Here is a 72,089-nt window from a genome sequence, read left to right as displayed (position 1 = left end):
AGTGGGCCTGGGCGCAACGGTAAGGTTGCGCCATTGCAACCTGGGTTTCACAGGTTCAAACCACAGAAAAAGACGCTCTGCACCTAGGAAAGGCTGCATGCATTTGATGCTCCCCAAACCCCATAGTAGTGGGAGCCTTGAGCATTGTGACTGCCCATTACTTGGTCATAGGAATGTACATCAAATGTGGATACATGTCTAAGTGTCAGGTTGATTTCATTGCCAAGTCCAAAAGATACAAGGACATGACAAAATGTTCATATTTTTCTTTGTTTTTGTTTGTGCTGTAAATAAAATGGTACTGTTACGTAGCATTAAGCATCAAACATGGGCAATTCACTCTATTTGTGACAACTATCTAACAAAAGTAACATAGTAAAAGAGTTTTGTTTGCATGTACAACTATATAGTAATCTTGAATTTCTAGACATGTTTGCTAGGTGTGTGTCCAATGAAATATGCTGGACACACATTCCATGTAGTACTAACACAAAGGCTAGCATTAAAACAACACAATGTGAAAACCCAGCATGGTAAATTTTTTAAGTAGAGCATGGATACAGCAGTATGTAAATATATTTTTCATATATTTTAAACTAGAAGATACCTATGATATATTACTAATTATTTTCCAACTCTTTTCTTCATATATATATATATATATATTATATACATATGTTCATTAAGATTAAAATCTTTGCATATATCTGAATGTGCCTGCTAGATGCTTGAATTATAGTTGCTATATGTACAATGTCAACTTTCTCTTATTTCTTTGTAAAAAGGTTGTACACTTGGGCATAAGTTCATCCCATTTTTAAGAGTGTCAGGCAAATGCTCCTATTAACTGTCGGCTAAGCATCTGAGAAGTTTCGGTAAAGTGTTTGAACATGTCCAAGCTATAGCAGGTGTGGCTAGCAGTGCCCGAGAAGTGTCATGTTCTGAAGGGACACAACTCCTTTAAGTAAATGTCTGTGCTTCTTAGTATTCCTTACCCTTTTCCTGAGTGTTGTATGTCAGAAATCCAAAGAAGTTTGTGTAATAAACTAGTCCTCCCCCAACCTACCCACCCACCCACCTGCACCCGAAAAAGGAAAAAAGAAAAAGAAGCAGCAGCGAGTCTTGCACAGGAATAGTTGATGTAGAAACTATAGGCCTTGCCTTACTTTTATTACCTTTTCTCCTTGAACCTTAATTGTGTACCTCGCGAACTGTTCTCCCAATAATGAAAACAAATTGGTTCGAGTTTCAAACTATTTTTTTCATACTGTTGCTGATGTAATAAAACAAATATCTTATATGTCAAATTAAGTCCTATGCTTAAGTGTCATAAACTTTCTATTAGGTATTCCATTAGCTTAGGCTATTAGTGGCCTTAGTCTATAAATAGGTGATGTAAGCTTAATTGTACTTAGTTTTAAATTGAGGAATATAAACATTAATTGAGCTAAGTGCTCTGGTTCTCTCTCTAACCATAGGGGGGTTCCCCCTAGGTTGGGGGTTTTGTTCACTCTTGATTTTAAACCTAATTGCAATTTTGTTCACTCATAGTTTTAAATTAAAGAATATAGACATTAATCGAGTTAAGTGCTCTGGTTCTCTCTCTAATTCTAGGGCCTACCCTTAGATTGGGGGTTTTGTTCTATGTCTCTTGATTTTGAACCTGATTGCAATTTTGTTGCCTGATGTAGTAAAACAAATATCTTAAATGTCAAATCGAGTCCTATGCTCAAGTGTCATAAGTTTTCTTCTAACTATTCCATTAGCTTGGGCTGTTAGTGACTGCAATCTATAAATAGGTGATGTAAGCTTAATTGTACTTAGTTTTAAATTGAAGAATACAGACATTAGTTGAGCTAAGTGCTCTGTGTAACCCTAGGGGTTACCCCCTAGGATGGGGTTTTGTTCTCTCTCTCTCTCTATATATATATATATATATTGAACCTGATTGCAATTTGTTTTGCATTAATTGCTTTCTTCCACTTTGTTTAATTCTGTCTTTTGTATTATTTTATGCTATACTAATGAATTCTTTTGGTTATCTTTTCCACGGTTTGTTTTGGGACTTTGTGTAGCTGTTATGATGAAGAGAAGGATACCTTAGCTTTCTCAAAGGTGGATTCATTTCTTCCAGATAGAGTATACTACCATGGATGCCTTAAGTCCTTCCTCCAAATTACAAAGTGGAATGGTCCAGAGGTAATTCATTTTTGACATACTTGTTGGACAAGATAATAATTGAAAGATTTCAATCACTTTTGCAAGCGTACCTCTAAATTAAACTTAGTTATGTGTTTCCTTATAATTACTAATATATATTTTCCTCCTAAACCATAATATAGGTAATATACTTTGGGGATCATCTATACAGTGACTTGCGAGGGCCTTCAAAAGCTGGGTGGCGCACTGCTGCCATCATCCATGAGTTAGAAGTATGTCTTCAATTCCATTAATTACAAGTGGTTTTTTCATTTCTTGCTAGTACTTTCCAAAAAAACCGATTAATCACTTTGGTTCCTGTACTTGGAAACTTTTGATGGTAATGTTGAATATTGATTTTGAGCAAAGGTGATCTCGAAACTTGATTCTTTGTTTATGTCTTCTTCTAGTAAACAAGATATCCCTATTTATCTAATTACTAAGGCCAAGTTTGGGAAGACTAAAAAAGTGCACTTTTTGTCTTTTTGGACTAAAAAATTGAGGTTGAAAATATGGATGTTTGGGTTAACTTTTTGACTTTTTATTGAAAAATGTGTAATAAAAAATTGTAAAAATTGATTTGTAGGGAAAAATTTGAATTGGGAGTTGTGCAGCCGTAATTGTTGACTTTTGGTGAATAGTGTTAACTTTTTAACTTTTTGAGTAACTTTTTGACTTTTTGACTTTTTTTGAAGTCCCCAAACTTGGCCTAAATCTAATCCTGAACATCTTTTTTTTTACTTCATCTTTTTAAAATTATTTATTATTATCCCTATTTATCTTTTTTTATTTTTTCATTTTATCTTTTGATGGTTTTTTCATCTTTGCATCATCTTGATACTCTTCTAATAAAGTTTGTTTATTTATCCAAAAATAAATAAATTATTATATATATATGTACTTTGCCCACTAAAAAAATGATATTTATGATTAGAACATAACGTTATTTCAATAGACGTTGAAAGAGAAAAATACCTTTTTTTTTTTTTTTTTTTCAGAAGAGTTACTAATGGGAAATAATGTATGGCACAACACTCTCTCGAAAACATGAGGCGGGAATGCATCGAAGCATGAATTGACCTAGCGATGTGAACCTTGGGTGAGGTGCACTAGTGAGCGACTTCCTTCCCCACTATGATGCGCAAAGAAGCCAAGCTTGATAGGAGCCCGAGCTAAGAGAATTGAACAAACCTTTGAACGAATCTCAGGATTGAAAATGGATAATTTGCAATCATGATTCATGATGTTCAGATATATCATAAGAAAATCATCCAGCTCCAACTTATCTTAAAAATTTCTTCTTTTATCTTAGATGAAAATGGTGCTCCACAACTCATAGCATAGCTTCTTCTTCTTCTTCTTCTTCTTCTTCTTCTTATTTTTTATTTTTTTTATTTTTTTTCAATCTACAACAAAAATAAACTTTATTAAAAAAGAGAAACAAGTAAAAAAGGAAAAACAGATGACAAGAAGTTCGCCAAAAGATGTAAAAAAAAGAAAAAAAATAAAACAAAAACAAAAACCAATATTACAAATCACACACTGCTCTCCAATTTCTATAAATTAAAACAGAGGAATTCCCTTAAAAGGGGATGATAGTATACAGAAACTCAAAAAGAAGACACAATAGATTTTATTCCATAAAGCTTCAATTTCTTCCTCTTTTCTTTTTTTGTGGACTTCTTGTTCCCATCTTATGGCATTTGATATTTTTTATTAATAATTTATTCACTCTTTGTTTCCGATAAAAACAAACAAACCAAAATAAATCCTCAATATTATCGTAGAAAAATCCTTGCATTTCTTTCCAATCAAATCACCCAAAATACTACACAAATTATAGAAACCCGAAACCAAGAAATCTCCCCAACTGAAACAATCTATGCCATATAGCCATAGCCACTTGACAATACAAAAATAGATGACTCAATACCCTCTTCGTGCCTCCTACACATGATACATCATTGTGGAAGCAAAGGACAATTGGTCATTAGTTTTGTGTTTCGTATGAGCCTTAGACCACAATAGCTTTGACATCAAGAGGCACATTATCGCATTCCAAATGACCTTATGAGAGTGAACACAAGTTGTTTATATAATTGGGTGCAGTTGACCCTGAAAGAAATTTTGTCGACTTAGTGAAAATTTGGCTGTGCGGTTATGCAATGCTTCTGTTTTTATTCATTTATTTATCTGGTTCCTAAATTCTTGATCTGATAAAATTCAATCGTTTCTCTTCAAATATTTGGAGACTGAGTTTTTGCATGTGTTCACTTGGTGATTATGCAGAATGAGATACAGATACAGAATGAGGATAGTTACCGTTTTGAACAGGTATGATCATACACATTTTATGAACCCTACTTGAGATAGGCTTTTGCCAGCCAGTGTAATTATATGTTCAGGGAATGGTGCTTGCATGCCTTGATGATTTCTTCTTTTCTTTTTCTGAAGATTGCATAACAAATTTTTTTAATTTTATTTTTTAAATCAGTTTTGTGCAAAGAACATACTTGATTTTGAAAGAAATCTTTAAACTGCTACATGAAAAACTCTCTCTCGCTCTCTCTGACTTTTCTTGGGCATGCCTGTGCCAACATGTGCATGATGGAATATAATATATTTTAGCATGCTTATCGTTTAACTCGATTTACAGACTTCTTCATAATATTGACCAGAATAAGTTTATTTTATTTAATTTTTATTATTACTATATTTTTTTAAAACCTTGATTTATGATGCTGTTAAAAGAATTTCTTATTTGTTGTCGGTAATTTGGCTTGCTTGTTGCACACGAATAGTTTCAAATTCAAAGGTGCAGTACTTCTATCATTGTCTCAGTTGAGAATTTGACTTAAATTCCATTTTAAATTTTGAATTTATTAGTTCTTTCTTGTTTCTATATTTCTATGTGGACACAGGCAAAATTTCATATAATACAAGAGCTTCTTGGTAAATTGCATGCAACTGTTACTAATAGTCAGAGAAGTGAAGCTTTCCGGTCTCTTTTGTGGGAGCTAAATGAGGAGAGGCAGAAGGCACGATGTGCAATGAAAAACATGTTTAATAGATCTTTTGGAGCCACTTTCCTCACTGACACAGGTCAAGAATCTGCTTTTGCTTATAACATCCATCAATATGCTGATGTGTATACCAGTAAGGCAGAGAATTTTCTCTTTTATCCACCCGAGGCATGGCTTCATGTACCTTTTGATATAAAGATAATGCCACACCACTTGAAGGTAGGTTTTTCTTCTTTCCTTTTTCATAACTTTCGCTCTCCTCAGCCAATAGTTCAGCTCTTCATAAACATATCTATATGCTAGGTTTTCCATGAATCCAGCAGTGGAAAAGGAATTTTTATATGTGAAATGTACAACTTAAAAGTGTAAGCAAATGAATACTGTAGCTTGTGTATCAATCATGGTTATCAGAATCCCGATCCGGATCATTCTAGTTGGCCTAAACGATCCGGATTGCACTAGGTTCTTAAATTTAGTAGGATCTTAAAGTGATTACGATCCTAGTCATAAAATCATGTAAAATTGCACTACGATCCCGATTCTACTACGATTTTGATCCTACCAAAAAAAAATCTTATTATTTATTTCTTATATATGTATGTATATATATATATATATCTATAGAAGAAATTTGATTATAAATTCTTTTTACAAACATCTCTTTTAATTTATGATAATATAAAAGATGCATTATATCAAATTAATCATTTTTCTTTAGTGATTTTACAATTATTTAACATAAATTATCATTATAGATAATATCATTTAATTTTTTTTTGATAAATAAGCAAATTTATTAGAAAAGTATCAAGATGATGCAAAGAATACGAAATTTAAACCCCTAAAGAAAAATGCTATCAAATCCTCTATGAAATCGACATAAGTTAAAACATCTGGATTAACGAACCACGTAACCCAATTATATAACACCATAAATACTTGCCTCTCCAGCCTAGAAATCGACTGAGACACCCCTTGGAAGACACGCTTGTTACGTTCCAACCAAATGAGCTACATTAAACAGTGAGAGGCAATCATCCACACCTTCCGACATCTCCTCCCAACCCTACCCCCAGCCTAACTTTGCAAGACAGCCAACACTGAACCTGGCTGCACCCAAACCAAACCAAACAAAACCAAAAATAGCCACAATAAGCATCCAGAACTGATATGTAACTGGGCGATGATAGAGCAAATGGTCTGCCGACTCAGCATCACCACCATACAAATAATACCAATTCACTAGTATATGCCCATGGTGCATCAGATTGTCAATTGTCAGAATACATCCTAAGGCTGCCGTTCACACGAAGAAAGCTATCTTGGATATTGTGCCCGACACCCAGACACATTTCTAAGGAAACAAAACCGCATCAACATAAACAAGCGCACCATAGTAGGAAGACACAGAAAAAAGCCCTTTAGAACCGGGACAGACCCAAACCATAAAATCTTCCCCTGCAACCCCAGCTTGCAACCCGTATAAGAAACCCAACAGCTCCACTAACTGATCCACCTCCCAATCTTGAACCTCACGACGCAGCCGCACATTCCATTCCACTGCTTGACCTTGCCCTGTTCGAACTGTCCCCACCATAACCTCGCAATCTTCTACAATCCCAAAAATCAAAGGGAGCAGGTGCTCTAAAGAAGTATCCTCACACCACCTATCATGCCAAAAACGAACCCTATCTCCCAATCCTACCTTCAACTAAATCCTTCGCCAAAACTCCTCCCAGCCCAACCAAATTTCTTTCCAGACACCACAACCATGAGGTTTGTCCCACCCTACCCGAACACCATCCCCTTCTTCCCAGACCAAACTTTGCCACAACCACCTTCCCCCATAAATGCTCCCTTTCTCCCACAAAATGCCACAACTACTTACCCAGCAATGCCAAATTAAACATAACCAACTCCTAACCTCCAAACCCCCTTTCTCCTTAGGACGACAAACCCGACCTCATGCCACCAAATGAGAATGAGATCCCTCCCCCTCATTTCCCCATAAAAAATCTCGCTGCAACTTCTCAATCCGCTTTGCAACTGCCACCAGGATCACATGAACGGACATAAAATAAGTTGGGATACTCCACAAGACACTCTTGACCAACGTAATGTTCTCGCCTTTATATAGATATTGTCACTTCCACCTTGCCAAACACCGTTGCACATGCTCCACCACTTTGTCCCACACCCCGAGGGCCTTGAAAGAAGCTCCCAAAGGAAGACCAAGATACGAAACTGGCAGAGAAGCCATCTTGCATTCCAAAATCGTTGCCAAAATTGGAAGTCAAGCCACCTCACCTACTGGAATTAATTCAGACTTTGGGAGATTGACCTGAAGACCGGACACAGCCTCAAAACACAGCAACACACACCGAAGATGTCCAATCTGACCAGTGTCCGCATCACAAAATACAAGAGCATCATCCACATAAAAAAGATGGGATACAACCAAAGAAGTTGGTCTAGAACCCACCTCGAAACCTTACAACAGACCTCTATGAACTACCCTCCACAACAAATGCCCCAAAGCCTCCATAACCAGAATAAACAACAATGGGGATAGGGGATCACCCTGCCGAAGGCCTCTATATGTGGGGAAAAAAACTTGCTGGAGAGCCATTGACCAACACAGACATCCGCACAGTAGAAATAGAAAAATGTATCCACTAACTTCCTCTAGCCCCAAAACCCAATCTCTCCAGTATAAACAACAGAAACTCCTAACTCACATTGTCATATGCCTTCTCAATATCTAATTTACACATAATCCCCGCCTTTCTCTACCTCAACCTTGAATCCACACATTCATTGGATACCAAAACCGCATCCAGAATTTGCCTTCCACCCAAAAAGGCATTTTGAGACTCCGACACCCCCCCCCCTCCCCGCGCACCCCTCAAAGCTGATTCGCCAAAACCATGGCCAATAGCTTATACACACTACCCAAAAGACTGATAGGTTGAAAGTTCTGAATATCCTGTGCCCCACCTTTCTTGGGAATCAACGCAATAAAAGTGGCATTCAAGCTCCTCTCAAACTATCCTGTCCGGTGGAGCTGCTCAAACGTAGCTATCACATCGTCCTTCACCTCTCCCCAACAGTGCTGGAGAAAAGCTATGGAAAAACCGTCAAGCCCAGGCCCCTTATCCCCAGGCATACTTCACAGCGCCTCAAACACCTCTTCGTCCGTAAACGCCCTCTCCAACAAAGGACAATCCGCCTCTAGAATAACATCAAATGGAATCCCATCCAACGTCGGCCTCCAAACTCCTCTGTGGATGATAACCCCACCTCATTCACCCGCAATCTCCCTATTTGATTCACTTGCCGATGCACATTTGCCATACGGTCAAAAAAGCTTGTGTTCCGATCGCCATCCTTCAACAAGTATCTAGATTTCTGGCAAAAACTAATCTCCTCTATACGAGCCACATGACCAAATTGCTTTCGAGTCGCATCCTGACGAGCCATATCCTCCTCCGACAAGATACCCTTGTCCTCTTTCTCATCCAACCCCTGCAATACTGTTAAAATATTCGCCTTCTGAGTCTGCAGTTTCCCAAACACCTCCTTATTCCACTCTCGCATATCCAACTTGAAAAGTTCAATTTCTAGGCTGAATGACAACTAGGATTCCCAAGCATAGTATAACTGCCCCACCACCCCCTCACTCTCTCCTCTCCCCAAAGCCTTCAGACAAAAGCTACATATTCTCAAATCAAAATGGCAACGGTCCCCTATTGATCCCCCCACTGTCCAACAAAACTGGCCGATGATCCGATGCAAGATGATGCAACCTTAGTTGAGTCACCTGTGAGAAATGTCCCTCCCAATCTCCAGTCACCAAAAACCTATCAATACGAGACTTCGCCCTGCCCCTCGACTAAGTATAACCACCCCCCTGAAGCGGCAAGTCCACCAATTCCATCTCATCAATAAATGAAGAAAAAGCTCGCATAGATCCAGACACTGAGGTCGTCCCATGCTTCTCCTCCATGCACCGCACCACATTGAAATCCCCACCCACACACCAAGGAACCCCTCGTCGAAAAGCAATAGACTGTAGCTCCTCCCAAAACGTAGCCCGATCCGACCGTCTAACGGGGCCATAAACCTCAGTGAAGGCCCAACAATAATCATCCGCAACACAACGAGACAAACAAGATAGCGAGAAAGCCCCCACCTCCACCTCCTCCTCCTCCTCCTCCACCACCCACCGGTCCCAACACAGAAGGACACCCCTTGCCACCCCCAAAGCTCATAAAAAAGTCCAATGCACAAAGTGCAACCCCCCCCCCCCCCCCCCCCCACACAAAGCTCCTTGATAGTCTCTCCTCCAATGCACTCCATCTTTGTTTCTTGAAAACACACTACATCTGCCCTGGCACTTCTCAATAGAGATCGAACCAAGACCCTTTTCCCTCTTATCATTCAAACCACGCACATTCCATGACAAAATTTTTAACTGCATGACAACAATAATTGAGTTCCACGGCCCTTTCTACCAGCCCCTCCCTCCCCTCCTTTGTCCCGATCATAATTTATAGAGCATTCCGATTTACGCAACTCCCTAGAATTCTTTTGTTTCTGTCCTTCAGATCGCACCTTCTGTCCCAAAGCAACACCCCCTCTCCAGGATTCCTCTATTGCATAAAACAAATTTAAAGCCTCAACTTCATGACCTTCAAAGGAAATGCCCAAATACTGAAGGCTGCAACTGAATTATGGTACTGAAGGCTTTAGTCATGGGCAAAATGAGTAATTGGGTTGGTAATGATATAGAGTTTCTGGTTTTTTTTGTCTGACCCATTCAGCCTGGACTGAAAAGAGTTCAGGGTTTCCAAGGTTATACCAAGTCTAAAAACCACCATGGCATGGTCTTAGTCTCGATATGACAGACAGGTTAGATGATCTGGAAACACTGATCTAAACCTAACTCTTTCCTCCCTCTCCGCTGCTTCTAGACCTACTCTTTACTGCATTTTCTCTAATAAACTGTCTGAGATGAAATGTAACATGTTCCCAAAATTCATACCCTGCTTGGATTCTAAATTGTGAAAAAGAGATATATCGTCCTTGTACAGTTTCTCAAAACAGTAATTTATGTTCTTAATTAGTGCAAGGTGGCTAGCTATATTAATTGACTAATAACCAATAACCAATGAGTTAGTATTTGTTTCTGTTAGGTGAATAACATTGACTTCTCTCTCTCTCTCCCTGCATGTGCTTTCTTTTTTTCTAATCTTTCCCCTTGAGCAACAGACTTTGTAGATGGTATTGTTTTTCACTCTTTGGATGTTTGCAGAATAGAACACAAGCATGGAAAATCAACCCTTTTCTAAAGTTGAAGGCATAGTCTATAACAATAGCTACTCTCATGAAATGCTTAGTGGTGGTCTTAGATTGATGCTTGTAGTTGTGCACAATGTTGTATTTAATTCTATCAAAGCTTTTTTGTTATTGTTAGTGGTGGTGTAAATTGAACATGTTATAATTCTAACCTCTGATGCTATGTTGCCCTAAAAGATCGTCGTTGAAATGTTCATTCAAGTTTGTTTGCACCTATTAAATTTATCTATGCTGTTGTTAGTTATCTATGTCTGCAGAGATAATGACCTCTCATAAAATTGTTCTTTGGTTTCCAGGTTCCGTCAAGATTGTTCAAGACTCAGTAGCTATTACTCGACCATATAGTTGATGACATGGGCGGAGCTATGCATAAAGTAGTGGGTTCAATTGAACCCACTGAACTTTGATTTTTTTTTTAAATTTTTTTATAGAATTATGTAGTATTATATACATTTTTTTTAGAGGTTTTCATAAATTGACACCATTAAAATTGTTCAAAAAAATAGATTTATCAAAACAAAAAAAACAAAAAAATTGTTTAAAAAATAATTAATTCAATACTTATCATATTTTTATAATATTTTTTTGTTTAGCACGCATAACTATTAATGCTCGTACCTGAAGGCACGGTGTAAATAATGTTAGGATTAGAATATAATTATAATCATAAATTTATTATAAAATTTTGGAATTCTCACAAATATTCTCACGAAAATTCGTTTTTGCTTATATAATATATAGCTATATAGATAGATATGCATGACATACATAAAATTTTCACGGGCATACATACAATACTGCTTTTGCTTATATAATTATACGGGCATACATATATTGTATGGAAATATATAAAATATATTGAACAAAATGGAGGGGGGGGGGAAAATAGAGAAAAATAAAAACGGGAGAAAATAAAAATAAAATAGAAAGGAAGGTGGGATCATGGAAGGATGAGTGAAAAAAAGAAAAAATAAGAGAGAGAGAGAGAGAGTAGAAAATGTTTATGTAGGATATTTTTTAGAAAATATATCTCAGCTATTGTTTTATATTTTGAACAGATTTGAGCATTTCAAATGTCTTAATAAGACAAAAATAAGTTGAAAATTCAAAAATCGTTCTGCTTTATTAAAATATGTTGAAGATTCATATGAGATCTAAATTTATGAAATCTATCAGGTATTCAATATATTTAAAAATAATAATTAATTGTTCAAATTTATTTAATTTATAAACTATAAAATTTGTTAATTTAATCTCCACTACACACATTAATATTTGGCTCTTAATTTTGGGATCGCAGATTTTTTCATATAATATGAATAAAAATAAGTGACCAAAAAGGAAAAAATAAAAAACGAATTTTCTGACGGAAGAACCTATGACCATGACCATGACGGAATAATATACCTTTGTTATTACTTGTTAAGGAATGATTATGTCTATATGACTACTTTTATATTGAACATTTCTGACGGAAGAATTATCACGTACAACCGAAATTTCTGATTTGAATATTATCAGCATGAGCTAAGTTTGGAGGACCAAACTTTTTAAGTTGGGGAGAGTGTAACGACCCAGAACCGTATACTATGATTACCAGTAATTAATTATGTGTTAGCATGATTTAATTGAAGATTATCTGTTGAACTTAGAAGAATATCTGTTGAGATGAGAACTTTGGGACTGAAATTGATGACCGTAATGGGTTCGGAAAACGAAATTGAACACGCCTATGTGATACCGGGAATTTGTAGAACCATTTGGGAAAATAAATTGAGAACTGAATTTCGTCTGATTCGTTAAGCCTTGTTTGGCTCAAGATAATGGCACAATTCTATTTTTATGGTATATATATATATGTATATAGATAAAGATGTTGACCATGTTTTGACTCAAAACCAAAGAGAAGAAAAATCTGGAAAGGAGAGAGAGAGAGAGAGAATTCGTGAGAAAGGGGAAGAAGAGGAGGAAAAAGAGAATCAAGCTTAAATCTTCCTCAATTAAAGAATCAAGGTAAGGATCTTCTCTAAATTCTTGAAGTAAGGTTGATGCATCAATGATCTCATGTTAAATAAGAGGATTGAAAGGGGAATATGTGTTTAATTTGAGCATGCATGGCATGAATAGATGATTTATGGTTATATTTGTCATATTTTGAGGAAGAACCTCCATGGATATGAAGAAATGAAGCTTTTACATGAATAGTTATGATTCTTCACTTTAAATCATGGTTTGATCTTGTGCATGATGCATTTGGGTTTGTTTAGAAGCTAAAATGTTGAAATCAAGTGGGTTCCAAGTGTTTTGGGACTTGGGTTTTCATCAATGTTGAAGTGTTTTTGCAAAAAGGAAAGGTTAAAGCTTGAGAAGAGTCCAGAATTTCAGATTTTCGCGCGGTCCGCTCGAGCGGAGGTATTCTCGCTCGAGCGTGAAAATAGGCCTCCCAGCAGTTTCGGAAAATTGTGCAGTCCGCTCGAGCGGACAAAGTGGCGCTCGAGCGGGGACCTCTTTTTCAGGAAATTTTGAGAGGTTGAATTACTTGATTTTACCATGTTATTGACATCATTTAGCATCTCATAATCATAAAATAGAGTAAAGAAAGGATAATATGGCATGTATTAAGTGATTTAATGATAATGTGTATGGAGAAATGTGTTCTAATGTTGATAATTGCAGGTCAAGAGGCGAAGACCGTGCAATCGGTTTTGGAAACCCACTGTGAGTAACATTTCTGTAAAAGATATGTTAGTATGATCTATGTTTAAAAGTGCTACGTTATGCTACGGTTTTGAAATGATAAATGTTTTCTGTGAACGAATGTCCAGTTTGCAAATCTAGTATGGCATCCATAGATAGTCCTAAGTGGACCAGTTTACGAGATCTCGGCATGTGTTTAATCGGTGTCCGGAACCGGTTACTCTAGTCGTTGGACGACAAATGTTATGTTCTATGGAGTATGCCATTATGTATGTTCTGATATGAGATGATTATGTTTATGGATGATTTATTTTATGGTATATGAATGTGGAATCCGTTCACTACCCCTTTACGTTAATGTTACTTGCTGAGCTTTAGCTCATTGTTTGTATATATGTATTTATAGGTGAGCACTCTGGGAGTCAAGCCTAGGCGGGGTCCGAGCCGAGCCGCCGTTTTGAAGCCTACCGGGTGTTTTGGTGCCTCCGAGTTGGGGCTAGGCCTAGAAGGCCGTTAGGAAGCTTGGTTTTGGCTGTGCATGTGGCGTGAGCCTATGTTTTGTACATGAATCTTGTTTATATGTGATGTACAGTTAGTGGGTAAATTAACCACATTTTTGGCATGTAATGTATGTTCATATAAATGCACAGCTCTTTGGACTATTAGTGGTTATTGTTTTCGCTTCCGCAAGCCCCTTTTATTTATGTTTTGTATAGCAAGGCCTGTGGTAATCTAGGATTACTGGCCGGTCTCGTTACCAAACTTCTAGGGGCGAGTTTGGGGCGTGACATTAGGCCTCGTTTGGCAAGAGGCTATTTTAGTCAATTAGCCAAAAAGTTACTAAATTAGCCAAAAAGCCAACAACCCATACTAAAAAGTCAAAGATTCTCTTTTCTCTCTACTTTTTGCACATCTTTTCGTAATTAGCCAAAAAAGTCATCCCAAATATACAAGTTTTTTTTACTTACCTTTTTAGCCAAATAGCCAAAAAGTTACTAAATTAGCCTGTTCCCAAACGAGGCCTTAGCCCCAAAAATTAACAAAATGACTCAAAAGATAAAATGAAGGGATATTTATCAATAAATTCTATCTCGTAAATAAGTACTTCAATTTGTCTAAGTTTTTTTTAGTGATCTGTTAAGTCTTATCAGTGGAGAGTTTCTTTCCATGTGATCTTATCTTTTATTTTGGTAGTGTTTTGGTGGATAACTATACTCTTTTATTAGTATGACATGTATGATGTGATACTCCAATATGGTAGGTATTAATGTGATATTTCAACGATGTGACACTCCAAAAAATTAAAAACTCCTCAGTGTACTTTTCCTAAATGTGACAACATGACAGGTATAATATGACACTCCAAAACTTTTACTCTAAAAAAAATAAAAACTTTTTAGTTTACTTTTCTCAAACGTGACAACGTAGTATGATGTGACACTCCAAAAAAATAAAAAACTCCTTAATGTACTTTTCCTAAATGTGACTACGTGGTGGGCATAGTGTACCACTCCAAAACTTTTACTTAAAAAAAAATAAAACTCCTTAGTGTACTTTTTTCAAATGTGACAACGTGGTAGGTATGATGTGGCACTTTAAAAAAAATAAAAATTTCTTAGTGTACTTTTCTGAAATGTGACAACGTGACGGGTATGATATGATACTTTAAAAAAATTAAAAACCTCTTAGGCCTCGTTTGGGAACCCAGTTTTTTACCCAAAAAGTCAAAAAATTACTAAATTAGCCAAAAAGCCAATAACCCATACCAAAAAGTCAAAGATTCTCTTTTCTCTTTACTTTTTGCACATCTTTTCATAAAAAGTTAAAAAGTCATCCCAAACATACTAGTTTTTTTTTAGCTCATATTTTAGCCAAATAGCCAAAAAGTTACTAAATTAGCTTGTTCCCAAACGAGGCCTTAGTGTATTTTTTCCAAACGTAACATGTGATACTCCAATGCAGCAGGTATGATGTGACACTTTAAAAAAAAATAAAAACTCTTTAGTGTACTTTTCTCAAACATGACAACGTAATAGGTATGACGTGATACTCTAAAAAAAATTAAAAACTCTTTAATGTACTTTTGTCAAACGTGATATGTGATACTCCAATGTAGCAGGTATGATGTGACACAATAACAAAAATTAAAAACTCTTTAATATACTTTTTCCAAATGTGATACTCTAATGTGACGGGTATGATGTGACATTAAAAATCGCTTTAATTTCCTTTTTTCAAATGTGACACTATAATGTGGTGGATAAATGAGTCATTATACATCCAAAAGAACTAAATGAATCAAAAAAATAAAACAAAATAGAACTATATGAATTACAAGTTTAAAATATGAGACTTATTAGTAAATCTATCTAAAATAAAATATGCATCAATCCAACCAATAAGGTTAGTTTGGTAACCAACTAAAAAGGTTAAAAAATAATAAATAAATTAAAAAATAAAAAATTATATAAAAAAATTGAAGGTTTTTTAAATTTTTAAAATTTTTTTTTTACACGTTTTTGTAAAAAGTTAAAAATCATTCCAAATATTGATATGTATTACTAGATTTTATTTTATTTTTTGCAAAATTATATTAATAGTCCTTATAATTTGTGATTTATGTCACTTTGATCTCTGATCCTAATTGTGATATATTTGATTATAAATTTTGAATTTCATTTCAAATAAGGACAATTGAATATGCTGTTTCTTTTGAAAACGAAAAATGCTCAATTTTAAAAGTAAAATCATCAATTTGATAAAATATAAATTAGTTTGAAAGTCAAAAATATATTTTAAAATTTTTAAAATTTATTTCTACCCATTAAAAATAAAATTATATAAAAATAATAAATCTTTTATATATTTTTTATTTTTTTGCCAACTTAATTTTTAGCATGTATTTGGATGATAATCATGTAATGTGTGGTTGTTTTTGTTGATGTTTTTGAATGATTATTATGTAATAAATGGTTCTTTTTATTATTAACAGATATTTTTTGGTAGTTATTATGTAATTGATGATTATAAAGTTTTAATATGTAATCGATATATTTAATCTATAAAATATTTTTAGTTTTGAATTTTTTGATTTAATGGATTGGTTTAATAATGATATCAAAATTGTTGCCATGTTTGACTTGAGTTTCTGAGACTATTTTTAGAATTTTTTTTCCCAAAAAATAGAAACTAATTTAACAAAATCAATATAAAAAATTATTTAAAAAATTATTCCTACCCTTTCAAAAGATAAAATTATATAAAAATATGTTTTTAAATTTTTTTCACCAATTTAATTTTTAGTTTCTTAGGAAAAAAAAATTTAAAAGTAGATTATAAAAATCAGAAGGTCATTACATTTCAAATAACAAATAAGTTAATTAACACAAAATAAATTATATGACGACTTTATCCTTGAAATGAAGAATTTTCTGTTTGTAAAGAAAATATCTTTAATTGTCCTTATTTAAAACGAGATTTAAAATTTAAAATTAAATATATCACAGTTGAAGTTATTGTAATTTATTTATTTATTTTTTACCAAAGCCAAAAAAATAACCTATTACCAATCCAAAGATTATTTTAAGAAGTGACTTATAAACTATTTTTTTGATTTATTACCGAAAAGAATTAGAGGTGTTAGAGACCCCAGCACCCCAACACCCCCACACTTTTGTTGTGTGTGTGTGTGTGGGGGGGGGGGAGTGATTATAAATTAATCAGGGGTTATAGGGTCATAAATTGTGAAGTCTCAAGTATTATTTGAAAAAAATATATAAAAATTAAAGAGATAATACGATGAAAGTAAGCCAATGCCAACCAGTAGCAGGTGAGAAACGTGGTGTAGTTGTATATAGTTCATCGACTATTCATTCCTCTTCCATTACCCATTAATCTACCTTTCACATTCTCTCATACTACATTTACATTTTCTATACCAACTAGTAGAAGAAGAAGGAGAACGATTCAAGTAGAACCTCATCACCATCCTCAGCAACCAAAACAAAGCTTTCACGGAGACAAGAAAAATGAAGGAATTTGAAGCTCAAAGTGCCAACACTGACCACTACGAAAAACCCACAGTTTGTGTTCTTGATGCATCAACCTATGTGGGTTTCTGGATTTTGAAACGATTGTTGTCTAAGGCCCGTTTGTTTTGGGGTTAAATAGATGGGAGGGAATTAGGATGGAGGTGGAGTTATTTACTATTGTGTTTATTTGTAGGGTTGGGGAGGAGATTATGATGCGAGTTGAATTCCTCATCAATCACTAACATGAATGGGATGGCCCATGTTGTGTATCATCATGTGTATATATATATGTATGTATATATTGTCTCTAAGGACATTTATATATTATTATAACTTGATTATTAATTGGGTGGCGGTATTTATGGATGCGATGGATAAAATGATAGATTTGGAGGTGAGAGGAGCAATCAATGTGGTAGAGGCATGTGCACAAGCAGAGAGTATTGAGAAGATTGTGTTCACTTCTTCTCTAACTGCAGCAATATGGGGAGAGAATATTTGCTCAGAGAAGGATGTTGATGAAAGGTCATGGAGTGATCATGAATTCTGCAGAAAAACCAAGGTCTGTGGTTCTATATATATATATGTATCTCCTTTCATTTCATTTCAATTTATTTTCTTCTTCTTTTTATTTTTAATTTTTAATTTTTTATTCATTTAAGTTCTTAACTAGAGACCTTTGTTGTGTGGTTTGCCCAAAGATTTGAATCAGTTGTTAGTATAATGTTGAGACTATTAGTGGCTTCAGAATGTTGGAATTACCCATCGATCATCTGATCTGATACCAATTGGTTTATAACATCTCAAAACCAAACAAATTTAGACCCAAAAAAAAAAAAAAAGTTTCTTTCTTTTTCAGTTTAATATATTGTTCTTCTAGTGGCTTTAGTTCATATGCTTTCCCAAAACACTAGTAAGTAACTAACACTATGCTTAGATTAGGAGATTCAAGGGAGAAGTGAAGTATAAGGAGGGATTGTGAGGGGAGTGAGTGCCCACAATTTTAGCACTTGTGAGGAAATTGAGGGATTATGACGTGATGGTTTTATATATAATTCCAATACCTATTATACCCTTATTTTATGACAAGATAGTATAAAATTTTGGATAAAATACACACATGGTCCCTGAAAGTGTTCCTTGTCACTTTAGTTCAATTTTGTCAATTTCGTTCTTGTAATTTCTATTTTGAGTCAAATTGGTTCAATTACTATCCAAATCATTTACATAATAATAAATACGCTCGGGGTCCCTCTCCCTCCACTCCAAACGGAATGTAATAGATTTTCTCCCAACAGTTAGAATTCTTTATTGTTCCACCAAGCATGCTTAACAGTTTGGTAGGTTTTCCTCCACACTAGCAAGACATTGTTAGTAAGGAGGAAGGAAATTTTAAGCAGTGTTCCAATTTCCACTATGGTTCATGGAAAGATGAAAGAATTGGGAGGATTAGGATGGATGATTTGGAAAAACAAATCCTTCTCAATTTAACATGATTTCCCTTTCCAAAGAGACAGTGATGTTGAGAGTACAACAATGTAGCACAAAGTATATAATTTAATTGAAGGAGACCCAGGTGAGCCTCTGCTTTGGCCTTATCCATCCTTGTCTTCATTTTTTCTTCATAAACCTAGAGACGATTGTTATTAAACCCTCATCTTTTGCCTTCTTGTTTGTTTTGATATTTTCTTCTTCATTCCTCTTGTTAATGTGCCAAATGGTATATATGCGGCTTGAATTATGGAGGCTTATTAGTTTTTACTTCAGGCTGAAATTTAGATGTAGGGAATTGAATTGGTAATTTTTGTTTTTGAAAGCTCCAACTGATTATGGCGGTGCTTGGGAAGAAATTTTTTGGATTTTTTTTTTTTGTTTTTTTCCACTAAAAGACAAATTGGTTACAAATCCAAACAAAATATCACATCAAATCCCATAATCATTTCACTTTTTCTCTCACAAACATCACATCCAACCACAAAAAAACTCAACTATCTTCCCAAACACAAAATTTTTTTTTTCCAATAATATCCTACAATTAAAAAAACCTACAAAAAAACGCACTTCCCAAACATGCACTATGTTTTTTTGCTTTTTTAAGGTACTTCTAATCCACAAGATAACATTTTTTTACAAAAAAAAAAAAAAAAACAAGCATGCCAAAAAACATGTCCATAAAATTACTTCTAGTCGTTACTTTAAATTAGTCCTTTTCCTATGAAGAAATTCAATCAATACATAAAGAGAAGAAACAATATGTTTTTGGATTCTGGTCCAATTGTTGTATAACCATAGTCATGATAACTTATAAAATCATTGGTATCATCTTTACTATAGCCTTGCACATGAGATTTTCACCTTATAATGCTCCTGGAGGGTCACGAACAAATCTAAGGGCCTGTTTAATTTTGATTAACGCTGTGTTTGGTTGGGGGATTTAGAGAGGGATTTGGAAAGGGAAAGGGAAAAGGTGTGTGAAACTATGTGAAATGTAAGTATATTTTTTTCACATTTCACCTACCTTTTCCATTTCTCTTTCCAAATCCCTCATCAAATCCCTCAACCAAACACAGCATAAGAGTCACTAGCATAAAAAGTAAATAGTTCTGTTGATACATTTAATTAATAAGCTGGATTTATTGTCATGGTACAAAACAATGGGTAATGGAAACCATTAATTTTATGTTTTCTGCATGAATTTCGCCAACTTTTTTGTCAAACCAATTCAGATTATTCCAACTTTTGATAACTAGACACAACAATTTACAAAAGCAGGGGGTTCCACCTATTGGTCTTTAAATATTTTAAGTTAGCAACTCATATGAAATCTTTTAAAATATGCTGGAGCTCGAACATGACTAAAATATTGAAGGTGGTTGAGATAAGGTGTATCATAAATCCTTCAATAAAGTAAGACGGAAACCTACTTATGATACCATTTTTAAACCACTCCGTCGGTTTGTATAAACATCTCGAGTAAATGTCTACTCTGTAATATTTTTCAGTTGTGGTATGCATTAGCAAAGACCCTCTCGGAGCAGGCTGCATGGGCTCTAGCCATGGACCGAATGCTTAACATGGTGTCTATTAATGCAGGACTGGTTCTTGGACCTGGCATTGCTCAAAAGAATCCTCAGGTGACTATGTCATATCTTAAAGGTAAAGAATGTAAAGCATAACAAATGTCCGTTTTTCTTAATTTACTTCAATTAACTTTAAGAGTCGCACTGGACTGGAGTTAACTATTTGATCTTCTGATGCTAATAATAACTTTGAACAGGAGCGGCCCAGATGTATGAAAATGGAGTCTTAGCCATAGTTGATGTGAACTTTCTAGCTGATGTGCATATTCGAGCTTTTGAGGATCCGTCAACATGTGGGCGATACTTCTGCTTCAATCAGATTGTGAATACTGAGGAAGAAGCTGTGAAACTTGCAGAAAGCTTGAGTCCTCTGATCTCCTTACCGCCTAGGTAAGAAGAAGCCTTTGGTAAAACAAGGCCAATCACACTGCCACCATTCTTGGGGCCATATTGGCTCCCTTCTGCGATGATGTGTCGGTTTGCAAAATGCTCTGAAACAAAGTTTGATTGATCAGATGGTTGTGGATCTGATTTCTGACTTGATTTAGTAGTGCTTTCTTGAGTTCGTCCTAATTATGCCTTTGAAAATTAATTTGGGCTGAATTTTGGTTTTGCTTTGTGTATGTGTATAGGTATGAATGCCAAGGGAGTGAGGTGTATGATGAGAGATTGAAGAACAAGAAACTAAACAAGCTGGTTGACAGCACTGCCAATTAGCATCAGCCATGCCCTTTTTTACATGCATTGATGTAAATATCATTAATCATTATGACTTGGGAACCTAATTCTAGGTTAATTTTTTTGTCTACTAGTTTCATATATTGTTATTTATTTTTGTTTTGGTTTTTTTTTTTTTTTTTTTTTTTTTTGCTCCTAATTTTTGTTTTGGTTGGCAGAGTGGCAGTTGTCAATATTAGAATGAATTGTGTTTTTTGTGTCCTTGCTGAATTTTTCTTGATTGTCTTAATTGGGTTTCCAATGCTATGCAGTTCAAAGCTAACAATTCTTGCAGTTAAGAAAACCAACTATTTCTTTCTAGTTTTTGTAGCTTGTCTTGTTTTTCTCTCACTTTACTCTGCGTTTGTTCTAAAAGTTGGTCGTATTTTTACGTGTTATTCTATGATTTTTTTTTTTTTGTGGGAAAAAATTATAACTCATTGTAAAAAAATAAAAATAATTACAAATATATACATAAAAAGTTGTACTCCACTTTTTAGTAAATATTTTCTTCATTTTTTCACTATCTTGTAATTCCCTCAATTTTTTGTGAGTAAATTATATTTTTAGATCATCTAACTTTCATTCAAATTTTAGTTAGTCCTAATTTTTTATATTCAATTAAGTCTTTTGCTTTCATTTGTGTTTGAGTGTAATTCTCGCACCAATTATTGCTAAAATTTGATATAGAAATTTTTCATAAAAAAGTCACGTGAATACATTTTACGAGCAAAGAAAATTATAATCTCTACATTTCAATTTTTACTCAAATTTTATTTTAATTTTATAGGTTTCAATTTTCACCTAAATTTAAATGATGTTATGATGGAAGGGGTACATTAAAATACAAGAAGGAAGTGTGCAGACTTTACTGTAATTATTTAAAAAGTGAGGGATCAAAAGTAAAAATTAGTTAAATTAAAAGACGATTAAAGGGTAACCGAAAATTTCCAACAGTCCATTCATCATCTCCTCTGTTTCCCTCCAAAAGTCTTCTCTCTCTCTCTATCTCTCTCTCTCTCTCTCATCATTTCTGGTACTATTCAAGAGCAAGAGCAAGAAAGAGACCCAAACAATCGCTGAACAGTAATGGCCGACGAAGACATTCACAACGGCCTTCAAGACGAGCCATGGGAAGAACGAACTCTCCACCTCCTTTACAACTCCAAGATCGATCAAGGTCTCTCTCTCTCTCAATTCTCATTGATTCATTACCTTGACGTGTTCTTTGATTATCACAGATTTTTCAATTGCTAAAGTTCAAAAAAGTGGACGAAAGAAGCACAAAGTGCGCTGGATGTCGAAGAGAGCTATGGCAATTCCTCAAGTCATCATCGAACTTCACGACCAAGCCCTAAGAGAATCTACTCTCCGATGTCTCAGTACTTTCCTTCTCGAGGTCCATTCTAATCTCAAAACCTTCATGTGTAATTTTCTATTCTATGATTAATTTATTTCTTTCTTGGGTTTCTTGTTAATCAACCTATCAGTTTGGATTCTTTTCTTATTATTGGTTTCTTTCTGAAATTGGGCATGTTCTGCATTGATTAATTTTCCTCAAATATGTATTTCTTTGCTATATTTCAGTGGATTTCAATTGGGTGCTTGCTGTTAGCATTAATTTGTTTATTTAAAATTAATTCTAATTTTTATTTCCATGTTTGTTGACTATCACCTCAATGGGCTTCAGAAATTTTCCTTTTTTTCTGGTTGTTGACAGAAAAGAGAAGAAGATCCAGAAAATTACTACAGGACAGGGTTCTTGTTATATAATTCATGCAGCACTATAGCTGTCTTGCTACAGGTTTGAAATATTCAGTGTTTGGTTTCAGTTTTCTAAATTCAGTTTTTTTTAAATTGATTTTTTTGTTTTTCGTTTTTTGTTTTGTTTTTAGTGAATATATTTTAAATTTTAAGTAATTTTTTTACTTTTTTAGATGTACCTTACCTAGATGTATCTAAATAGTAAAATATTTGTGAAAAATATTTTTAAAAATTAATAAATATACAAAATACAAGAGGTGTACTAAATTTCTTTTTCTTTTCTTTTCTTTTTTTGTATTTTCTTTTTTTGTATTTACTATATTTTTAAAGATTTTTTCACAAATATTATATTTTTTAAGTATATTTATGTTAGATGTGTCTAAAAATTTTAAAAAAAAAATACTTTAAATATTAAAAAAATTCATTGAAAACATTAAAATATGAAAAATAAAAAAGTAGAATTTTTTGAAAACTATTTTCTAAAAAAAAAAAAAAAACATTGAAGTCTTTTATTTTCATTATTCATGATGAAAGAAAATTAGTTAACTGAACCTCCTATGCAACCGTGTGTCTCATCATGTTCATTTTCTAAAATCAAAAGAGCAAAAAGTATGGCGTTCAAACTTTTGGTTCTATTCCTCCTTATTCTCAGCATATAACTGGAGGGTCCATGAAAGGCTCTGACCACAATTGTGTTTTTTGAAACAGGAAGTTCTGGCATTTTCACAATTGATGGTAGATGGAAGTCTGACCGTAAGAGCAACTAAGCGTCTTGTTAATGTTCTTACCCTATTTCAGGTAATCAACACTTATTGCTTATGTCTTCCCTTGTGTTTTTATTTTCTATGTTATTAGGAATTTTCTTTCATTTCTTTTTGGTTTGATAGCCTATTTTTGTTGCAGTGCATTGCAGCAAACAAAGAAACAAGATATAAGTTTGTTAAATGTAAGATCCCATGACGATCCCATGACACTACAAATATGCATGAATCTTACATGTTTAACTATTGGTCTTCATTAAGAAGTTTTCATGACCTTTCTTTTATTCTCTGCTTAATATAGCTTATGTGCCCAATTTCTTGGTACCCCTGATACTGTTTGATAGCCCATCAGAGATTTATGAAAATGTTCGAGCTGTTGCCCTCTCTGTGTTTGGCATTCTATGCCAGGTACCTTATTTTTAAACACTTTAATAAGAAAGGATATCTTGGCAAAGAAGTTGATCTTCTGTTTCTTTCTTTTAAAAAAAATTGTTTTCAAGGCTAGAGAACCTGAGATCATTCAATGGGCTCTGGAAAGCAATATGGTTGAAGTCTGTCAGATCAGCATAGAGATTGGAAGTGAGCTCTCCAAAGTGGTATGACATGCATTCATCTATATTCTCAATTCTCTTAGTCTTGTAAATTTCTGCTCACGTATCATTGCAATAGAGTGAAAATTGAAATAGACAAAATGATGGAGCAGGCTTCTTCATATGTCGCACTGAACTATATGCTATTTAAAAATCAGAGTTCACGGATGCATATACAGTGGGTTTGACATTTGGAATTTTAGTTTGTGTGACGCCTTATGTTGGTACTTGGACCACACCTGACACGTGGCGAGCCCTACGGGTTCCACGTCATCACCATCACACCCTCATGTGGCAGACCTTCGAGGCACCACAACCACAATTAGGGTAGTATGCCTAGCCAAAGCTGGGGAGTACACACCACCAAGTATGAGCTCACTAGTGCGGCTGCCACACTAGTAGTAAGAGCTCCAAGGCAAATGAGTCTAAGTATGAAGAGTCCGACATGGTTTGCGCAGCAGAGCCAAGCTCGCTCGCTCTCGGCAGCACCATGGCTCACCTAGATCCTTCACTTACCATGGTCCTTCACACCTCATTCCAATAAGGGGCACATGGGATGACTCTCTCCCTACTCAGTCCCGCTCAATGGTAGCATAGTTGGGCCCTTGGCTCACCTATGTCTCCCTTATATGCTCATGGATTCTATTTAATCACTTGGCTGTCTACGTTGGGAGCATGACTTAGGCACCCATGCTTGGGATCATTGGAGGATTGTAGATTGGAGGCTAAGACCATGGGTTCATCAAGGATTGTGGATTGGAGAGAAGTCTTGTATTGCCATGAGGAGTGACTTTTTCTCTTTTCCACTTTCTATGTGTTAGAGAACCACAGACTATATCTATATTTAGCGGTAATTGTCAAAATTCAATATTTGTCAGTATTTTTTTTTTCTTGGCTCCGTTGATGATGGTAAAGCAACAGACCATAAATGCATTTTGCTTCCTACTACATGTTTAATGATGATTTGTTACTTGTTTATGTCAAACATGTTGGTACAGATTGGAATGCACATTTTTGAAGCCATTATGCAGGATGAATCAGGGATGTCTTATATTTGTAGTCCAACCTGTGATCAGCTGCTGAAGAGATTGATTAATACGTGGGAGCATCTGGTATATATAACCAGTGTACAGACTCATTATTCAAATTGTGATTGCATTATTTTTTAGGCAAAGTTTCCGTGTCTCAAATGTTCTCTTTGTCAAATTTGTTCACAAAGGTTACTTGTTTGGCTTTGGATCAAGATTTCTCTCCCCGCCTGCTATTTCACATTATACGCTCGTATGTTCTTCTCTGCACTCACGTTAGGTGAGCTATTGTAGTGATCATCATAATTCTCTGAGATAGTTCTCTGTTTGCAATACCTTAATCTATTATGTTGAGTTATTATTTTTTATTTTTTATTTTGTTGCTGCTGATATAATATTATGCCATCACTGATATTGATATATTGCAGAAAAGCATGTATTGTCTGTCATCTTCACGGAAGTTTCAAACTCTCTTACTGTTGTGTTGAATTCAAATTTTGTTTTTATGCCAAATATTTAGAGTTTGATCCTATCTTTTGTTGAGTTAGAACACAACGACTGTACAAAAGTGAATCTTTATTTAGATACAAACATACACTCAAGTATATAAGAAGACTCTCAAGGACACCTCACTTTTGGAATTACTCACACTCAAGCACTTGACTCCACTCTTTGTTGTTATATCTTCCAAATGAGGCCACTTCCCTTTATATAGTCATCTACCTCTTCAATGGATGGCTAAGATCATTTTGATCCAAGGGATATTATTAACCCTCTAGAATATTCTAGCATATACACATACTTTCCCATATTCTAGAACTCTCTAACCTATTCTACTATATAATAGTACTTTCTATACTTCTAAAATATTCTAGAATCTTCCAAAACCCTTCTAGATTTCTACAAGCTTCTCTGATGTTCCGGAATCTTCTACAATGTTCTAGAATCTTCCGGATTTCTTTAGATCTTTCTAGAGTCTTCTAGATTATTCAACATATGCAATTAATAGCCTAGATAATTCTAGAAAAGTCAATGATGACTCTTAACACTCCCCCTCAGCATTGACTCCTTTATTTAGTTCTTCTTTTGTAGTTAAGCCGAGTTGCTTCCGAAGCTCTACAAACTTTGAAGCTCCAAGTCCTCTAGTAAACAAGTTTGCTACTTAGACATCTGTTCTGATTGATTTCATCTCTATCTCTCCTTGGAGCACTTTCTCTCGAATGAAATGGTAATGTACCTCCACATGCTTTGTTTTTGTATGAAACACTAGATTCTCAGCCAAACGTATTGCTGACTGATTGTCACAGTGCAACAATACTCCATAGTCAACTTGCTGGTGTAGATCCTTCATTAATTGAATAAGCCATGTGCTTTCTTGAGCTGCCATTGTTGATGCTCTGTATTCAGCCTCTGTGGTAGATAATGATACCGTAGGTTGTCTCTTACTGTACCAAGAGATTGCTCCTAAACCAAGGCTGAACACGTACCCAGTAGTCGACCTCCGTGTGTCATGATGTCTGCATAATCGGCATCACAATAGCCAAATTACCTTGCATGTTTCGCCTTTATTGTACAAAAGACCGAAGTCAATTGTACCCTTCACATATTGGAGTATTCGGCGAACTGCTTCTAGATGAGGAGGTTTCTTTGGCTTTTGCATATACCGGCTTACTACACCAACTGCATATATAATGTCTGGCCGAGTGAGGATGAGGTAGATCAAACTACCTACTAGTTGCTGATACATAGCTGCATCTTCCAAGTCTTTACCTTCTTCTGAGCATAACTTGGCATTCATCTCCATTGGTGTAGAAACTGGCTTACACTCAAGCATCCCATACTTCTACAGCAAATTTTTAGCATATTTCTGCTGGCAGAGGAATAAGCCTTTGTTGCTTTGTTCTGCTTCAAGCCCAAGAAAATGCTTGAGTTATCCAAGCTCCTTCATTTGAAATCGTACTGACAAGTTCTCTCTTGTCCTTTGGATCTCTTCTTTATCATCTCCGGTGATGATTAAGTCATCCACATATACTAGAATCATCCACATATACTAGCACTGTAGCTAGTTTCCCACCTTGAGACTTAACAAATAGGCTCAAGTCCGTTGGTGCCACCAAGTACCCGCTTTGTACTAAAAATTCTGCTATTTTGCCATACCATGCCCTCGACGCTTGCTTTAAGCCATACAATGTTTTCTTTAATTTGCAGACATAAGTTAGATGGACTTTCCTTTCAAACCCCTCGGGCTGCTCTATATATATATCTCGATCTATCTCACCGTGCAAAAAAGCATTCTTTACGTCCATCTGCCACAACTTCCAAGACTTGCTGGCTGCAAGTGTTATTAGTACTCGCACCGTTGTGATCTTTGCTACTAGACTAAATGTTTCATCGTAGTCTAATCTGTATTGCTGTGAGAAGCCTCGAGCCACTAGACGTGCTTTGTACCTTTCAATCGATCCATTAGGACGAGTTTTTACTTCGTACACCCACTTACATGATATCGGCTTCACGTCCTTGGGCTTAGGAACTAGATCCCCTGTTTGATTCTGTTTGAGGGCTTGAATCTCTTCCTCCATTGCCTCCTGCCATACTTTGCTTTGGGATGCCTTTTCAAACGTCGTTGGCTTTGTAATGCTATCTTCTTCAGTTAGAGCAGCATTTGCATACTTCGGATTAGGCTTAAATTGTCTTTCTGACCTTCTGAGTTTTGGTCCAATCTCTTTAACCTCTTCTTGTTGGCTCAGGCTAACTTCTTCTGGACTCTTGTGATGGACACCTATTTTCCACAAACTTGAAAATCTTTTTGGTGTCTTTGACAGGTCAGGCTCTAGATCATCATCACTTTGCGTTGATACTGGCTCCATGATGATTTCTAAACTAGGAGGTGCCTCTTTCTCTTGTCTTTGCTCCCCCGGCATTTCTTGTAATTGATCTTCTAAATTTCTAGAGTCTGGCAATGGTACATCTTGTGAAGACCACCAAGATAAGGCTTCGTCAAATGCAACATTCCTCGAAGTATAACAACGGCTAGTGGTGGGGTTGCAACATTGTCACCCTTTCCTTTGACTGTCGTAGCTCACGAAGATGCAACAAATTGCCTTCTTATCGAACTTGCTACATAGATGATTTGGCACAAATATGTAGCAGACACATCCGAATACTCGAAAGTGACTTACTATGGGCTTTGTGTGCCATAACTTCTGGAAAGGTGAGACCAGCCCCAAACCTACCTACGCTAGCCTGTTGATCACATGAGCTATTATCTTCATACATTCAGCCCAAAATTTGCTAGGCACATTTTTAGCATGTATCATGCTCCGACAAGTTTCTGCAAGAAGCCTATTATTTCTTTCAGCCATTCCATTCTGTTGTGAAGTACCTGAGCAAGTAAACTAATGTCGAATTTGGCATCCTCTAAGATAGTTAGAGAACTCATCTGATGAATATTCTCCTCCATTATCTGTTCGCAAGTATCGAATTTTCTTTCCAAGCTCGCTTTCAACCTTCTTACGAAATTATTTGAACTTGGCCAGAACTTTAGACTTCTTTTCATAAAATACATCCACACGTACCTTCAGAAGTCGTCGATGAAGGTCACCATGTAGCGCATTCCACTGATTGATGCTTGTTTTACTGGTCTGAAGACATCTGAGTGGATAAGCTCTAAGGGTTCCTTAGCTCTATACTTTGAATCTTCATATGGTAACTGATGTGCCTTACCATAATGACATCCGGCACAAATTATATCTTCTTGAATATCCAGTTGAGGAAGGCCCTTGAGCATAGACTTCTTCATCATTATTTTTAGCTTGTGATAGTTCACGTGACCCAAGCGTACATGCCAAAGGTCTGCAGTCTCATTCTTTCGAGTCTTATCTACGTAGGTTGATTCTGCTAACATTACGTAGATAGACTCCAACCGTTTTCCCTTCATGATGGGAATACCAGATAACTTAACCTTGTAGTAAACCTTCACATTCTCTGGGCCGAATAACACATAGTTGCCCAAGGATGTGAGTTGTAAGGCTGATAACAGATTCTTTTTCATCCCTGGCACGTGATAGACATCCTGCAGATGTATTTTGTTAGAGTTGAAGCGAGGAGTGATGATTGTCTTACCAGCATGGGTGATCGGCAGCCTTGTATTATCAGCGGTCACTACTACCCAGCCTCTTATGTACTCGGACATGCTGGACAGCTTCTCCTCGTCACCAGTCATGTGGTTAGAGCATCCTGAATCAATGATCCAATCATTGTTGTTGTTGATTGCTCCAGTTTTAGACTCCGCCACAAGAGTCGACTCATTAGCCTCAGACACAACTGTACATACAACTACTTTACTAATGGTTGGACTGTGCTGTTCTTGCATTTCTCGTGCATCAAAGTCTATTACTTCAGAGCAATCTGTCTCATTATAATCGAACACTGCAAAGGACGCTTGGAAGTGAAGCTTGAGTAACTAGCTTGCCCAGCTTGCCTAATATGTCATGAAATGGTTTATTCCCAACCCCCTTGGTGAGAATGTCAGCAAGTTGTTCACCAGACTGGACAAAAGGAGCACAAATGGTACCATTAGTGAGTTTCTCCTTTATGAAGTGGCGATCAATCTCAACATGTTTTGTCTTGTCATGTTGAACCGGATTGTGAGCGATGTTGATGGCGGCCTTATTATCACAGTATAACCGTATGGAGTCCGTCTGATCAATACCTAGATCACTCAACAATAACTTGATCCATAAAAGTTCACACATACCTTGTGCCATAGCTCTAAACTCAGCTTCTGCACTTGACCTGGCAACCATATTCTGTTTCTTACTCCTCCAAGTAACTAGGTTGCCTCCAACAAAGGTGCAATACCTTGAAGTCGATCTCCTATCAGTGACTGACCCAGCCCAGTCAGCATCTGTATAGGCTTCCACACGAAGATGATCATACTTTGAAAAATAAAGACCTTTACCAGGAGCAGACTTCAAGTACCGCAAGATTCTCATGACAGCCTCAAGGTGAATCTGATAAGGAGCATGCATAAACTAACTAACCACACTGACAGCAACAGCAATAGCAATATCAGGACGGGAGTGAGATAGGTAAATGAGCTTACCCACTAATCGCTGATAGCTCCCCCTATCAACAGCTTCTCCTCCTTCATCATCCTCCAATTTCTGATTGGGTTCCAGTGGAGTGGTACAGGCCTTGCAGCCAAGCATCTCAGTTTCCTTCAACTGGTCAAACACATATTTTCTCTGTGAGATAAATATCCCATTTTTAGAGCGAGCAACATCAATTCCCAAAAAATACTTCAAGCTTCCCAAGTCTTTGATTTCAAACTCACTAGCTAAATATTTCTTCAACAGAGGTATTTCCCCACTATCATTGCCCGTAAGAACTATGTCATCTACATAAACAATAAGTGCTGTAGTCTTACCACGTGAGGAATGTTTTACAAACAAGGTGTGATCTGCCTGACTCTATTTGAAGCCATATTTAAACATAGCCTGAGTGAATCTCTCAAACCAAGCCCTTAGAGACTGTTTGAGACCATATAATGACTTCCGAAGCTTGCATACTTTGCCTTCTGTCTGATGATCCTCAAAACCAGGAGGAATGTCAATATATACCTCTTCTTCGAGGTCACCATGGAGAAAGGCATTCTTGACATCAAACTGATAAAGCGGCCAATCTAGATTAGCTGCTAGAGAGAGAAGTACTCTGACTGAATTCATCTTAGCCACGGGTGCGAAGGTCTCCTGATAATCAATGCCATATGTCTGAGTAAGCCCTTTTGCCACAAGTTTTGCCTTGCAACGCTCAATAGACCCATCTGCTTTGTGTTTCACAGTATATACCCATTTACATCCCACAGGTCGTTTGCCCGTAGGTAACTCAGTCAATTCCCAAGTGCCATTCTTCCTAAGTGCTTTCATTTCCTCAATCATGGCTAGTTTCCACTCAGAGGTAGCAAGAGCATCCTGAAAATGGTTAGGAAGGCTAACAGAGGAAATATTGGACACAAACGCTTTGTATGAGGATGACAAATGAGAGTAGGACACAAAATGTGAGATAGGATGTTGAGTACAAGATCTCATACCCTTCCTCTTGGCAATAGGAACATCAAGATCAATGGACTCAAGAGATTCAAAGTTACCTAGACTCTCATCAGAAGCAGGAGATGGCAGTAGAGGAGCAGAGGTGGTCCCTTGTATCCAGTTAACTTGTTGTCTGTCTATGTCCCAGACATAAACATGCCTGTCCTTATCCTTGGTAACATTAGGTTCTATAGTCCCAGTAGAAGAGGGTGGTGCAAGAACAACTGGTTCTACCATAGGAAGCACAGTAGAAGAGGGTGGTGCAAGAACAACTGGATCCACCATAACTGGGTCCACCATAGGAAGCACAGGACTCAGCACAGGACTCATTTCACACCAAGGCTCCCCCGGAAATAAGGACGGTGACACCAGAGAGGACAAGAAATAGGACTGGGACTCAAAGAAAGTAACATCCATGGGCACAAACCACTTACGAGAAGAAGGGTGGTAGCATTTATACCTCTTTTGAGTAGGAGAGTAACCAAGGAAAACACACTTGAGGAAGCGAGGGTCCAACTTACCACGAGAAGGAGAGTGATTATGAACAAAACAGATACAACCAAATATTTTGGGAGGAATAGAAAACAAGGACTGGGAACCTAGAAAGACGTAAAGAGGAGCCTGTTTTTGCAAGACCTGGGTAGGGAGACGATTAATAAGATGGGCAGCGGTGAGAACAGCGTCGCCCCAATAGGGCCGAGGCACACTCATAGAAAAACACATGCACCGAGCCATGTCAAGAAGATGCCGATTCTTGCGTTCCGCCACCCCATTTTGTTGAGGGGTATTGGTGCAAGAGGTCTAATGGATAATGCCATGAGTAGAGAAATATTGTCTTAACCCAGAATCCATGTATTCCCCGCCATTATCAGAACGAAAGAGTTTGACAGTGGCCCCAAACTGAGTACAAATCATCTTATGAAAATCGTGAAACACAGAGAAAACCTCACTCTTAGTTTTCATGAGATACACCCAAGTAGTACGAGAAAAATCATCAATAAATGTAACAAACCAGCGATGACCTTTCACAGACATAATACGAGAAGGACCCCAAACATCAGAATGTATTAATGAAAAAGGAACTAAACTTTTATTCAAACTGGGAGCAAAAGAAGCTCTGTGTTGTTTTCCAAGTTGACAAGACTCACAAAGAAAGTCAGACACATGATGATTTGCAAAACTAAATGGAAATAAATGCTTAAGTAAATAAAATGAAAGATGCCCAAGACGCTGATGCCACAGCCATAAATCAGCGTGGGTAGTAGAAGACGTGGTGGAAGAATAAGCAAGTTTGTCCGGTTGATCCAGGAAGTAGAGACCATTTTCTGCACTACCACTGCCAATCGTCCTCTTCGTGACAAGGTCCTGAAAAAGACAATAATCAGGAAAAAATGTCACACTACAATTCAAATCCTGGATAAGACGACTCAAGGATAACAGATTAATAGAAAAATTAGGAACATGGAGAACAGAAGATAGATGGATGGTAGGAGTGACTTGGACTAAACCTTTTCCAGAAATGGAAGAAACAGTACCATCTGCAATCCTAACTTTGTCCTGACCTGAAGAGGGCTTATAAACAGAGAAAAGATCAGAGGAGCCAGACATATGATCTGAGGCACCGGAATCAATAATCCAAGACAAAGACTTATGACACAGGAAAATACAAGGAGAAGAGGCTAAGTTACCTGAGCGGGCAAAAGACGAGGAAGCTGTACTGAGAGCAGTCGAAGACCGACGGTCCAACAATTGGCGCAAAGCATCCTCCAGCTCAGCATCAGAAGCTTGGGTAACAGAGGCAGAATTAGAATCAAGTGTATCAACGGCACTAGACTGATGAGCCCGAGAATAGGAACCACGTCCTCTAAACTGACCGGACCGACCTCCTCGAGAACTAGACCGATCACCTCGACCCCCGGATGGAGTCCCATGAAGCTTCCAACACGTCTCACGAGTATGCCGCGGCTTCTTGCAATAATCACAGAATACAGACTCCTTAGCAGCAGACGGAGGAATGGGAGTTAGGCTGAGGCCATCCCGAGGAGTAGACAGTAAGGCTGAGCGGTCAGTAGAGACAGGGGACATCATAGCAGACCGGCGACTCTCCTCTTTCTGTACATAGGCAAAGGCCTCCTAAAGTGAAGGAAGAGTGTCCATACCCAGAACTCGACCCCTAACTGGATCATACTCCACATTTAGGCCTGCCAGAAATTTAAAGACCCGTTCCCGTACGATGAACTTCTTGTACCCGACAGAATCAACAGGGCAAACAGGCTTATAGTCTTGCAAGTGGGCAAGGCGTTTCCAGCCATTGGTGAGGAAAGTGAAGTACTGAAGAACCGTCTGCTCCCCCTGAAGTGAGCTCTCAATAGAGCGGCGCAACTCAAACGCTTGTGAGAAATTCCCTTTGCGGGAATAGGTGGCAGCCACAGCATCCCAAACATCTTGGGCAGTCTCCATAGACAAGTAGCCCTCACCAAGTTCTGGAACCATCGAATGGATAAGCCAACCCATAATCAAAGAGTTGGTAATCTCCCATTGGTCATAACCCGAGTCAGTGGTACTAGGTGTCTGTATCCTGCCATCAACATACCCCATATTCCCTCTGCTCTTCAAAAACATAGTCAAACTTTGAGACCATGCTAGGTAGTTTTGACCATTAAATAGAGAGGTGGTGATTTTCAGACTAGGGTTGGGGTTCTCAGTCATGATAGTAGGTATAATGGGACTCTCACTCCTCGGTGTTTGAGAAGAAGGGGACACACTGGTGGAATCTGTCATGATACTATAATACCGAACCCGCAACAAAACTAGTGGTAATCACAAACCCGGAAGGTGGTGGTGAAAGAACAGGCACAATGACCACTATAAAGGCATAACAAAATTAAGAAACCATTTTCAGTTTTTTTTTATTTTATAATCTATATATATATTTATGTATTTATTTATTTATATATGTATGGGTACGGTGGTATACACGACATAGGTATCATACTAAACAGGGAGGGTATGAGTGTATGAGAGATGAGTGTATACCAGTGAGATCGACGGTCGACGAAGGCGACGGAGGAGAAGACGAGCGACGAAGACGAGCGACGATCGTGATGGAGACGAGCGACGAACTGATGGGCAGAGTGACGACGGCGACTGAGGATGAAGACGAAGCAGAGCTGAGGACGGCTGAGTGAGGATAAAGACGAAGCAGAGCTGAGGACGGCTGAGTGAGAAGGCGACAGGAAGGCGGCTGAATGACGATCGACAATCTGAAGATCGACCTAGCAGATGATCCACGGAGGTAAGTTTCGAACCGTAGAGTGAGGGTGTGCCGAAACCCTAGAGGTGAAGCTCTGATACCATGAAGCTTGAGTAACCAGCTTAGGGTTTGATAAGATATCATCCCCTATTTATAAATGAAGATTAGGGTTTACAAGATGAGACAATTACAAGATGAGCCCTGAGGGCATAGAACAATTACAAACCAATAACGTAGATAATAATAATATAATATGCCATTGCTAACAGGAAGTCCCATTCTTCCTCACTGTTGTCTTGTGACTTTTGGATGTCACCAAGTTACCTTCTTCTTGCCTTCTCTTTGAACGACAATCTTTTGCGTAGTGACCTCTCTTTCCACATTTGTAGCACTCTATGTTTACGTCGCCAGGGTGCTGAGGATCGTCAATCATGGTTTTTGCTACTAGATTGAGCTCCCCTTGTTTGAGAGCTCCCATCCTGCTGCTGTGATTTGGCATGTTCTTCATTTTTCTTTGGCCTTGTAGAGTTAGGCCGTCTTGGTCCATCCCTTCTATTATTATTACTGAAAAGTGTCTCCTCTTTAGTTTTCAATGAGACCCCAGCCATTTGCTTGCATAGGCTTTCTTGATTGTCCAATAAATTCTCCAACTCTATAAGAGATGGTTGAATTGGCCAACCCCTTATAGTTGTGATGAATGCATTATACTCGGGCCTTAACCCATGTATAATGATCCTTGTCTTTCTTTCCTCATTAATATTTGCTTTAGGATCTAGATTTGAAATTTCATGACATAGATCCTTAATTTTTGTAAAATATTCACTTATGGACTTACTTCCTTGAGTGGTAGACATCAACTCATTTTCTAGAAATTGGAGCCGAGCATCATTTGTTTTTGAAAATAGTGATGCAAAGGTGTCCCATGCTGCTTTGGGTGTGTCATCATTCCTGATTCGCCCGAGCAACTCATCCTCTATGGTTGTCTTGAGCACATACATTGCCTTTCCGGCCTTGATCTTTCATTTGCGGAGTGTCTCGACAATTTCCTTGGAAGGTGGTGCAGTCTCATTTCCATTAACAACCTCCCACAAATCTTGCCCTTCAAGGTAGGATTTGATGTGACTCTGCCAACTCTGGTAGTTGTTGTTGTTGAGTCTTGTGACTCCACTCGTTGTGTTCACAAGATCTACCATCGTGACTTGGTGTGATCCTCCTGCACTTTCACCAAGTAAGTGTGGTCTCTAATCCACAAGCTTCACAGTCTTAAGTTGCGCACGATCAACTCAAGAAAACGGTCATTGACCGCCATGCTCTGATACCAAATTGTTGAGTTAGAACACAACGGTTATACAAAAGTGAATCTTTATTTAGATATAAAGATACCCTCAAGTATACAAAAAGACTCTCATGGACACCTCACTTTTGGAATTACTCACACTCAAGCACTTGACTCCACTCTTTGTTGTTATATTTTCCAAATGAAGTCACTTCCCTTTATATAGTCATCCACCTCCTCAATGGATGGCTAGGATCATTTTGATCCAAGGGCTATTATTAACCCTCTAGAATATTCTAACATATACACATACTTTTCCATATTCTAGATGTTTTTGTCCTATCTTTTAAACATTTTTGCTTATCTCAAGTGTATTTGCATATTGTTATTCATCTTGAAAAATTGTGATAAATTATACCGTTAATGCCCTTAACCTTCTTGCACCAGTTTAGCCTTTATGTGTGTCTTAGATGCCTACTTGCTTATATGTTTAAAGCTGAACTCATTCGAATGTTTGACCCTCCATTACCTTTGAGTACAATTTCATATTCTCTATATGTTTTGTCAGGGGATTCAGTCTTGTAATGGACAATCTACCTGATAGCATCATAGATAATTCTTTTGGTGATCTCTCTGTGGTATGTCAAGTCATTGAAGTTTTCATGTTTCTAGCTTTTCTCCCCTTGCTCCAATATGACTATAAAAGGACATTGAATTACATCATTGTGTGATATTTTTCATTTTAACCTCTCTTTTTTCATATCTCCTCTACATCACTTTGGAAATTTACAGGAGTTCCCTTTGATCGGGAGTTTGCTCCATCAACTACGCCTAACTGTCGGTAAAATTGATGACTGCTGCCAGATTTCCTACCCAATGACTTGCTGCTTTATTAGCCATGTACTCCTCTGAACTTATATATATATATATATATAAATCTTCTATTCTATTCCTTGTACTCCTGCTTTTGAAGGGGGGTAAATGGAGAAACAAAGATGAAGTTTGAAGTTGTTACCGCCTCACTTGGTCACTGCTTTTGTATTTTTCAATATCTTGGAATTGTGGATATGAATCACATAGACATCAAAGACAATTCTTTTGATGCAAAAATAATGTGAAATTGTTCAACTCTCTTCCTTTATGTTCAACTCTCGCATGAAATCTCCTCTCTTGTTGATTGAGAAATTGATTGCGAAGTTATGGTTATATGTGCTGATCAAAACAAAAACAAAAAATTATGGTTTTATGTGGCTGCTGTCAGCTTCTCTTATGGACTGTTTCATGCTTATCAAAGTTGTGAGTTAAAAATCAAAACAGATGAATTTCTTTGGTGAATTTGAATCATTATATGAAAATGGCTCAAAATGGTAAAGATGAGCTTTTCATCCTATTTGGTGCAACTTATTGAGGTTGCTTATTTCTTTTTTATTTAAAAAAATAATTATGTGAGGAGATTTTGCTTTACAATTTATGAGTACTTGGAAAAGAAAGATTTTTATCTTTAACTTCTCAATTATGTCCCTTCCAGCCATTCCTTCTAGTAATTATTAAGACGGAGAAGACAGAGGAAAAGGCCATTGGACCACCACCTTCTTTGGTGTTGTATATACAATCAGAAAACTATGAGCAGTGCCCAAAGATGAAGCACATAGTTTGGAGATTTTGGGTGTGTTTGGTTTGTATTTGTAGAGTAGTTTTTGAGATAAAAAGTACGAAAACTTGTTTGGTTTACTTTTTTTCAGAAATGGTTTTGAAAAATTATTTTGGGAGAGAGAGTTTTAAAAAAAGTGATTGATTTGATGTGTATGAGAGAGAGTGTTTTTGGAAAATAGGTAACCAAACAAAATTTTGAGATTTTTTTTAGAAAAATTTGTTTGGTTTGATTACTCTTGAACATTTGTAGAGAATTTTTTCCAAAAATTTTTCTGAAAAACAAACCAAACAAGGCCTTTGTCTGCTGATGGCCATTTTAATCTGATTTGTGTGGCTCGTTCACATCTATCTGAATGGGACGAATTTTACTCACTCCGACACTTATGTGGGACAGGGGCGGGTATCACTTCTCATGATCCAAACCCAACCCGACCCGACATAATTAATAACATATAAATAAATAATATATGTATATATATAATATAATTAGCTATAAGAAAATAATATTAAAAGTTTATAATTTTGTTTAAATATAAATAAATAATAATCTTAAAAATCTCAATACTTATATAAATGAAAATAAAAAAAAATTATTTAGTGTTAAGAATTTAAATAGTCCTTAATTTTTTTGACTAATTAAAATGTGATTGGATATTCGTGAAGATGGGGCTGGGGCTGGGCTGGGGCTGGGGCCGTGGTGGGGAATGGCAAACTCACTCCAAACCTGCCCATAACCATCCCTAATTTTATGTAAGGGTGTTCATCTTCTAATTTTTATTGGTAGTGCACTAAAATTTCGGGTGACTCTCCATATGTGCCTCGTAAATGTAAAATAAAGTTCAATCAAAGTATGAAAATACCACATTTGCTATGAGTCGCAAATATATTAGCAATTGGATGTGCTTTTCAAATTTGGTAATTTTGAACCCATTGATGAGTGCCTGATTTATAAAATTTGAAAAATAAAATGAATTTAAGTTATGTTTAGTTAACCATTTCCAATATGAGGTTGACTTATAATGGTTCAAGTTGTCGGCTTGAATTTGTAAATGGGTCTGAGTTGTTTTTTTTTTTTTTTTTTAAAGAAAATATCCAATTGGATTTTAGATAATGGAGATTTGGTCAAAATCTTTCATAATAAAATTTTAATATATTAACGATAAACATAAAAGGTTTTTTTTTTTTAAAAAGTCTAACAAATATCACTATTATAAAAATATTAAACTTTAAAATAATATAACTTTTGATATAAATGTCGATTTTTAATAAAATTAATATTTTTAGAACTCTCTCATCAAGATCTATTAAATAAAATTCATATTGACTGTAAAAATCTGTAAAAAAAAATTATTTTCATTGAAATTGATGTAACCAGTAACAGTAACATGTTATTTTGTCTCACAGTAACAGTAACATATTACTCTGTTTGACAATTACTCAATTTGATAGTAACCCGTTACTCTGTCTCATAATTACATGTTACTTTGTTTGACAGCAACATATTACTCTGACAATATTGTCCAAAAAAGAAAATATATATATATATATATATATTTTATTTTGTCATTACTCAATTATATATTTTCTCCTTAAGAAATTTATGAAGAAAAATAAATTAAGCTGTCATTTTTATCAAATAAAGGTCCAATAAAAATGTTTTGATTAAATTTTCCTTTAGATGTTTGTAAGGTAGTTAAAATTCAATAAAATATCTAAATCTAAATCGTAGATAAAACTTTATTTTTTCCTCAAAAGTTACTTACACTCATTAATTTTTTTTTTAACTTTATTTATTTATTTATTTTTTTTTTTGGTGTGTGTGTCCAAATTAGATTTAATTGATAGATAAAAATAGATACATCATTCCCATCTCTAAAAGAATTACAGCCAAAGTTAAGTGTTCAAACACGAACATTTGAATAACGGGCAAATTAAACTAACAATTTCTATACTTTGGAATTTATGTCACTTTGGTCCTTAACTTTTTAATTGTGACATATTTAAACTTAAATTTTGAATTTTATTTCAAATAAGGACAATTGAAGATACCATTGTTTAATTTCAATGGCAAAATCGTCAATTTAATAAAATAAAAACTAATTTGATAAAAATAAATGTCAAAAAAAATATTTTTAATTTTTTTAAAATTATTTTTATTCACCAATGATAAAATTATGTAAAATTGACAAAAATTAATAACAATTACATGATTAATTTTTAAAAATTAGTTTTACATGATCATTATCCAAACACATAATAAAAATTAATTTTATAAAAAAAATAAAGAAATGTCTAAAAGATTTTTCAATTTTACATAATTTTATTTTTAGTAGGTAAAAATAATTTTTAAAAATTTAAAAATATTTATTTGATATTTATTTTTGTCAAATTAATTTATATTTTATCAAATTAATAATTTTATTCTTAAAAAATCTAACAATATCTTTAATTATTTTTATTTAAAATAAAATTCAAAATTCAAACCAATTAAAAAAAAAGTCACTACAAGAAAATACACCTTTGGCGACTAAATTTTTAGTCGCCAAAGGTCGAATTTTCACTTTTCCCGACAAAAACTTTTAGTCGCCACTGTTGTCGCGAATTCATGGTTGCCCATTCCTTTGGCGACTAAAAACCTGTTAGTCGCCAATTCACAGGTCTTCAGCGACGAATTTTTTTGTCGCCAAATGCAATTCCATTTTTTGAAATTATACATTTAGCGACTAAATTTTTAGTCGCCAATAGTGATTTTTTTATTTATTATTTAAACATTTCCCGACTAAGATTTTCGTCGCCAAAAGGTATACCTTTCGGCGACCAACGCCTTTAGTCGCCAAAACCATATTTCACAAAAAAAAAAAAAAAATTGCCTCTGCTGGATGTCCCAAGGTTCGAACCTGTGTTCCCAACTTGCACCCCACTACGCCTTCCCAAGGCTTGGGCCCCCACTACGCCACTCCCAATTCACATGAATATTATTGCAACAAATATTATTTATATACTATATTCACTGGCATTAATACAAAATTGTATATATGAAAATAATTTTTTTTATTTAATATATTTTATGTAAAAAATAAAATATTTACAAAAAAAAATAGGGTAAGCACTTTTGGCGACTAAATCAGAATTTTAGTCGCCAATACTCAATTTTTTGGCTACTCAATTTTTTTTTTGTAGCCAAAAAACGTCACTTTCAGTAACTAAATTGTTTTTAGTCGGCAAAACTGCTATAATCAGCGACTAAACCTGTTTTTTGTCGCCAAAACCATAACTTTTCGCTACTAAATTATTTTAGTCGCCAAAAACCATGACTTTTGGCTACTAAACAAACTTCAGTCGCTAAAAACCCTATATTCGGCGACTAAACTTCCTTTTAGTCGCTAAAACCCCGCTTTTCGGCGACTAAACTCTTTTAGTCGCTAAAACCGTTATGTTCGGCGACTAATTCCATTTTAGTCGCCATTTCATGCACTTTCAGCGACGAATTTTTTTTTTTAGTCGCCATTTGTGTTTTTTGTTGTAGTGAGTTAACAACTGAAGTCACGCAACCACAAACGATAGACTTTCACCCTTGAATACCCAAAACATTTTTTACCCTCTCATTTTTGCTTCTTCCTTTTATTGCTTTGCAGATCTGAAGAAAGTCTTGGAATTGGATCAATCAGATATCCAAGCTAGGAGAACCATCCAACGTTTGGAGCCATTAGTTGCTGAAAAGCGTGAAAGGATGAAGCAAGAGATGATTGGTGAGTTCAACTAATGATTTTTTTCTACTTAAATTTTTTATTTTGCTCCTCGCTTGTTCATGTTTTTGATTGATAGAATCTTTTAGTTTTTCTTTCTTCTAGTCTTTCAGAAATATATTTTCACAGCCTTCTTTTTCGATGTTATTTTTTCCTCCTTGTATTTTTGGCCCCTGTATCCACTTGCTCAAATCTCTCCCTTTTCTATTTGCATTTTTGTATGATTTCACAGTCATTATGACTTTCTAGCACTCTAATTACTCTTTCCTGATTCTAGTAAAACAACTGTTGGAACTAATAGAGGTAAGATGAATCTGTATGTATAGTAAAAATGCAGGTAAAATGAGGATTAGAATCATGACATTCAAATTAACATGAGCTTCGTTTATTTATCGGGACAAAAATCATGAGCTTCGTTTCCTTTCGAAGTTGTTTGTCTGTTCAGGTTTAGCTTTATGTATTTATTTAATTATTTAATTCGTTGGTACTAGGTAATTTAGTTTTTATTACAAAAAAGAAAAAAAGAAAAAAAGAAGGCATTACAAAAGTTATGCATTATTGAGACTACCTTTTTACATCTGTACTTTAGATGGCTGCTCAATTGAATAGGCATGCATAGGAATCCCTTTTGCTTATAATCTACATTGGTCATGAAGTGGGCTGTTTGCATGCGACTAGGTGAAGCTGGGTGCAAGTTGCTACATAGAAAACTATAAACAAATACTCAACGAATAAATAGTTACAAATATTTTCATGTTCTCCAAAGTTAATACTTCATCGAAAAAAATAAGAATAAAATCTAATTATCCAAAATTATCTAATGCTGATGCTCCCTTTTCTTTTTGACTTCTAAGGAATATTAAGAGTGCCATTGTGCTGTAATGTTAGCCTCAGACTCTCGTTGTGAATTACTCCTTGTGGTTGGGCTCTAAGATGAATGTGAATTACTCCTTTAAAATTTTGGTCTATTACAGTTGCATCACTTCCACTCATCACATGATTGTAATAATGAAAAGGAACATAAAACATGATCCCGGTGTTTCTGAAAAGCTGTTGTGGACACGCCCTCGGGCTTCATGCTACCACGGTTCGGACTCCATTTTGTCATGGTTCTTGATCTAAACCAAAGAGTCCAAATCCGGCAAATCGTTTTGAGAAAAGAAATAGATTTTTAGAAAAGAAGTGCCAAACATGAACTGTTTTGCCAAATACAGAGTCGCCACCTAAATATTTTATTTTGGAAAATTTAGGAAACCCTGACTCGGTGCCAAAGGCCACGTGTCCATCATCACCAAAGTTGCCTTTGCTCGGGAACTTGGGTACGATTGGAGAAAGTCAGCTATGAGCACCCCCTCTCGCCCGATCAAAGATCGGCCTCTATTAACCGTGATATCTTGTTTTGAAAGTATTATGTGTTCTTATTCCGGTTATTAGTCTAGAATTACTATGTTATGCGCACAGCAAACAAGTATAGACCAAGTCGCCTAAATTGGAACAAAACATTGCATGTTTGTTTCGAAAATAGTTTGCTACTCGCAAGTAGGCTAAAATGCAGGTTTTGCCACCCTTAAGTGGGCTTTAGAAAAGATGGTTTTGCCACTATCTAGTGGGCTCAAAACTCACAGTTTTAATGCATTATTCCAATTTAGGTAATTCAACCTCCATCCACAGGCATTCAAGCAGTTATATCACATAAGCAAATAGCCTCATGGTAAGCATGCTGTCATGGCAACACTCACACGCATGCAAGGATGCTAAAGCATAAGAACTTACCGAGTACTCCGAGCCAAAACAGAAACCAGTTAGTAATCATATGCATGATCCTAGTTCATATTAAGATGGCTAATGCAACACATACAAAATGCAAATAAGATAGGCTCGGCTAAACTACAATGACATGTGAAATGCTACAACTAGCACGTATTCAATTTGGAATTAAAATACAAATGCAGTTAGAATGATGCGCTGAGCCCGGTGCATGCAAAACGAATGAATGGATGCAAACATGTTATCATACTGTATGCTAATTGAAACATGCCCTAGACTAACCATCGAAAGCTAGTAAATAAAAGGGAAGAAAGATGTGAAGTTGGGAGACATACACACACTCACGCACACTTATTACACAATTGCCCTCACTCGGAGGGTCTGAATAAATATTACACAACTAAATGAATACCGCTAAATTAATTGTTACATAATTCCTAACTAATTAATAAATTAAATGCAGAAGGAACGTGGCCGCAGCCCTGTCTCGGAATGTGTGAATGATGCATGCTTGACTCGTCTCGCCCGGAAACTCGCTGCCATAGCACTGCTGCCTCTGTTTTCACTGCCTTGCTCCTCTGAAAATTCTGAAAGTCTCCAGACCCCTTTTGAATCATCCTCTGAGTGCTCTGGGATGTCGCTGGCCAAAATTAATGTTCACCGGCCATGGTAATGGGCTTATCGGCTAACTTTTGTACCACCAGCCAGCCACTGATGGTCGGTTGGCACTGTAGGTGGCCGGCCGGCCATTGCTTCCTGCAGAATCCTACAGTTGATAGCAGTGGAGGGCAAGCAGTGTATGGCATGGAATTTTCAGGCAAATGTGAGCATGGCCACACTCCCTACCATGCAATGAACTCAAGGGAGGGCCCTCGACCCTCGGGCCATCAACTACGCAATTCGATGCATGATGGCCTAAGAAGCCAAGTTAGCAACTTAATGTAGATGCATGCAACAAACAAATGAGTGCTAACACCCTATCATGTTGAGATCAAGGGTATTGGCGACCGAGGGTTGAGATGTGTTTCGTCACTTCGGGTACGAACACACCTCTCCCCTCATGCTTGGTTTGACACCCCAAATTAAGCGATACAATGCATGTATGCCATATGCAATGCAAAGTGATGCAACTCATGCAAGGCTACACTAATGCAATATGAACATGTCAAGCATACAACAAGACTATATAATGCAACTTAGCTAAGTAACATGCAAACATGCAAACATGATGCAATATAAGCATGCAACCAATGCAATGCAACATGTCAAACATGCAAAGTATGCAAGGATGGACTTATACTGAAATGAGAAGGCCTCAGCCCACCCCAAAACAGTGGCCAAAAATGCCTAAAATGGAGGTGCCAACATGCAAAACAAATATGCAAACCAAAAGGCCTAAAGCTAAGGCATGGAAGGCAATTTTCAAGAGCACCCAGAAAAGGGTAAGCATGGATATCAAGACCTACAAAATCAGAGATATGGTATGGTAGAACAAGCCCCAAAACCCACATAAATGGCATCCCAAATGGCTCAAGCAAAGAGACATACACCAAAGCCAAAACATGGAGCATAAGACCACCTCTTTAAGGCATTGAAAGGAGAACAAATCCAAGTATACAAGCATCAAACATGGACTAAAATGGCATGGCAAATGACTCCAAATCACTGAAAATAGACCAAATGAGGCATGCTTATGGCTTACACACTCAAGGCTCACAAGCCAAAACACATAGAAACTATACCAAACATGGCAAACATGGTCAAATCAGCACCCAACAGTCCTTGAGCATGGCAAAATAATGCTAAAACCTTCATGAAGTTAAGCTAGAACATGCAAGCATCATGGCCTAAATGCAAGGCACATTTCTAGGCAAAATGGGAGAATGCAAGGCAAGTACAATATGCATGCAAAGGGCCATAAATCCGACCAAAGACAGAGGCAACATATGACCAAATAATATCCAAGAACCTCTGAAATAGGGCCAAAAACAACCGAGCACATATGCTACCCTTATGGGCTAAAAACATGGACAAATGAGACACAAAAGGGAGAGGGGTGTCCCTCCCCTATGCAAGACTTCAAACTCCCTTCTTCACCGTTGAAAATCTACTAGATTTCAGTGGTGAGAAGGCCAATACACCAAAGTAACCAAAGCTTAACAATGGAAGCACAAAAAGGGCCAAACAAGGCCTTAGAGGGGGAGGTCGACCCCCAACACCAAAACAATCTTAATGAAGTATCTTAAGCATGCAAATACAAAACTTTTTTTAGTTATACACAAAGTCTAAATCAGTAAGCAAGATAGGTTAAAGACTAGTACAAGATTGGGGAAAATAAAGCAAAAAGTGTTACCCTTGAAGAACACTTCAAGAACAGCAAGCTCAGCCTCTTCCTTACGATCAAAACCACCTCAAAACTTCAAGAACAAACCCTCAAGACCTCCCAAGTCGAAGTATGGTGTGATGGTGTGTGTTTTAGTGCAAAACCAAGAACAAAACTCACCTTTAGGACCTCAAACACACACAAAATGAAGAGAGAGAGGGAGATATAGAGAGAGAAAGTATATATCAGATATATATATATATATGTATCTTGCTCTGGTTTTTTCTGAACCTCATCAAAGGAGAAGAGGGGTCTCTTATATAGATAATGGAAAAGGTTAAGCTTCCAAGGGAAGCTAACAAAGGGGGCAAGGCTTCCTAAAGAAGCTAAGGCAAAGGGGCCAAGGCTTCCTTAGGAAGCTGGGACAGGTGTCCAGGCTTCTTAGAGTCCAAATATATACAAATTCCTAATTAATTTACAAATTAACTAAGAACAATAATAAACTGGCATGCAAGCCAGGGACTGCCTTGACTCTTCTTCAGATGATGGATGATGCATGTCTGGGCTGCCTCGCGCGAAAATCCACTGGGATGCCCCAATTAGCCTCTGTTTTGCAATGGTTCTTGGAAAGCGTGCTAAGCCTCGGAAGACTGCTGATTCTTGATTTGCTGCAACAGAGAGCAGGAGAGGGGCATAGCAATGTATTTTCACAGATGTATGCATGCCTCGATCCTCGTGCCACCAATCACGCATATCGATGCATGATGGCCGAGGAGTCGATTTGCATTATTCAATATAGAATGAATGCACATGAAAACTCAACTAAAACCTAACTCCATCACAGATAATCCGGAGTGTTGGTAACTGGGGAATTGAGACACGTTCCGTCACTCGGAGTACGAAACATGCCTCATTTCTTGTGCTCGGGCTAACTCCTATCCCAAGCACAATGAAATATGCATGACATGCATGAATGCAACTAATATACAACCTAGCATGTACAATGCTATGAAATGGCATACACAATGCACGATGTAACATGGCATACACAATGCGCTAACATACAACCTAGCATACGCAATGCTATGAAATGAAATGGCATACTCAATGCACAATGGACTTACACCAACATGAGTGGACCTCAGCCACACTCACATAAGAGGCCATAAGATGAAAATGTGACACTTGAAATGCGTGCACACATGCACGCAAACCGAGGACCGAACCTAAGGCACCAAATGCCACTCTAACAAGACATGGCAAGGCATGAAATATGATATGCAAACATGCAAATTTCAGAAGCGAAATATGATGCAAAACAGCCCCGAATCATGGAAACATGGCACCCGATGCATGAAATGGAACCGAAATACAAAACTAGGCCTATGCATTGGCCTATAGCTATACAAAACATGCACTATTTGAACATGGAATGTAAAGACAAAGTCAAGACAGCCCAAAAATAAGCACATTCATAGTTCTAAGCAAGGTCAAAAATAAACACAAATAGGGCAAAACTAGCATGCAAAAATGGCCCTAAATGTGAGATAAAGAAGCAAGTCACAGCTGCTGACCCCAAACAAGAGAGGGCCCTTCAACAAAGTCGAAGAGGGGCCCAAAACATGATATTTTTCAGTTGGTGGCCAGACCCAAAACAGTGTACAAGAATGCTCAAAATGCTATGCAAAATAAGGCCAAAAAGAGAGTTATAACACAAAGTATAAAAGGGATGCCTCAAAAAATGAAAGACCCTTAATGAAACATGAAGAGGGGGTCAAAATGAGGTCATTTGTAGTTCGGACCAGAGCCCAAAAATAGAAGCATAAGAGGCTAACAAATCATGCAAAAATGGAGCCAAAAGAGAGATATAAAGGCAAGTGGTAAATGGAAGCCTCAAACAGTGATTATCCCTTCAACAATGTTGAAGAAGGGCTCAAAATACGAAACCTTTAAGTTCATAATAGAGCTCAAAACAGTTTATACATAGGCCAAAAATACTACACAAGAAGATGACATACAAGGGAGATAATGAAGCAAGTGCAACAAGGAGACCTCAAACAGGTAAATACCCTTAAACAAACATGAAAAATAGCTCAAAATAAGCCTAGTTCCAGTTAGGGTCGGAGCCCAAAACGACATGCAAGTATGGCTAAGAAAGCATGCAAAATATGGACAAAAAATGGGAAAATGGAGCTTACCCTTGTAGACCAATCTTTTGGCAACTCTTGGCTTGAGTTTGGTGGCTCTTTAGCTTTGGAGAACAACCTCAAGCTGCTAGAATGAAGGATGGAAGGGTGGGGCTATGGGTTGGTGAAGGAATGGGTGTAGGACTTGAGAGTTTGGAGCTTGGAAATATAGAGAAAGAGAGATACAAGACAAGAGGCTTGGGGGGAATTTTTGTAACCCTAATAACAGAGCTGGAGTTGCTGTTATATAGACAAAAGAGGGGGGGAAAATGGAGGGAAAACAATCCAAGTTTCCCTCCAAAAATGCACCCCCCCGGATACACAATCTGGGGGGAAAAGAGATACATATTTGGAATGTGCCTGCAGCAAGGAGCATGGCCGGCCGGTTATTGAGGTTGCAGGTGGCCGGCTGGCTACCTCCCATGGCCGGCCGGCCAAGGGTCAAAAGGTTCAATGATAATTAGTGGCCGGCCATACCAAAAGAGAGCCTCTGATGTGTGCACAACACAACCCTGTGGTTAAACACTGGAAATAGTGAACCAGGAGAGAGAACAACCCACTTTTCAAAGGGGTTCAAAAGGTTCAACAACAATTACTGGCCGGCCACCAAAGATTGGTGGCCTCCCAGATGTGTACATCACAAATATGGGATTTAGGGTGCAAGAAAATGGCCCAAGGATGGTCAACATTGGCTTTGAAGTGAGGAAAATCGGGCGACGGAGGGCGATGAAGGGATAAAGTTGGCTGACAGGACAATTACTGGCCTCCCGCCCTTCTACGACCTTCTCAGCAATGAAACAGAGGTCCCTGCCAAAAACGAATCAAAACCGATGCAAAACGAAGGTTCGGGGGCCGAAACGCACAGCCCGAGGCCCCGAAAATCGGCTGTTAGGCACCGTGAGTGGTGTTCGACCACGAAATTGGTCTCTCGGACCACAGTATCCCTCAAAAAGGAGCAAATAATATGTATGCCAAAAACCGGAGCCAACGGAGGTGGTTAAGCGGTCCCGAACCGAGGCATACGGCCAACGGCTCCAAAAAAAAACGGAAACCGGACTCCGAACGGGCGAAATGGCCTACGACCACGAAACGTAGCCTACGGCCACTGAGAGATGATCTACGGGACCTCTCCCTCCCTTCAAGAAGAGAAAACAGAGAAAACAGAGCCTGGTTCGCAAACCGAGGCAAAGCATGAAAGAGTCCGGAAGTCCGGAGGCAAGGCTCGCAGCCGAGACTCTGAAACCCCTGAACGAGCACAATATGCAACATCACCAAGCGCTCAATCGGTGACGTCTGAGTCTTAAGGTCGGTCATAAATGCCGTGTCTACAGTGGCAAACCCGCATCTTTAAGCCCACTTGAGGTAGCAAATTCAAACTATTTTTCACAAACAAACATGAGTTGAATTGTTCCAATTTGAGCTAACTAGTCTATACTTGCTTGTGTGCATCACATAGTAAAGCTGGTTTAATAATCGGAATAAGAACACATAATGTTTATAAAAATCATATCATGATTAGTAGAGGCCGATCTTTGATCGGACGAGTGGGGGTGCTCAATCCATGACCTTCCCTCCTCGTACCTAAGTTCCCGAGCCGAGGCAACTTTGCTAATGATGGACACGTGGCCTTTGGCACAAGTCAGGGTTTCCTAAATTTCTCCAAAATAAAATATTTAGGTGGCGACTCTGTATCTGGCAAAGCAATCCAATTTTGGCATTATTTCATTTAAAATCAATTTTCCAAAATGATTTGCCGAATTTAGACTCTTTGGTGTTTATCAATTTCACATTGCACTTGTGGGATTAGATTCAGAACTGCGGGAGTCCGAACTGTAAGGCCTTTCTTTTCAAACCTTTCCAAAAGGCGGGTCGAGGAAAGAAGGCATGCCACGGTTTCTGGCAACTCTGCTGGGGACTTAGAGAACTTGACTCGAACTCATGATATGTTGTTTTATCTACACTTATGTGTCTCTTTGCATTTGCATTTGCATCGGTGTGCCTAACTCATAGTGTTTGCCATCTGCTATTCCTGAGTGGTTTACCGAAGGCTTGTTTGGAAAAGCTTGCCAAAAGGCTGATCGATCACGGGCTCTACCACGATGGGAACACAACCCTTGGATCTGGACTACCGTTGTACCGTTTGATCCTCCTTTCACTTCTTAGTGTTAGGTGTGAGAGGTCTATTAGGTGGTCTTGCTAAGGTACCCTTTTTGACCAATCGACCTAGTTGCATATCGAAAACCATAGAGACTGTTCCAAACTAGGACAGGTTGCTTACCCAAATGTAGGAATTGTATGAAACCGCTTGTTTTGCGTAGTGAATCCCTAGCTCCTAAAAAAATTAGGACAAGGTAGCCCTACCCCATCATAGGGGTGTTTTGACTCTCACTTGCTTGATATGTGTTTTTAGAGTGCAACTCTGCAGGAATGTATGTATCAGTTGCAAGTCTGGGTATGAGTTTTAGGCAGAAATCAGTGTTGAGTACAATTCTCCAGCTTATGATTGCAACTCCATGTTGTTTGTGTTTGAGCCGAGGTGCTGTGCGGTTTCTGATTTTTGTTTTTTTTTTTTCTTTATTTTCTTTTTGCAAGGTAGTCTTTCATCATTGCTTCAGACGATTTTGTTATCCCCCAAGCACTCTGGACCTGAGTAAGGCGACTTTACTGATCCGGGGATCTAGTAAGAGGACAGCCAGTGTTTGCTTCACTCCCACTGGTTACTAGACGAAGGAGCATCAGGCATAACTCACCAGTCCAGTAGTCACCTTTTCAAGCCCAATCGTCTACTTCTACTCCGGAAAGAGAGTATTCACCAGTTCTGATAACCCAACATCCCTCAGTCAGCATGGAAGATATGCTTCGTCAGCTCCAGTAGACCATTGAAACTATGCAGCTAGATGTTGCCCGCCAAGCTGAGGTCACAGTCCGCCAAGCTGAGATCGCAGCCCGCCAAGCAGAATTGATAGCTAGGCTTCAGCAACAGCAAACTCAATCGGCAGTAGCCTCTGCATCCCATGCATTCCCAGCTGGAATTCTAGCACCCGGGGTCACAATTAATGTCTAGGGAAATGCTGGCATTCAGGCAGATCCGATCCCACCTCAAACCTCCAAGGCACCAGTTTACCAAACAGAGGCGTTGTTTGAATTCGAGGTTGACCCTACTGCATTGAAGGTCAGCAAGCTAGAAAAGCTCTTCAAACGGGCACGGGGCGTGAATTCAATTCCTGATATTGAGGATGGCTATACTGACTCGGCAGTGACTTTGCCAGACAGATTTAAGATACCGCACACAGACCGGTTTGATGGTTCCGGGGATCCTATGGTCCATCTACGGTTATTTTCAGATATCCTATGACCAATGGGTCTTTCCAGACTACAGAAACTATCGTTTTTTGGCCAGAGTTTGTCGAGTATAGCAGCCATCTGGTATGCCAAGCTTGAAGACTCTGTGAAGAGGAATTGGAATGAAATGGCCGAGGCCTTTATAATGCAGTACTTCTACAATACTCAGATCGAGGTCACTACCCGTGATTTTTAAGCAACCTGCCAAGAACCAAAGGAGGGTTTCTCAGACTTTGTGACTCGATGGAGGGCTAAGGCTTCTATGATGACTACCCGGCCATCCAAAAAAGATCAAATCAGAATGATCGTCCGCAACCTGCAGGGAGATTGCTGCAGAAAATGATTGTCTTGCCCTTGTTCACTTTCGCTGATCTCCATGAGATAGAAGTTCGCATTGAGGATACAATGAGACAAGGGTTGATAAATGATGAGAAGGAGTAGCCCAAGAGGGCTTTCACACGCAGTTCCAATGCAACTACTAGCGGTCGCACAGCTACACGGCCTTCAAATGTGAGCATGGTCACCACCACACCCAAGACTACCAACCCCTTTGCCGGTACATCCAACACAACCTCACAAACCACAAGCCATCAGACCTGGGGCCAGAGGGTCTTCACACTGCTCTACATGTCCTTATCTGCAGCCTTAAGGGTCCTAATTAAAAAAAGCGGTCGCACAGCTACACGGCCTTCAAATGTGAGCATGGTCACCACCACACCCAAGACTGCCAACCCCTTTGCCGGTACATCCAACACAACCTCACAAACCACAAGCCATCAGACCTGGGGCCAGAGGGTCTTCACACTACTCTACATGTCCTTATCTGCAGCCTTAAGGGTCCTAATTAAAAAAAGGCATCTTAAACCGTTAGAACAACGCCCACTGCCCGATCCTCTCCCACCTAAACATAACCCGGCCAAATACTGTACTTTTCACCAACAGCATGATCATGACACTGATCAGTGTACAGACTGCGTCATGAGATTCAAGATCTCATTGACAATAAGGTGATAGCACCTCCTGAAAAGCCCAATGTCACTACAAATCCTCTCCCACCACATAACCAAGCCACTCCACCCTAGCAAATACACCTCATCCACACACTGGTCATCCCTTATGACCCCAGTATATATATCACCCCTGCCCACCTACCTAAACCGGCATTGTTCATCCCTCAGAGCACAGACGTGTGCATGATGAACACGTTAACAATCCAAACTGAACCCGTGGTGGTGACAGTGGAAGATGAAGAGAGGTCAACCTTGGTGGAGAATATCAGTCCGTTGCCTGAGGACTCTGAGGACTTACCTGAGGGGGTGTACAACCCGAGCTGCTATATTGTGCCAATCAACCAAGATAAGCCAGAAGTGGCCTTGCCAACTGGGATGGAGGTAAGTGTAGTCTGAGAAGATGGGCCAAGCCACGAATTAGATGATCTAGCCGACCTGGAGGAGGACATGGACAATTTGCAGTTCTTCAATGAGTAAGATCGAGGAGACGTGCATATTAATTGGTTTGATCTAAATGTGTCAACAGACAATTCTGGGTGGCTAAGTGATGAACCAGATATAGATGAGGGAACTGAATCGAAGCTTGGAGAATAGAAAGCAGGAATCGCAGCAATGGCCGAAACAGCCGAGAGGAAGGGTAAACTACCGGAAAGCACTGGTAAAGAACAATTGGCTCAGGAACTGGGCATTGTTAGCACTGTACATACAGAACAAGAAGCCGTGCTGGAGCAGTTTGGACAAGAAATGAGTGAAAGTGATTGGAAATCTGAAATAGCTCAACGCCCTGCAGGGAATGTTTCTGCTGAAAGAACACTTAGACCGGAACCAGAAAATTGCTTGTCAGTTGCCAGAGGTATGTGGTGGGAAAATAATGATCTGCATCTTGCCCACACTGATGAGGATTGGAGTGAAGGCCTTCCTGACAGTACCTAGTATGTGGAGGAAGTCGACCACATGACAAGAAGTGGCCGATATTTTAAACCACCACATCTAAGCCAACCCGAGGCATTTGGGAAGGACAAAAAGTTAGAGAAACAGAAGGAAAAGCAGTTAGAGGAAGAGGCGGTGCTGAAACAGTTGAAGAAGATTCAAGCTAACATATCTATCTGAGAGGTGCTTATGGCTTCGCGAGTGCACAGACTGGCTGTACTGACCGCGATGAATAAAGCCAAGTTGTCCATTGAGACTACCCCAGAACAACTGGTGGGATTAGTCTTCCCGAGAGGCGTTGCGCCAACTTTGACCTTTTCAAACAAGGAATTACCGCCAGAAGGCTCTGCACACAACAAGCCTCTATATAGATCCGTAGAGTGCTGGGAAAAGTGGGTGCCAGTCGTATTAGTCGACACCGGGTTAGCAATCAACGTCTGTCCATGCCACACGACTTATGCTATTGGCCTGAAACCGGCCGATTTTGTACCTACAGCCCAGGTGATCCAGGCGTATGACAATACAAGCAGAGAGGTGATAGGAACAGTGCAAATTAGAGTGCAAGTTGGACCCGCTCAACAAGATATTGTATTTCACGTCCTGGATGTTCCAGCCACTTTCAACCTACTACTTGGGTGACCTTGGCTACACCAAGTAAAAGCTGTCTCTTCCACCCTCCACCAAATGCTGAAGTACCCCCATGGAAAATAAGTGACCATAGTTTTTGGGAATTCATCTATACATCCTCCGCCAGAGGTCACTACGCCTGTGATGGAGATTGTGCGTGGCGAAGAGGATGTTTTCATTTCGAGGTTTACCTTTGCAGAGGCCCGAGGGGTGCAGAATATCCTGGCTATCGATGAGGGCTTCTATGTCAGCGCCCAATCTATGTACTTCATGAACAAGTTGCAGCACATGCCCGGAATGGGATTAGGCAGAAGTGGCCAGAAAAGCGTTGTTGCATTGGCCGATGTGCCACATAACCCACATGCCTTTGGTCTTGGCTATATGCCCACCAAAGAGGATTAGGTGAGGAAAGGAAAAGAAATGGCCGGAAGGGCCAGAGCTAAGCAGATTGGAAAGCACTACGTGCTTGTGCACCGACCAATTCAGGGAACCCTGAATGGCTATTTTGTTCAGGAAGGGGAAGACTTCCCATTTTGTAGTTTTTCCAATTTTCAAAATAAACCAAAGAGAACTCTCAAAATCAACCAAAAACTTACAAAACATATATATAACTCTAAGTAATTCCCTACCTCAATTTTTGAAGAAGAAAAGGAGATGAAACCCTAGAAATTGATGGCGCCAAAACCCAATCTCCACCGTACACAATGTAGCTCTTGAGGAGCTCTTCAACCTTGATGAAGGAACTTGGGTTGAAGATGCAATGAATCCAAGAAGATCAAGAGTTTGAAGAGTTTTAGTGTATGAAATGTAGAGAGAAGGGAGAGTAGTGTATTTTTAGTGAGAGAGTGATATAAGAAAAGTGACACACACAGCCCAAAAAAGAGAAGAAAAACAAAGCTTCACGGACTCAGGCCCATCCCAAACGTGCGGCCTCATTCCCCGCACGTACGGCCCTGGTCCTCCAACCCAGAATTTTTCTGGTTCGATTCCAGACACTCCGGACTCGACCATGCACTCTCTAAAACAAGTGACACTCAAACCCAGAATAAACAAGGACCAGAATTTGAGAAAAAGCTCTCAAACACAACAAACTCAAAGAGGACAATAAGTGAAGCGACGTACAATGAAACCGGTCATCACAACCTTCCCACCATAGGAAATTTTGCCCCTGAAATTTGAATAAACTACCCAAACAAGATAAAGACGACAAGTGATCAAAACCATGCGAGACATTGTTTTCAAATCATAATATCTATTTTCAATCAAAATTCGTCGTTCTCATCATAGTTTCCAAGCATCTAGTTTCAAGGCTAACAACAACGGTTCATAATATCATATAATCATGAAATATTTCAATCAACAATAATGGCCACACACATCAATCTCATACTCAAAACAACAATACTTATAATAACACATGGTTAATACTCTTAATGCGTTTCCTCCAACACTAAGGAATACTACAAATTAAAACCACTTAAGCATTCACAAACAAATCCGGATACTTGGATCGGACTTCTGCCTCCCGTTCCCATGTTGCTTCTTCAATTTCATGGTGTCTCCACAACACCTTTACCAACGGTATAGTTTTGCCCCATAACAATTGCTCTCAAGTATCTAATATTTGAACCGGTCGTTCTTCGTAAGAGGCATCCTCATCCACCTCCAAATCTACCCAATCTAGCACATGAGAAGGGTCGGGTTCATACTTCCTAAGCATGGACACATGAAACACATTGTGAACCCCCAATAGTTGTGGTGGTAAGGCCAACCGATACGCCACTTCCCCAATTCTCTCCAATATCTCGAAAGGCCCAATGAACCTCGAAGACAACTTACCACTTTTACTGAATCTTATCAAACCCTGCCTATGTAAGATCTTAAGGAATACATGGTCACCAACTTCGAAGGACAAGGGTCGTCTCCTCTTATCGGCATAGCTTTTCTGTCAGCTTTGGGCTGTAGCTAGCCTCTTCCGAATGAGAGAAACTTTCTCGGTTGTCTCCCTAACAATTTCTGAACCCAACAATGGTGTGTCCCCCACCTTGGCCCAACAAACCAGTGATCAGCAAGGTCGGCCATACAAGGCCTCAAACAGTGCCATCTCGATGCTAGCTTGGTAATGTCTCTCCCAAGACCCCTTGAAATCAAGGACACAAGCTCTAAGTATGTCCTCCATAATTTGAATAGTATGGTCCGACTACCCATTGGTTTAAGGGTGGTAAGTGATGCTAAAGGTCAACTTAGTTCCCAATGCCTCTTGAAGGCTTTGCCACTGTAATAACCCGACCCTCATATGTGTTTCTGGTACATTTTCAGTCCCTCATTCTGTGCATTTAAATGCTTACTGTGAAATTTTATGTGACATTACGTTTAATTAAGTGAATCTTATGAATATGGATTCATATCTGTCTAATAGGAGAAAAATCTGTTACCATTATAATGTTTGGAGCAGAAATTGGAAGCCTTAGAAGCTCAATAATCTGAAATTGATTTTACATTTAAGATCAGCATGATTTTTAGGTCATAATATGATTTTCTGTGAAATTTTAATTTGGAATAATTAAACTGATTGGGTTTCGTCTTTATTCATTTTTTATATATATACTTGCTTCCCTAGACACTTGACTTATGAACTTGAACTCAAATATCTCCTGGGAGAGAAAAGGGAGAGTGTAGGGAAGAAGAACTAGGGAGGAGAAGTTCAACAAGGAAGGAAATTGGAAAAATTGAGAAGGATTTAAGAGAATTAAGCTCAAGGTAAATTTAATGCACCTTGTATAACCTTGATCTTGGAGTTGGGTAAGAATTCCCTTTTCATTCATGACAATTAGGGTTTGTAATTGAAGATTATGTATGATTCATGCTTGATTGAAAAGTTGTTCTCATTTGGTTATTTTGAGACTTAATTTAAGTGTTGTGTAGGGATTACACTCTAATCTATGAGTTTCATGCCAATCCATATGCTTATACCTATGTATTGTGCATATATTTTATAAACACAAGGAAATTGAATTTTATAGATGAAATTGGGAAGGTTTGTGACTCAATTAAGTTTCTACTCATGTCTACTTTGTGATATCATAATTGTAACTTATGCCTAGAATTCTCATGTTGGAGTTACATGTAGGTACATGTGTGTTGTTTGTATGTTTAAAAGAATTGGGTTGTGTTCATGAAATTGAAAGGAAGTAACTTAGTTGGGTTTGTAACTTATAATTCCTGTAACATTATACACTTATAATCCATGTTATTGTAATGTTGAACCATTGTATTGCATTAATCTTTCTTATTTTGTGCTTTATGTTGAATTTTCCAAGTGAAGAGTTGCTTGAATTTCGGACAGCACAAATAGGGCAGATCGCCGCACATGTGGGGGCCTTGCCGCACGTGCGGAAAACAGGGGAAATTGGACTTTGCATACTGAAAAATATGCACGTGCAGGACCTCACAGCCACACGTGCGGGAACCCTTGCCGCACGTGCGGGGCTCACAGCCGCACGTGTAGCCCATGTTGTAAAATTTTGTCTGCTCCGTTTTACGTGCTTAACTTTCTGATATTTTTGAAATCTGTATTTGATGTTCTTAAAATGTCTGTAAATTCATTCGAAGTGAAGTGAATCAGAAATTGAATTAAGAAGGAAAAAGAACTAATGTATAAGTTGTGCATGTGTGTAGGTCATAACCCGAGAGGAACAAGCGCTCCGCTACAGCACAGTGAGTACTAGTACTGCAGTTGTACATTTACCCACTGTTAATAATTGTTATTAATAATGCTCTATTCTTTGCGAGTTAATTACGTTTACATTTATAAAGAATTGGAAAATCTGCGTACATTAGTACGACTCTGGGACTATTCTGCCTTATTGATATCTGGGCCTGTAACACGTCCGCGAGGGACCCCGCTGCTACAGTTCGGACTCGATTTTGTGTCACGGTTCTTAATCTGAACCAAAGAGTCCAAATCCGGCAAATCGTTTTGAGAAAATAGATTTTTAGAAAAGAAGTGCCAAACATAGACTGCTTTGCCAGATACAGAGTCACCACCTAAATATTTTATTTTGAGGAATTTAGGAAACCCTGACTCGGTGCCAAAGGCCACGTGTCCGTCATCACCAAAGTTGCCTTGGCTCGGGAACTTGGGTACGATTGGGGAAGGTCAGCTATGAGCACCCCCTCTCGCCAGATCAAAGATCGGCCTCTACTAACCGTGATATCTTGTTTTGAAAGCATTATGTGTTCTTATTCCAGTTATTTAGCCAGAATTACTATGTTATGCGCACAGCAAACAAGTATAGACCTAATCGCCTAAATTGGAACAAAATATTTCATGTTTGTTTTGAAAATGGTTTGCTACTCGCAAGTAGGCTAAAATGCAGGTTTTGCCACCCTCAAGTGGGCTTTTAGAAAAGATGGTTTTGCTACTATCTAGTGGGCTTAAAATTCACAGTTTTAATGCGTTATCCCAATTTAAGTAATTCGACCTCCATCCACCGGCATTCAAGCAGTTATATCACATAAGCAGCTAGCCTCATGGTAATCATGCAATTATGGCAACACTCACACGCATGCGGCATGCTAAAGCATAAAAGCTCACCTAATACTCCAAGCCAAAACAGAAACCAGTTAGTAATCACATGCATGATCCTAGTTCATATTTGAAAAGATGCAATCCAAACAGGCTCGGCTATCCTAAACATGGCATGTGAAATGCTGCAACTAACAAATACTCAATTTGGAATTGAAATACGAGTGCAGTTAGCATGATGTATCGAGCTTGGTGCATGTAAGACAAATGTATGGATGCACGCATGCTAAGCATAAGGTATGCTAATTTAAATATTCCCTAGTCTACCATCATAAGCGGGTAAATAAAAGGGAAGAAAGACGTGGGGTTGGAAGACATACACACACTCACGCACACTTATTACACAATTGCCCTCGCTCAGAGGGTCCGAATAAATATTACATTCCGAATAATTAATACTAAATTAATTATTACAAAATTTCTAATCTAATTAACAAATTAAATGCAAAGAGAAGATAGCCACAGCTCCCGTCTCGGGATGCGTGAATGATGCATGCTCGGATTTATCTTGCCCCGAAAGCCCGTACCATACCACTGCTGCCTCTGTTTACACTGCCCTGCTTCTCTGAAAACTGCCAAAATCCTGGGACAGGTTCCCTGAACCCTGTAGGACACCATCGGCTGAAGGGAATACCCACCGGCGATGGAACTTATCCATCGGCTGGGGTTTCACATTATCGGCCACCAATCCATGGTCGGTCGGCACTCTACAGTGCCAGTCGGCAAAAACTCCCTGCAGAAACTGGTTTTTGACAGCAACAAGGACAGACAGTGTATGGCATGGAATTTCAAGCAAATGTATGCACGGGCACACTCCCTATCATGCAAGGGACTCAAAGGAGCATGACCCTCGACCCTCGGGCCATCAATCATGCATTTTGATGCGTGATGGCCTAAGGAGCCAAGGTTGCAATTCAATGAAAATGCATGCAACATATAAATAAAAACCAAGACCCTATCATGTCAAAGTCAAGGGTCTCGGTGACTGAGAGTTAAGGCGTGTTACATCACTCGTAGCATGAACACTTCTTAACCCTCACACTTGGTTTGACACCCCAAACCAAGCAATGCAATGCATGTTATGCAAACATGGCTCAAAAATGCAACATATCACAAAAAAAAGCAAGGCATGCCAAATGTAATGCAACATATCATGGCAAGCATACAATGTTCCTAATATGCAATGCTACAATGCAACTCATCACGTAATGCTAATATGGTACATTGCATGCATGCAATCAGAGGCAACAAGTCAAACATACAACCATGTCCAAGAAGGGGCTTAGACTGAAATGGGAGGCCTCAAACACCCCCAAAAACAGTGGCTAAAAGTGCCTCAAGTGATGGACAAAATGCACTACTAACATGCAAGCCAAAAGGGGGGTCAAAGTTAAGGCATAACAAAGGGCATTCTACCACCACTAACCCAAACAAACATGGCATGAACTATGCAACCAAAAACAGAATTTTAGCATGCAAAAAGAGCTCCAAAACCCCCACATATGGCATCCCAAATGAAACAAACACCCAGGCATACACAATGCACGTTTCAAGGCATAAGAGGGTACAACTTCAAAGCATGAGAGGAGCGATGAATGCAAGTATACAAGCATGGTTTAGGGACTGAAATGATATGCTAAGTGATTCCAAATCACTAAAATAGCCTAACCAATGCATGTTCATGACCCATACCCTCAAGGCTCATGATCCAAAATGCAAAGCAACTATATCAAGCATGCTAAACAAGACCAAATCAGTGGTCAATAGACCTCATGCATGGCAAAATATGGTCAAGAACTTCACAAAGTGAAGCCAAAGTATGAGAGCATGGTAGTCAAAAGTCATGATGCATTTCTAGGCACAAACAAGGGAATACAAAGCAAGTATGTTAAGCATGCAAAGGGTCACCAATCCGACCAAAAACAGAGATAACATGTGACCTAAATAGCACCAAAAACATCTAATATGGAGCCAAAAACAACCAAGCATATATGCTACCCTTATGAGCCCAAAACATGCACAAATGAGACACAAAGGAAGAGGGGTGTCCCTCCCCTATACAAGACTTCAAACCATCTTCTTCACCACTGAAAATCCACTGGATTTCAGTGGTGAGGAAGCTAATACAACAAAGCAAATAAGGCTTGAAGAAAAAGGCACCAAAAGGGGCCAAAAGAGACCTAAGAGGGGGATTTCGACCCCCAATGCCAAAACACCCTTAATGAAAGTTCTTAAGCAGGAAAATATAGGACTTTTTTTAGTTATACACAAAGCTCAAATCAATATGCAAGATAGGTCAAAAGCCAATGCAAGATTGGGGAAACTAAAGTGAAAGTCTTACCCTTGAAGAACACTTCAAGAACAGTTGGTCCAGCCATACTCTACTGAGCAAAATCAGTCCAAAACCTCAAAAAACAACCCTCAAAACCTCTCAATCTCAGAGCAAGGTGTAATGGTGTGTGTATTAATGCAAAAGTAAGGTCAAAATGCACTTTTAGGCCAAGAAAACACACACAAGGGAGGAGAGAGAGGGAAATATAGAGAGAGAGTGTGTATATATCAGATGTATATGTATATAAGCTCTGGTTTTTTATGTTCAAAACTCCAACCCCAACAATGGAAGAAGAGAGGTGCTTAAATAGGCAAAGGAAAATGATTTAAGCTTCTCAAAGAAGCTAAATGAAAGGGGCAAAGGGGGCAAAGGAGTCAAGGCTTCTTGAGGAAGCTAAGACAGTTGGCCAAGCTTCTTGAGGAAGCTTTGACAAAGGGTCAAGCTTCCTCAAGAAGCTTTGACCAAAAGGGGGCAAAAAGGGCAAAACAGCCACTTCATGCACGGGGAGGAGTGTTGGTGCATTCCAGCTGGCACAGCTGGCATGCACCAAGTCTGAAGGGTGCAAAAGAGTCACACCGGCCAGCAAAAAAAGTCACCGGCCAAAACAAAGTGCCGGTCGGCAAAATATAGTGCCGACCAGCCATTGGTTTTAAGAAACCACTACCGGTGGCACCAATAAACGGCCGGTGATGTGAGGGGACAGCCGGTGGGGTGTGGGAATGGCCAACAAGCCATTTCCTGCCTTTCAAGGCAAAAACACAAGTGTTTGGTGCAAAACCAGACACCGAGAAGTCGAGTCGAGAGATCCTAAGGCGAGGCGCGCAGCCGAGACCTCCAGGAACTCGAGATGAACACAAGCACGGATGATCACCGAGTGTTCCAACGGTGACGTCCAAGTCTTGAGAACGGTCAAAAATGGGGTGTCTACAGGGCCTATGGCCAATCTATGAAATCTGTTGGGCTGAAGGCCAATCTGTAAACTCTGCTGGCTTAAGGCCGATCTGTAAAATCTGTTAGGCCTAAGGTCGATCCGTATGCTTCTGGGCGTAAAGCCATTCTGTTTAAAGACTGGGCCCTAGGCCATTCCAGAAATAATTACAGTATAAAGTTAATCATATGTTCTCTGCAATTATTTACTTTATCATTCAAATTAATCATTGAATGTTTAAGTACTATTATTCACTGAGCCTGGCTCACTCTATGTTATGTCTTCTTCTATAGGTAACCAACCCGGAGGTCAGTCTTAACCATGATGCTCGTTTCCCTTTTGTCAACCTCTGTACACCCAGGCACCTAGAGGAAGCTCATTCCTTTTTGTGGAGTCCTTGCGGAGCTATTAGCTTAGTGCCTTGAATCTTTTGTCTGATGTTGTAAAATATGTTACACTTCTCTCTTCATAGTTTTGTTACACCCTCAGACTCGGGGGTGGGCCTGTATATTGGTGTATATATATAATTACATGTGTGTTTATTAAACATTAGATTACCTAGTATTAAGTGTATGATCTTGGCATGTTAGTATTAGCTCAATGGATGTTTATTTTACGTTGATAAATGCTTCCGTTCAGGCCCCATATGTTATACATATTGGTTTTGATGTCCGTTTCCGAAGTGATCATGCCCAAACTTTTAGGGGCAGGTTTGGGCCGTGACAGCCACAACCGGGCAGTAAAGCGAGGATCTCTATCTGATACGATGGTTATAGGAACTCCGTGAAGTTGAACTATTTCGCTAATGTACAACTCTGCCAAATGCTTAACTGAGTCGCTGGTACGCATCGGAATGAAATGCGTAGACTTAGTCAACCTATCAACAATCACCCAAATGGCATCATTGTCCCACTGTGTTCTAGGAAGCCCAACTACGAAATCCATGGTGACGTGCTCCCATTTCCACTCGGCTATCGATAAGGGTTATAACAAACTCGCTAGTCTTTGGTGTTCGGCCTTCACTTGTTGACAAGTAAGGCACTTCGACAAAAAGGATGCAACATCCCGCTTCATACCCCTCCACCAAAACTGACGGCTAAGATCACGATACATTTTGGTGCCTCCCGGATGTACCACAAGGCGTGAGTGATGAAACTCCCAAAGCACTTCCTCTCTACAAGATTCTGGTACAAACAAGCGGTCTAGGAAACGCACACTCAAGTCGGAGTGGACGTTCAAACCCTTCTCTTCCTTCCCATTGGAGATTCTATCACGAATTGACTCTACTTCACGGTCTCCTTGTTGTGCCTCTATAACTTTACTAATCAAGGTAGGTTGTGAAACGCCCCAAGTTTTAATTACACGAAAACATTACCAAAGCCTTTAATTTAGGTCCAATGCCAATCTCCTATTGTGAAGCTACAAATAAATAAATACAAATACAAGATTCATTTCTTTTACATCCACTATGAAGTTATATAAAGAGACTCAAGGACTCCATAACTCTTCAATCAAATAATCCAAATTTTCTTCCTGTAAAAAGATAACACAACAAGGGGTGAGCACTAATGCCCAGTAGGGATCTTGTAGTTCTACAACAATAACTAACACACAGATAGAAATGATCATGCATGCAGAGTGATACCATATAGTAGGTGACATTTTGTAAGCTCAAAATATTGTACGTTGAATATCTTTTTCTCAAAAATTTTGTTGAACATTTAAGGAAAAACTTGTAGTCATGAAAGTTATCCCACATCATTAGAAAGACCATAAATCCTCTTTGAAAACAATTATGTTCAAGGAATAGCATCATTTTAAATTTTACCCAATTCCAAAATATTCCCATTTTCATTTCCATTTTCCCCTTATACTAGTTTCAATCACTATAACTCCATAATGTCAAAATCCAATTTCCTTTATGTTCAAAAAGACAATCCTCATACACTCACTCCAACTTGTCCAACAATTACCTCACATTAACGTTTGCATTACCAAATAGAATACAAGCATAAAACAAGAATAACAATCCCTTTTTAATTCAATTTCTTAATTATTTACAAAACAAAACTCATAATCTTCCACTATAATCACAAGCAATCCATTGAGTGCATCATCACCAATCCCTAATCCAATTACCATTTCATTTTCCATTCTTTCGATTAATTTTGTATCAAATACCGGATCCAATAACAAGTCATCTCCATGAGTCACACGCTTTACTGGTCACAAGCTGAAAGGAATGCGGAACCTCACGCTTTACCGGTCACAAGCCGGAAGGAACGCGGAACCTCAACATACCACACGCTTTACCGGGCGCTACTCCGGAAGGAAGGCGGAACCTATCTCAAGTGTCACGCTTTGCCGGCTCAAAATACGGCGAGAAACGGACCCCAAGGTAACATCACAATCCATCATTACAATTAGTGGGCAATGCCAACACATCTTCCATTATTTCCGTAACACACTAGTTCAATATACATCCACCATATATTAAAATTCCATTCACATAACAAGTACAAATAAGTTCCACGACCTTCTTCATTATCCATTAAATCATTCATTGTTTTTTCATACAAAAATATAACAACACATCCATAGAGGGAAAGATTCATCTTTAAAGTATTCACAATTCTTGGGTTCAAACTATTTCTTTACTTTTTCATATTATTATAAAGTCTTCAAATTCAATTTTTACGGCACATTGATTATCAATTACTACCTAAGGTAATAAATTAAATCTCTAACATTTGATTTCTTTGATACAACTCCTTCATATAACACCATCATATTTCACAATCTCCCATTTCTCATTGTTCACACTCATCTTAACCCAACATAGACTTAATTTCATAAATTAAATGTTAATTGAAGTATTCTTCATTTCCAAAAATAAACTTCATAACTAGAGTTAAGCATAAATTTGGGCTTTTAGTTTTGAGGTATAAAATCACTTTCTAATTACACAATAAAATTTTTGAATCTTCACTTCATCATCTTATCACAAATTTCGTATCATCCATATCATTAACAATTTCTTTGCCCCAAATTTGTTTCATATTATAACATGATTTATAATATCCATAACAAAGGTTCAATCGCTAATTTTTACATAATTTTCAAACACTTCCAAAATTCAATTAAACTTGTATATATATAATTCAACCTCTCAATTTCATGATTCTACTTTCAATTTAGGCAAAATCATTAATTATAATCATGAATCAACTTAGGATTTTCAAGAAAAATCAAGACTTTCAAGAAAAATTAAAAATTCTCACACCACTACTTTTTATTCCAATTTTCCCATTGATTATACACCTAAGGTTCATAATCCACAATATTAACCCAACAATTGAACCCCAACACTTCAAGCCCTAAGCCCCCAAATCTCATGATGTAACAATATATGGTCAAAAATGTAGATTTTGTATTTATATAATCAAAATACCACAAATCTATCTATTAATGCAAGTATTAAAGAAGAACTAGGACCCCTACCTCAAGAATCAAGAAAAAGAGCAAAGCTTTGATGAGATTCCTTCACAAATCCAAACTTCAATCGATTGAAAAGTGAGATCTTCAAGCCTTCTTCACTTTTTGATAAGATATCATGGCCAAAATTTTGGGGAATGGAAGATATTTGGGCCAAAATCTCTAGAGTTTTTGGACTAAGGGTGAGAGCGATGAAGAAAGAAGATGAAAGTGTGAATAATGATCTAGAAAAGTGCTTTTAAACTTGTTGAATTCACGCAATCCGCTCGAGCGTCACTTTCCACGCTCGAGCGTACCTGCTTCCAGCACAAATACTGAAACTTCAAACGAGCATAACTCTCTCATCCGGACTCCGTTTTAGGTCGTTCTTGTGTCCGAATCGAAGTCCCGGAAACAAGCTTTCCAATGGTTCTAGCCTCACACCCAAATTCAAAGTGTGGAAAAAGAAAAGGAAAAAAGAGTGATGGTTGTTCGTAGAAAAATTATCCGAATTAAAGTTTTTGATCTAATCTTACTTTACCATCATGTTACCACTTCGATCAATGTCCCAAAATAAAACAAGGAGGCTCCAAAAAAAATAATAAAAGGTCAAAAACAATCTCACTAGTCTTGAAAATTCAAACTCAACCAGGCAGACAGCTCGAGCGCCCAATATTGCGCTCGAGCGCACAGATCAACAAAGTCGGCCGCTCTAGCGACCACTCCTACGCTCGAGTGGGAATTCACAACTCTCAGAATTTTGGGCAAACTGCAATAGTACTGGAAGCCGCGCAGGTCCACTCGAGCGTCAACTCTCCCGCTTAAGCAGAGGAAAAATTTCTGAATCGTTACAATCTTCCCTCCTTAAGAAATTTCATCCTCGAAATTGCATCTATTCTAACAAAAATAGCAACAACCTTAGACTCACCAATTCTTAACAACCCCTAGTCCAAAAATAAAGCATTAAAGCATCCATATATACATCCACCAAACCTCAACAACTTTCATTTACACCTTACCTCAATTCTAAACCCAAAAGTACAAAGTGTCATAGGTTGGGCACTCAAAGTAAACAAAGTTGCACCCTCTTTGCACTCCCCCAAGTGCAATTCAAACTTGCCGATGTCACCCAACATTACTCATTCCCGAATGGCCACACTCACCAAACTACTCACGGATTTCCGACTTAAGGCATCGGCCATTACATTGGCCTTTCCCAGATGATAGTGTAACTCGAAGTCATAATCCTCCAAAAATTTCATCCACCTCCGTTGACGTAAATTCAAGTCTTTTTGGGAAAACAAATACTTTAGACTCTTATGATCAAAGAAAACCTCAAACTTCTCACCGCATAAATAATGCCTCCAAATTTTCAAGGCAAACACTACTGCAACTAACTCCAAGTCGTGGGTGGAGTAATTCTTCTCATGAGTCTTCAATTGTCGTGAACCATAAGCTACAACCTCTCCCCCCCTGCATCAAGACACAACCAAGCCCATCTCGAGACGCATCACAATAGACAGTGTAACCCAAACCTCTTTCTGGAATTATCAACACCAGTGCGGTAGTCAGTCTAGTCTTAAGCTCTTGGAAAGACTTTTCACAAGCCTCACTCCATACAAATTTGACCCCATTTCTAGTCAATCTAGTCAAAGGCGCGGCTAGTCTAGAAAAGTCCCTTACAAAACGCCGATAGTACCCCGCAATACCAAGAAACTCCGAACCTCAAAAACATTTTTGGGTTGTTCCCAATCATGCACAACATCAATCTTTGAAGAGTCTATGGTTACCCCCTCTCTTGACACTACATGACCCAAAAACTTCACCTCGGTGAGCCAAAACTCGCATTTCTCAAATTTAGCATACAACTGATGCTCCCTAAGTAAATCAAGCACTACCCGCAAGTGAGCCTCATGTTCTTCCTCGGAGGTTGAATAAATTACGATATCGTCCACAAAGACGACTACAAAATGATCCAAGTATTCTCTAAAAATTCGGTTCATCAAATCCATAAAGGAAGCCGGTGCATTGGTCAACCCAAATGGCATTACAAGGAATTCATAGTGGCCATAGCGCGTACGAAAAGCCGTTTTCTAGATGTCCTCCTCCCAGACTCTCAACTGATGGTACCCCGACCTCAAATCTATCTTCGAAAAGCAACAAGACCCTCTAAGTTGGTCAAACAAGTCATCTATTCTGGGTAAATGATACTTGTTCTTGATAGTAACCCGATTCAACTTACGGTAATCAATACACAACCGCAATGACTCATCCTTCTTCTTCGCAAAGAGAGCCGCTGCTCCCTAAGGCGATGTACTAGGGCGAATGAAACCCTTACTAAAAGCTCTTGGAGTTGAATCTTTAACTCATGTAACTCCGCGGGTGCAAATCTATACGGCACCATGGAAATTGGTGTCGTTCTAGGCACTAAGTCAATGGTGAACTCGATCTCCTGGTGGGGTGGCAAACTGGTAAGATTCTCGAGAAATATGTCCGGGTATTCGCAAACTACCCTTGGCAACTAAACACGAGTCCCGTCACTCTCACTATCCAAGAGAGTAGCAAGAAGGCAACTAAGCTCGTTTCTACTACGAGGGTCAAATACTGGTGATAACACCCTATCAACTCGGTCTCCCATAAAGTAAAAACAATCACCACTCGAGGTGCACACTGTAACCCTCTAACGAAAACAATCAATCACTGCTCGATACGAAGACAACCAATCCATGCCTAGAATAACATCAAAACTTGACATGTCTAACAACACAAAAGCAAACGGAAGTTGACGCCCAGCAACCTCTATCTCACAACCACGACACCCCCGATCTAAGTCAACTGTAACCCGAACTGGTGACTCTACGTGAAGACGCTAACCGTGCCACTACTAATCCCAATGCAGACACAAATGCAGTAGATATGAATGAATGAGACGCACCCGTATCTATCAACACATTAGCCAAAGAATTACACACAACAAAAATACCTCTCACAACTGAGGATCCCAACAACTTCTCTGGCACGGTAATAGCATACACGCGCCCCTGTGGCCTCTGATCAACCTGCTCATCTCTCGGAGCATAGGCCTGTTGCATTGACTGAGCCGAAGCAGCTCCCTGATTAGCTTGCGAAGTATGGACTAAGTGAGCTTGCTGGTGGCTCTAAGTCTATCTCGACCCTAATGCGCCAGATGCGCCTCCCAACTGCGAGCAAGCTCTCTTCATGTGCCCTGACTGACCGCACTGATAACAAGTAAGCCCCTGCCCCCTACTCCAATATTGACTTTGAGATCGGTTAGGTGGTGGTGGTGATGGTGGCAACATCTGCTGTCCTCCTCCCTTCTACGGACATTCAAAGGGCTTGTGACCCGATTAGCCACATTTGAAACAAGAAAAACCACTTAGTGCACTTTTTCCCGAGCCCGCACTGGGTAAGGGAAAGGTGGATTTAGATTGCTGCAGTTAGGACCGAGACGAAAATGTGTTCCTGTTCTTCTTGTTGGGCCTATAGTCCCGCTATGACCCTTGACCCCTCGACCTTGACCTTCGGATTCTCTCCCTCTCGACTTCCACGGTAATCTCTACGTGTGCCGCCGCTTTCACAAGTCGATTATAATTTCGGATCATGTTCCCAGCAACCTTGAACAAGATTTTGGTCCGTAGTTTCTTCTCAAACTCAATGCAACGGCGCTCTTCCGTTGCAACCAACTCCGGTGCGAACCGGGACAAACTAGAGAAGGCTGCTTCAAACTTAGCCACGGCCATGTAATAACCCAACCCTTGTACATGTTCTCTGATATATTTTCAGTCCCTTATTCTGTGCATTTAAATGCTTACTGTGAAATTTTATGTGAAATTAAGTTTAATTCAGTGAATCCTATGGTTATGGATGCATATCTGTTTAATAAGAGAAAAATCAGTCACAATATAATGTTTGAATCAGAAATTGGAAGCCTTAAAGACTTAATTACCTGAAATTGATGTTATATTTGAGTTCAGTATGATTTTTAGATCATAATATGATTTTCTATGAAATTTCAATTTGGAATGATTAAATTGATTGGATTTCGTCCTTATTCACTTTATATATCTATCTATCTCCATATGTTGACTTGGTGATCTCTACTCAAAAAATATATCCTCGGAGAGAGAGTTTAGAAGAAGAGAGTTTGAGAGGAAGAGGGGATGTTCATCAAGAAGAAGGATTGGGAAAAATTGAGAGGATTGTAGAGATTTGAGTTCAAGGTAAGTTAATCCATCTCCAATAATTCCCTATTTGGACATAAATAAGGTTCTCTTTATATATATATATATATATATAAGACTAGGGTTTGTAATTGAATTAATGGTAAGGATGTTGTATCATTTTGACCATTTGAGTTAAATTGAGTCTCATGGAGATAAATTACCTTCTATTCCTTCGTTTTACATGCTTGATCATGTTTATGTATTTAGATGTTTGATCTTGTTGAATTCATGGAAGTTAATAGTTTGATTTTGGAATCAAAACAAGTTGATGAAATTAAGCTTGAATTACCCTTGAAATATGTTGGTTTATCATGTTTTAAAGAAAGATTGCATGAGATCTCGGTTTGAATTTAGGTTTGCAAACTCACACCTTGATGAATTTTCGGACACCCTGTTTTTGCCCAGACCGCACGAGCGGCCACGGGCACCGCATGAGCGGAACCTAAAGAAAAAAAGGAGGTTTTCATTCTGCTTTTGGGCGCTTGAGCGGCCGGATTTCTCCGCTCGAGCGGAATTGGGCCGCACGAGCAGCCAAAGTGGGCGCACGAGCGGCCATCCCTGTTTCAGCATATAATGGGTAACTTTAAATAAGCATATCTTTTGTATCCGGACTCCATTTTGAGTGATTCTTGAGCCTAAAATCAAGCCCCAGAAGTCTAGTTTCCATTGGTGGTGGTCTCACTCCCAAATTGTAAGTACACAAATAGTTATGCCCAAATTAGTGACAGTTGCTCACTTTCTGTCTACCGGTTTTGTACCCTTTCTTCACTTAAACTATTTTCCTATCGATTCCTCCTATCTTCTGAGGCATGGATTATTTTCCTATAACCTATGGAGGACTAATGAGTTTAGAACCACCATGGCTATTGATTAAGGAATAAGAAAGAGATTGGTTTTATTCTCTGCTATGTACATTTTGTTTCTAGGTCAAGACGAGGACATCGTTCCACCACTATCAGAAACCTATCACTGGCATACTCCGGGAGGAATGATCGCCCCACCACAGCACTGTGAGTAGTGGCACTGTAATCTTACATTTACTTACCGTTAATAATTCTTATTATTAACATTCTGTTCCTCGCAAGTAATTACGTTACCATTTATGTTAAATGAAAGTCGGGATGAACTTATGCAAACGTTGAAAGGTTTTGAAGGACTTTGTGTACGTCGGTATGATTCTGGAACTCTCTGTGTTCCGGTTACGGTTAATGGTTATCATTAGTGTGCTGTAAATTACCTATGAACTCCGCACAAGAATTATATATGAATATTAATACTATGCTATTAGTTGACGGGAAGAAATTATGAATGTAAATCCCACTTAATGGGAACATGATATTTTGAATGAAAACATGATGTTCTGAATGACCTATCATGAACTTCTACAGTTTTATTTGGTTCAACACACGTATTATGGCATAGATATCTACCCAGAGTGGATCATCAGAATGAGTAATGAGGTAAGACCACGGATTGTTTTATACGTTAATAACTGCCAAGAAGTATGATAAACATCGGATTGACTTCCGAATGACTCAACCTAAAGACAGAATTAACTATCAATGACATTGTCATGTAACTCACGTTATGATGTAAGCTGTTTTGTCTTTATTAAGTGTACTATAATGACGTGATATAATAAGAAATGCTCTATTTTCTGATATGTTACGGTTTGAACTAATGAACGATTGCCCATATATGTAAAAGTATCCATGGCATCCTTAGCACAAGGCCCTTACCTGGGGGTAATAATACCGTGGTCTATGGCCCTTACCCGGGGGTAATAATACCATGGTCTATGGCCCTTGCACGGGGGTAATAATACCATGGTTCAAGTATGTTGCAAGTTCCTGGTAACGAGGGTTCCGTTATGGAACTAACAAGTGTGCTCTATATGAATTTGTTCTGTTTAACCATTTCGCTTATGCTATGTTATGACATGATTTGATTCGATCGGTCTTTAAGATCTAAAGATTTCTGGTATGGAACAAAGTGTTGTATGGAACTAAGTGCTGCAATGCGAGCCATCTCTAGAATCCGTACGAGCCACCTCTTGAGTCCATACACATGTGAAAGTTATGAGGCCTATGGCCGTTCTGTAACATCTGTGGAGCCTATGGCCAAATTGTGACATCTGGGCCTATGGCCATTCTGTATGATCTGTTAGTATGAAACAAAGTGCTGCACGGAACTAAGCACTGCCTTGTGAGCCACCTCTAGAATCCGTGTGAGACACCTCTTGAATTCATACTTGCATGAAAAGGCTTCATGCCATTCTGTTAAGGGCTTCATGCCACTCTGTTTAAGATTGGGCCTAAGGCCATTCTGAAATTGGTACAGAAACGAATTAACCATATGATCTCTTTATTTATAAATGCATGAATGTGTATTATAATTCAAGTCGAGCATTGAAATGGTTATGCCCTATTATTCACTGAGCTTGACTCACTTTTATATTATGTTTGTTTCTGTAGGCACTCAACCTGGGGTTCAATCTTAACCCATGGCATCCATTCCTCTTGTGTCAACCTCAAAGTGTCCAGATACCTAAATGAAGACTGCTCATTATGGAGTATGCTAAGCTTTGGTTTTATACCCTGATTGTCTGTCTTAGATTAAAGTGTATATGATCCTTATTCCCTTCAGTATCTTTATTATGCGCCCAATCTTGAGGACTGGGTCTGTATATGTATATGTACATAGCTAGATTCTCAGATGCATGTCACTATATGTTTATTTGCTTTATGTTTTGGTTGTGATCCTGGCATAGTAGTGATAGCTCAATGGATGTTTTGTATGTTCTTACATGATATTTTATATATATAATGCTTCCGTTCAGGCCCCATATCTTATGTACATCGAGTTAAGTGTCCGTTTCTGAATGAGTCATGCCCAAACTTTTAGGGGCGGGTTTGGGGTGTGACAAGTGGTATCAGAGCACGAGTTTCTATCTCACACACGAATCCATTGAGCTTTAGGATGTCTAGAAAAGACTTAGGCATTATGCATGACATCCTTAGTGCATATGAAAGGAATTGATAGCAACGATAATGGTGCATGTAATAACGCTAAC

At 38.4% G+C, this 72,089-nt stretch overlaps 3 protein-coding genes across 8 annotated transcripts in view; all 3 read left to right on the top strand.

Moving 5' to 3' along the window:
- The window catches only part of LOC114280501 (HAD-superfamily hydrolase, subfamily IG, 5'-nucleotidase), an 18,992-nt gene extending 7,834 nt beyond the window's left edge, over window positions 1-11,158 (top strand). For both annotated transcript variants that reach the window (XM_028222874.2, XM_028222875.2), the window contains 5 exons: window positions 2,076-2,199; window positions 2,343-2,432; window positions 4,489-4,533; window positions 5,121-5,441; window positions 10,877-11,158. In XM_028222874.2, coding sequence (XP_028078675.2) covers window positions 2,076-2,199; window positions 2,343-2,432; window positions 4,489-4,533; window positions 5,121-5,441; window positions 10,877-10,906 — 610 coding nt within the window. In that variant the 3' untranslated portion in view covers window positions 10,907-11,158. The remainder of the gene's footprint in view (window positions 1-2,075; window positions 2,200-2,342; window positions 2,433-4,488; window positions 4,534-5,120; window positions 5,442-10,876) is intronic.
- Window positions 11,159-17,528: 6,370 nt separating this feature from the next.
- Window positions 17,529-21,321, top strand: LOC114280474 (cinnamoyl-CoA reductase-like SNL6). The gene is made up of 4 exons (XM_082896679.1): window positions 17,529-17,870; window positions 20,311-20,464; window positions 20,586-20,778; window positions 21,021-21,321. The coding sequence occupies exons 1-4, from the start codon at window positions 17,556-17,558 to the stop codon at window positions 21,103-21,105; spliced, it is 747 nt and encodes a 248-aa protein (XP_082752805.1). The 5' UTR covers window positions 17,529-17,555; the 3' UTR covers window positions 21,106-21,321.
- A 734-nt stretch (window positions 21,322-22,055) lies between these two features.
- On the top strand, window positions 22,056-37,007 carry LOC114280502 (uncharacterized). 5 transcript variants are annotated; one of them, XM_028222877.2, is made up of 11 exons: window positions 22,056-22,285; window positions 22,347-22,504; window positions 22,826-22,909; window positions 23,578-23,667; window positions 23,773-23,815; window positions 23,932-24,038; window positions 24,131-24,226; window positions 25,219-25,332; window positions 25,440-25,528; window positions 36,435-36,504; window positions 36,659-37,007. In XM_028222877.2, the coding sequence occupies exons 1-11, from the start codon at window positions 22,195-22,197 to the stop codon at window positions 36,776-36,778; spliced, it is 1,062 nt and encodes a 353-aa protein (XP_028078678.2). In that variant the 5' UTR covers window positions 22,056-22,194; the 3' UTR covers window positions 36,779-37,007. The 5 variants fall into 5 exon arrangements, with proteins under 5 accessions (XP_028078678.2, XP_028078679.2, XP_082752803.1 ...); XM_028222878.2 differs by having other exon boundaries at window positions 22,058-22,285; window positions 22,365-22,504; XM_082896677.1 differs by having other exon boundaries at window positions 22,058-22,285; window positions 25,440-25,501.
- Window positions 37,008-72,089: the final 35,082 nt, after the last annotated feature.

This window comes from Camellia sinensis, chromosome 12 (genome assembly GCF_055761805.1).
Source record: "Camellia sinensis isolate YWXY chromosome 12, ASM5576180v1, whole genome shotgun sequence".
NCBI lineage: Eukaryota > Viridiplantae > Streptophyta > Magnoliopsida > Ericales > Theaceae > Camellia > Camellia sinensis.
The sequence above is the reverse complement of the archived record's forward strand: the minus strand, read 5'-3'. Positions and strand labels throughout refer to the sequence as shown.

Coding starts and splice junctions, on each gene's coding strand:
- LOC114280474 (XM_082896679.1), top strand. CDS start 17,556: ATGGGATGGCCCATGTTGTGTATCATCATGTGTATATATATATGTATG. Junction 20,465..20,585: donor GACTATGTCATATCTTAAAG/GTAAAGAATGTA, acceptor AACTTTGAACAG/GAGCGGCCCAGATGTATGAA. Junction 20,779..21,020: donor CTGATCTCCTTACCGCCTAG/GTAAGAAGAAGC, acceptor GTATGTGTATAG/GTATGAATGCCAAGGGAGTG.
- LOC114280502 (XM_028222877.2), top strand. CDS start 22,195: ATGGCCGACGAAGACATTCACAACGGCCTTCAAGACGAGCCATGGGAA. Junction 24,039..24,130: donor TGTTTGGCATTCTATGCCAG/GTACCTTATTTT, acceptor ATTGTTTTCAAG/GCTAGAGAACCTGAGATCAT. Junction 25,529..36,434: donor CTTCTCTGCACTCACGTTAG/GTGAGCTATTGT, acceptor ATGTTTTGTCAG/GGGATTCAGTCTTGTAATGG.